The sequence below is a fragment of the Nicotiana sylvestris genome, chromosome 5 (assembly GCF_000393655.2).
Source record: "Nicotiana sylvestris chromosome 5, ASM39365v2, whole genome shotgun sequence".
Classification (NCBI taxonomy): domain Eukaryota; kingdom Viridiplantae; phylum Streptophyta; class Magnoliopsida; order Solanales; family Solanaceae; genus Nicotiana; species Nicotiana sylvestris.
The window spans coordinates 163,202,106-163,274,194 of record NC_091061.1 but is presented as its reverse complement, the minus strand read 5'-3'; the positions used below and the strand labels follow the sequence as shown (position 1 = coordinate 163,274,194).

The window sequence follows — 72,089 nt, the reverse complement described above, 5'->3', positions numbered from 1 at the left end:
TTGCGCAGGGGCCATGCTAATCTTCTCTGTATCGTTCCAATTTTATCGTTCCAAATATAAAAAAAATTCGAAAATATTTTATTTTATTTATTATTTTTATTTTAAAAAATATATATATATATATAGTAATTTCGGAAATGATTTTAAAAAAATAAAAAAAAGTAAAAGAATGTAGAAAATTTTAAAAAAGTAAAAAGTTTTAAAAATTTAAAAGTAAAATAAGGTTGGAATTAAAAAATAAATATAAAGGTATCTGAAAATTTAAAAAATTTAAAGTAATTAAAAGTAGCATTTTTAAAAGAAAAAGAAAAGATAGTGGTTTGTTTTTTAAAGAAAAGTTAAATAAAGTGAGATTCTCTTTTAAAAAAATAAAAAGTGGGATTTTAAATAAGATAAAATAATTAAAGTTGGAATTTTAAAAATAAAAGTAAATAAAGGTGGGATTTCTTTTTCTAAAAAAATAAAAGCAATTTGTAAGTGAGATTTCTTTTAATTAAAAAAATAATAAAATAATAAAAAAAACAAATCTGAAAATTTCGAAAATTTTGCTATATATAGAAGAGAAAATTTAGGAAGAAGGGGTGGAAAATAAAGAGGAAAAACTAGATAGAGAGAAGAAAAAAAGAGGGGGCGGAGTGAGAAGTATACACCCGATATACATTCTGGATACACTGAATATACAGGGGCAGAATTCATTTTGGAGAGTTTTGAAGTTGAAAAAGAATAGTTACTGTTTCATTGCCTCGCTTAAGATCTGAAATAGTCAGAACCTTCCTGCCTTTTACTTCTTCTCTATACTTGGAGTCGTTTATAGTCTCCTGGGTTTTCTACTATTCCTACTGTTACTGGTCTATTCCTGTGTTGCTGGACTGTCGTTGTTGTGCTACATTGTTACTACTGTTGCTGCTTCTCAGCTTCATCTTCTCTTGTTTTCCAATACCAGGTACACGAATGTAATACTAGTTATTGCAAGCTAAAAATGTGGAAGCATGAATACATATGAAGAATCGAATTTTGAAGTTTTAATTTCGCTTTTTCTCTGTTCCTTTTATTGATTGTATTTAGGCTATTTTATGTATTATTGAATAATAATTGGAATAAGAGAAAATAACATAAGTTAGTCTTTAATGAATCGGCTTGGCAAAACGGGTTAATTCACTAGCTATGAAGGTTCTAAGATTATCAACAGTAGGTTAATTGTGAACAAGTACTTAAATTTAGCTAAGGCATGAATTTGAACTAAATTTCGTGAATTAGGTATTAAGGCATGATTTGAGTTCAAACAAAATTAGAAGAACGTTTAAGTCTAATAAACTTTCTATTAAGCTTTAGTAATTATGGTTAAATCCAGTTTCAAATGGTTGTGAATAATTAATTCCAATAGTTTTTTTTATATATAACAATGCGAGCTTCAATCTAACTATATTTGATTCTTTTGAATATTAGTTGTCAAATTTTTATTTTATTTATAATTTCGAATTTTTTTAGTAAAATTCTTGTTCATCAATATTTGTATTAATATAGCAATTAGTATGCCATGCTTTCTTAAATAAAAAAAAGCTCGTAATTAATTAGGATTTTCTTTATTTATTTTAGAGACTAATTTTAATAGAAAAGATGTAGTCGCTTTAGGATTTGTCCATTTAAAATAAATGAGATGAGCCTCGCCTAGTAAAATATATAGATTGCGGGGCCCTCACAAATGTATGTGTTAATTACTTAGAACTCGGGATCGGCCGCTTAGCGAACTTCACGGCCTTTTCTCAAAATAACCCTGCGCTAGTCGCTTTAGGCGCGTATTTAATAATGTTATCTCCTTAAACTCGGGTGCACATTTATGTGACCCAAATCCAAATCTCAACGAAATCGAAATGTGTCTCTAATCACGGGTACATTGATTGTGACGTGGTCTGAGATGTATTTCCATGACATTGCAAATTCTTTTTAATAATGAATGAGACGAGCCTCGACAAACAAAAAATGCACAAGCTGCGGGGCCCTCTAAATGTATATATTAAAATACTTAGAATTCGAGGACAGGCCGTTTAGCGAATTTTACGGCCTTCCCCAAAATAACAAGACGCTAGTTGCTTTAGGCGCGCCTTTAATAATTTATTTTCCTTAACTCGGGTGCACATTTATGTGACCCAAATCCAAATCTCAACCGAGTCGAGATATGCCAAACAACTACGGGTGCATTGATGTAACGTGGTTCGAGATATGTTTCCACGACGTTGCAATTCTCGTAAAATAATAACAATAAGTAAGAAAGCGGTAAAAAGATAAAATTTTGCACATAAGTTCATATTTGTATAAAATCAGATAATCAAGCCGAATATAACAGTTGAGCGACCGTGCTAGAACCACGGAACTCGGGAATGCCTAACACCTTCTCCCGGGTTAACAGAATTCCTTATCCGGATTTCTGGTGCGCAGACTGTAATATGGAGTCATTCTTTTCCTCGATTCGGGATTAAAATTGGTGACTTGGGACACCCTAAATCTCCCAAGTGGCGACTCTGAAATAAATAAACGAATCCCGTTTCGATTGTCCTTTAATTGGAAAAAACTCCCTTGTACCCTCGCGGGTATGTCAAAAGGAGGTGTGACAGCTCTGGCGACTCTGCTGGGGAATACTTTGACCCAGAACCACTGGTTCAGGGTTAGAAATTCGAGCTTAGATAAATTGTTATATTTGGCTTTATCTGATTTTTACATGTTTTGAGCCTAATGTGCTAAATGTTGCCTTTACCGCTTTGATATTATCTGAACTGTATATAAACTGTGCCGAAACCTACTCTTCTTACCTCCGGGGATGTGCTTACTGGTTAAGACTCCCTATTCTGTTAGTGTCATACCCTAAATAAAAGAGGCTCGGAAAGTTTCTAAGCCGGCTGGCCTTTTGGTTCCCGGACAGGAGCTCCTTCCTCAACTCGAGTGGTCCGCTCGGGTACACTGTCTAGAACACCGACCCAGGTTTTGAACATAGAATAACGTGACTTCATGCCGGATCCCTAGTAGGAACGCTTATTTGCATCACGTTGCATTTGACTTAGGGGACTCAACACAGGGGTTGGGTCCGTCTAGGACTAGCAACCTGATATGAAAAGGCCATCCTGATGCATCCTATTTGTTTTCCGTGCATTTATTTGTCTCGTGCCCGCATGCTGACCGGTGTTTGAATATTATGAATATTGTGAAATTGAAAAAAAGGAAATAGCGGTTAGGGAATTGATTGTTTATTTTTGAAAAAAACCCAATACCCAAATACTGTCAAAACTCTGCCGAAATTTTGGAAAGAAAAAAAACGTCTTATTAGTTTGTTTTATTAAAAGCAAAGGAAAAATAGAAAAAAAAATCGTTGTTCTGTTTTGTTTTTCAAAAAAAAATATATAGAAATATATAGTTTGTCTTGTCATAAAAATAAAAATTAAAAAGAGTCTTACTTTTTTAAAATGGGTTTTTTATGAAAATTCAAAAAATAATAATAATAATAAAAAAGAGTCTTTCATTATTTGTCACAAATATATACATGTATATATATATATATCCAAAAGTTTTTATTTCCAAAAAATATATATATGTCTTTATTTGTTGCAAAAATATTTGTCTTGCCAAAAAGTCTAGAAAGGTTTTTAGACCCCCAATTTTCAAAAACAAAAAAAAATCCAAAAATATTTTCCATTATTAACTTCTTTAGAAAGTCTTTTAACTATTTTTGTTTTTTTAAAAAAAATGTATAATAAGATAGAAAAAAATCCAAAAATATTTTTCTTCTTTCAAAATTGAAAAGAAAATTCAAAATTCAAAAAAAAAAATTTTTAGAAGCATTTCTTTTATTAAAGGTAAAATTCCGAAAAATATTTTCTTCTTCCTTTAGAATAAGAAAAAAAAACAAATGGAAATTAAAAAAAATATATATATCTTAGAAGTCTTTCTTTTAAAAAGAAAATCAATCAAAAATATTTCCTTTCTCCTTTTAAAGTAGTTCTTTCACAAATTCAAAAAAGGAAGTTAGTTCATCTACTTATTCTTGATTGCCCGAACTACGCGGGTTTGATTCTCACCGGATGTGAGATACGTAGGCAACCCCCGCCGGGTCCAACCTCCCATTTTTTTTGAAAATTAATAAAGTAGCAAAAACGCCAAAAGTGTATTTTTCTTTCATAGGGTCGGGTGACGCCATTTATATCAAAAACAGCCAAATGTTCCCAAAAGGAACCCGGAAGGCTGCCTTTGTACAAACGGCCACCTCTTGTTTTTTCACACAACCTTAAAAATCTTCGTCCCTGAAGTGCTGAGAGGTCGTGTTCAGAAATCCTCTTGAGGAAAGTGAGCATATGTTTTTTTTTGTTTTGATCAAAATAAGTTTTGTTTGTTAAAATCTTATTAATAAATGTGCAGAATGAGCACGACTCCAAATGAACCCTTTGCAATCATGAATAAAATTCCCCTCCAATTGCGGCTTTGGTGGAATGATTTAGGCAAAGAAGGGCATGACGAAATCAAGAAATATCTGAAAGGCCTCACGAGTTTGTTGGATATCAGGCCACGGGGAGATATCATAAGGGCACTAGTCCCTCACTGGGATCCTGCGCACAATGTCTTCCACTTCTCGGACTTTGAACTTACCCCAACTTTAGAAGAAATAGCAGGGTATATCGGCAGTGCTGAGGCTCCATTGAGGCATAAATACCTGGTTGCTCCAAGAGCTGTGGCAGTACACCGGTTTCTGGACTCATTAAAGATAGTCAGAACAATTCGTAACCCTGACTTGGCAAAAGGTTTTTGCACTGTGAGTTTCATATACCAAAGATATGGTCACATAGGAGGATTCGACAAACCAGAAAACCAGTTGTGCAGCAAAAGTAACCGTCGAAAGTGGGATGAACATAGACGGGTTGCTTTTATGATAACTTTCTTAGGGCTCTTAGTGTTCCCAAGAAAAGACGGGAATATCGACATAAAGATAGCGGGGGTCGTCAGTACTTTGCTCACACAGAAAGATAGCACGCTGGCGCCCATGATTGTATCCGATATATTCCGGGCTCTCACGTCCTGCAAGGCCGGAGGAAACTTTTTCGAAGGTTGCAACTTGTTGTTGCAAATGTGGATGACTGAACACCTATGTCACCGAGCTCAGTTTCTGAGCCATGGATCCGCTGACAGGACCTGCATAGAGGAGTTCTATACCAGAGTTAATGAGGCCTACCTACCTAAAGGAGTTTCGGCATGGACCTCATATTTCCGTGCCCTCAACGCCAGTCAAATACAGTGGACGCTGGGTTGGTTACCGATCGACGAAGTTATATACATGCCAGCAGCCAGGCCCCATTTTCTCTTAATGGGACTTAAGAGCATTCAACCTTATGCGCCGCATCGGGTTTTAAGGCAACTTGGGAGATGTCAAATAGTGCCAAAAGACGAGGATTTAAGCACCCAGGTGATTGAGATCAGTCCCGAATGGCCAGTTTCCTGAAGCAAGGGTTCGCCAAATGTGGGGCCAATGCCAATACTTAGAGGCAAATACTTGTGTATTGAATCGGACAAAAGGGGAAGTTTCGCCCGGATATCAGGCTTGGTACAAAGGGGAAACGTCATCCGCAAGGCCGGCTAAAAGACCGCACCTGCAAGAGTTTGCCAGATCCTCACAAGAGCAGTGGGACTGGTTGGCCAAAGAGCGGGAATATCTTGCCGAGACAGGCAAACTGAAGCAACAAGTTCAGGATATGAAGTTTGAAAGCCAATTACAGTCCGCTACCCACAAGGGAGAAAAGAACAGATTAATCAGAGAAGGCGAGATCCTCAAAGCTCAGATTAGGAAGATGAAAAGGGAGGCCGACAACCAACTGAGAAGCCGGGCGGATAAAAGATTGATAGCAGGGTTAAAAAATCAGGTTGCGGAAAGCCAGGAAGACTTGGAAAGAGCCAAGGCTAGCACAGCAAGATTACGAACCAAGTGGGCAAAATGTACCATGGCCCGGAGGCAGCACCTGCAACAAGTCATAAGGGATTATGAAATGAGCATCGGGATATTAAGGAAAACGAACTCCACTCTGCATGATCGGATCAGCAAACAAGCACGAGATGCCCAGGCTGACAGAAGACGTTGTTACGATGCAATGGCCTGCATGGAAAGACAAATGGAGATGTTCCAGGATCAGCTTGCCGACAATGCGCAAGCACTAGGATTAAAAAACCGACAAATAAGGCAATTGTTCGTTGAAAGGGACAACATTCGAGGAAGGATCGACGAGATTGGGCACTACATCTACATGAGATGCCTAGCATGTGAGCAAATGCCTCGGAAAACCCTCCTTGTTTCCATCATGGGCTGCGTCCATCGGATCATGAATGAATTGAAAAGCTTGCAGAGAGACCTCACACCTAGAGCCGCGAAAAGGCCGAATGATGCCTCGTGGGCCCCTAAGTTGGGAAATTAATCTTCGGTCGAGTCCTGTTCAGGCTTTGTGCTTTCCCATGTGTTGTTTTCTTTTCTTTTAGCCAAATCAAGTTAAAAACTGTGGAGTCTGTACTGTTGCTATTCTTTATTGGAAGTAATTTGTAATAGCAAATTTTGATGATGAACTTAATGATTCCAAAAAGAATTTTGTGTGTCTTTACCTTATGGCAGAACTACGCCTGGTCTGATTCGCGCGGGGACGTGATACGTAGGCAATCCCCATAAGATTCGACCGCTTTTAAGAAAGAAAAAAAGGAGAAATAAAATAAAATACAGGGTTTCCCAAAGTACTTTAAAAAAGGGACAAATGAGTAAGCCGGGACGACACATGTTGTTTGAAGCAAAGCATGTAGAAACGGTTAACTGACTAGGAACATTGCATCCTCTATGTGTTGTGATCAAATCTGTTAAAATCTAACGCTAACAAAGTTTGTTGTTGTCTGTTTCCAGACAAGTTAGTTGTTAAAGAATTCTGGCAACACACTCTTACCAAACCAGATCCAAAGGACCAGTAGCAACAAGCATGACTACTTCAGAGAATAGTAACGAGGAAGAAAGGCCGATGAGCCAGTTGTTAAAAGAAGCAATGGAAAAGATTGAAAGGATGGGACTAGAGATGAATGCAATGCAGCTAGCTCTAGCCAAAGCACAAAAGAGCCCTGAGCCACTGGGGCACATGCCGGAATACCCTCACTCCGGCCCTTCAACAAGCCTCCCGAATCCCCGTTATCATCAGGAAAGAAGCCCACATGATTCCCAAGCTCCACCACCCCATCAACCTCTCCCAACACCAAATGTTCCCACTTTTATGGGACCCACATCAGCCACCCTGCAAAGATCAACCAGCGAGCCATTGTTTCAGGCTCCCGATACGCAATACTATCCCCCTGAGCCTACATTCCATGCCCCCGAACCACAGGCCTACAACCCGCACTTGGAGGTACCGGCAGAGATTGAAAAGCCGGTTAAAGCCCCTGAACAGGATGAGGTATTGAGGAAGTTCAAAAGCCTGGAGCAGTCCTTCAGGAACCTACACGGATTGGGCAACCAAGTCAGCGTGGCTTACAAAGATCTATGCCCTTTCCCGGACGTCCAACTCCCGGTTGGGTTCAAGATGCCTAAGTTTGATTTATATGAAGGGCACGGTGATCCCATGGCGTATTTGCGGGGATTCTGTAGCAAAATGAGAGGGGCAGGCGGCAAAGATGAGCTGCTGATAGCTTATTTCGGCCAAAGTCTGAGCGGATCTGCGCTAGAATGGTATACCAGGCAGGATTCCAGCAGATGGTACACTTGGGATGACCTGGCGCAGGCTTTCGCAGGTCATTTCCAATACAATCTCGAGATAGTCCCTGACCGTCTCACATTATTGAGGACCGGGAAGAAGCCCGGGGAAAGTTTTCGCGAGTACGGGTTCCGCTGGAGAGAGCAAGCAGCTAGAGTGGATCCTCCCATGAGAGAGGGAGAAATGGTGGACTACTTCTTGCAAACACTGGATCCAACCTACTTTGGTCACTTGGTGACAACAGTCGGAAAATCCTTCAACGAGGTAGTGAAGATAGGGGTCATGATAGAAGAGGGTCTGAGGTCTGACAAAATCCTGAATTACTCGGCACTCAAGGCTACGACCCAGGCTATTTAGAGCGGCACGGGAGGTGCGTTGGGAAGAAGAAAGAAAGAAGAAATTACCACGATTGAGGCAAGCAGTTGGGCCAGGTCTGGCAAACCCCACTACAATCAACCTAGGCCCCACGGGCCAAACTACCCATACAGCCTACCACAACACTACTATCCACACCGAGAACCACATTTCTCCATACACCAAGCCCAGACATACACTCAGCCTCCGGTTCGCCCGCAATGGCGCGCGTCGGCTCCCCAGAACACATATGTACCACCCCAAAACACCTATCCTCCACCCCAAAACACCTATCCTCCACCAAGGGCATATAGAAACCCTCCAGGGGCAGGATTTCGGGGAAATACAGATGCTAGGAATGACAGGCTGCGGAAGCACAGAACTTTCACAGAGTTGGGAGAAACCTACACCGTTTTGTTCCACAAATTGAGGCAGTTGGGTTTGGTTAGTCCTGTCCAGACTCGAGAACCAAATCCCCCACCCCAGAATTTGGACCGATCAATAAGTTGTGAGTACTGCTCAGGGATGCTGGGGCATGATACCGAAAAGTGTTGGAAATTGAGGCATGCCATACAGGATCTTATTGATACCAATAAGATCGAGGTCCAGACACCGGAAGCTCCTAACATCAACCAGAACCCATTGCCAGCGCACCACGAGACTCACATGATTGAGTTGGTGTATGAGGGAGGAGAATTGAGAAAACCCTCACAAACAGTGATGATGATCCAGGCCGCTCCGAAAGAAGGACCGACCAGTGGAGGAACAGGGGTACAGTCCCAGGGAGAAGGCGTCAAGCCGGTAGTGATATTGGGGAAGAGACCGTCCGCCATAACAAGCAAACCCGAGCCAAACAAGTTGGTAATATCAGGGACTCCGCCCACACCTGCAGTTGTGTTAAAAGGGGTATACAGGGAACTGGTCACAATAAAGCCCGCAGTTCAGTTGCCGATGGTTGATAGTAAGGCTGTGCCTTGGAAATACGAGAGGGCAGTGGTGATGTACAAAGGAAAAACAAGTGGAGGAAGTTAGTTGTGAAGCGCAAGGACTGACTCGATCAGGTCGGTGTTTTGCTCCGGTGGAGCTAAGAAGAACCAACCCCGCTACAACCAAGAAACCTGTGTCCGAAGAAGAGGCTGAGGAGTTCTTGAGGAAGATGAAAGTGCAGGACTACTCCGTGGTCGAGCAGCTGAGGAAAACACCAGCACAGATCTCGCTGCTATCATTACTGATCCATTCTGAGGAACATCGCCGGGCCCTGATGAAAATACTGAACGAAGCTCATGTACCCAACGAGATTTCTGTAAACCACCTGGAAACCATTGCCAACAAGATTTTCGAAGTGAACAGGGTAACGTTCTCAGATGATGATCTGCCAGTGGAAGGTACGGAGCATAATAAAGCTCTCTATCTGACTGTCAAATGTGAAAACGCGGTAGTTACTCGGGTATTAGTGGATAACGGGTCAAGTGCCAATATTTGTCCATTATCCACCCTGAACCAGTTAAAGATCGACCACGGAAGAATCCACAAGAATAGCATTTGTGTCCGAGGATTTGACGGAAATGGAACAGCTACTGTAGGGGATGTTGTACTTGAATTGACCATCGGTCCTGTCCTGTTCACCATGGAGTTCCAGGTATTAGATGCCACAGTATCTTATAACCTTCTGTTAGGACGACCATGGATTCATGCAGCCAAAGCAGTGCCCTCCACCCTACATCAGATGGTGAAGTTCGAGTGGGATAGGCAGGAGGTCGTACTACACGGCGAGGACACGGCATGCACCATGGGTGGCGCCATTGTGCCCTTCATAGAGACCTATGATGACAAAGGTCCTTGGGTCTACCAGATTTTCGATACAGTGTCGGCAAACAAAATTTCTGAAGGAGAAATCATCCCGCACCCTAGGGTAGCCGCCGCGACAGTCATGATGGTCTCGGAAATGCTGGGTAATGGATTTGTGCCGGGAAAGGGCCTGGGAGTCGAGCTTCAGGGGATTGTCCAACCTGTCTCCCTGCCTAAAAATCTAGAAACTTTCGGATTGGGGTTCAAACCAACCGCAGCAGATGTAAAGCAAGCGCGGAAAATGAAGAAGAAAGTCTGGTATCTTCCCAAACCCGTGCCACGTCTCTCAAGATCTTTTGTCAGAGCAAGCGCCAAAAGGCCACCGGTCCCAAAGATTCTAGGACCATTGATTGGTATGGATGGGGACCTGAATCAGAGTTTCGAGCGGCTATTCGCTGATGTCAGTATGGTAGAAGCTGGAGAAGGTTCCAGCAGAGCAGAGATACAGTTTGTGGGGCCTGAGGCCAAAACCAACAATTGGATAGTTACTCTTCTTCCTGTCCGAGGGGAGTCTTGGTAGTAGGCTTTGATTTATGTTTTGTTTTGTTCGGATTATTCCAAGGTGTAATCCAAATTTTACTTTTGTTTTGTAAAAGTGTGAACCCTTTTATCTCGCAAGTTTAATAAAGTTCTCTTCTTTTGTCCCATTTTAATTTTGTTTTGTTCTTTTTCTTTCTGAACAGTTCTCTTTTTACTGGTTCTAATGACATGGCATGCACAGTGGATCTTCGACCTAGTCTAATAAATCAATCTGAATCCGACTCAATGATGCAAGAGGTCGTTTGTGATGATGAATCTGAATATGACGAAGATAAAGCCTTCGAAGAGATAAACCGAGAACTGTGCCAATTTGAAGAAAAACCCAAACCTAACCTAAATGACACTGAGGCTGTGAATCTAGGAGACGCTGATAATGTCCGAGAAACCAAAATCAGCATCCATATTGAGCCGAATGTCAGGGAAGAATTGATCAAAACCCTCGTGGAATTCAAAGATGTTTTTGCATGGTCATATGATGATATGCCGGGATTAAGCACCAATTTAGTGGTTCACAAATTGCCCACTGACCCGGCATACCCTCCGGTCAAGCAAAAGCTAAGGAAATTTAAAACAGAAATGAGTGTAAAGATCAAAGAAGAGGTGATTAAGCAGTTGCAGGCGAAGGTCATTCGGGTCACTCAATATCCCGAGTGGTTGGCCAATGTGGTACCTGTTCCAAAGAAGGATGGAAAAATCAGGGTGTGCGTCGACTACCGCAACCTCAACAAAGCAAGTCCCAAGGACAATTTTCCGTTGCCCAACATTCATATCCTGATCGATAATTGCGCTGGGCGCGAGATCGGATCCTTTGTGGATTGCTATGCGGGATATCATCAGATCCTAATGGACGAGGAAGATGCAGAAAAGACAGCATTTATCACGCCATGGGGAACTTACTGCTATCGGGTAATGCCGTTCGGACTGAAGAATGCCGGGGCAACGTACATGCGAGCAATGACTGTTGTGTTTCACGACATGATACACAAAGAAATTGAGGTGTACGTAGATGATGTGATCATAAAGTCTTGGCCTCAGGAAGACCATATAGCAGACCTAAGGAGATTCTTCCAAAGACTCCGAAGGTATGATATCAAGCTTAACCTGGCCAAACGCCCATTCGGGGTTCCGTCAGGAAAGCTGTTAGGATTCATCGTCAGTCGACGGGGGATTGAGTTAGACCCATCCAAAATCGAATCCATCCGAGATTTGCCACCGCCAAAGAACAAAACAGAGGTAATGAGTTTGCTGGGTAGACTCAATTACATCAGCAGGTTCATCGCTCAACTCACAGCAACTTGTGAGCCCATATTTCGGCTGCTGAGAAAGGATGCTGCGGTAAGTTGGACGGCAGAGTGTCAAGAGGCTTTCGACCAAATCAAAGGGTATCTGTCTAATCCACCCGTATTGGTCCCGCCTAAGCCAGGGAAGCCCTTGATTCTTTATCTGACGGTCCTGGAAAATTCATTTGGTTGTGTACTAGGGCAACATGATGACACAGGAAGGAAGGAGCAGGCCATCTACTATCTTAGCAAGAAATTCACAGTATATGAAGTCAAGTACACTCAACTCGAGAAAACATGTTGCGCCCTAACTTGGGTAGCTCAGAAGTTGAAACACTACCTGTCGTCATATACTACTTATCTCATATCCCGTTTGGACCCATTGAAGTATATCTTTCAGAAACCTATGCCCACAGGAAGGTTGGCCAAATGGCAAATTCTGCTCACAGAGTTTGATATTGTCTATGTGACCAGGACAGCCATGAAAGCCCAGGCGCTGGCCGACCATTTGGCAGAGAATCCAGTTGATGAAAAATACGAGCCTTTAAGAACATATTTTCCCGACGAAGAGGTAATGCATACAAATGAGCTGGAGTTACCCGAGGAACCAGGTTGGAAGCTTTTCTTCGATGGAGCTGCAAACGCGAAAGGGGTTGGAATAGGAGCAGTACTCATTTCTGAAACAGGACGTCATTACCCTGTTACGGCTCAACTACGCTTCTATTGCACCAACAATATGGCTGAGTATGAAGCTTGCATTTTGGGTCTGCGATTGGCTGCGGACATGGATGTCCAAGACGTTTTGGTCTTGGGAGACTCGGACCTCTTGGTACATCAGATTCAGGGTGAATGGGAAACACGGGATCTGAAACTCATACCCTATCGACAATGCTTGCACGATTTGAGCAAGCGATTTCGATCGGTGAAATTCAAACATATCCCGAGAATTCATAACGAGGTAGCGGATGCATTGGCCACCTTAGCATCAATGTTGCACCACCCTGACAAAATGTATGTTGATCCTTTGCACATCCAGGTCCGTGATCAGCACGCTTATTGCAACGCCGTAGAAAAGGAGGCAGATGGCGAGCCCTGGTTTCATGATATCAAGGAATACCTCAGAATGGGGATATATCCGGAACAGGCCACTGGAGACCAAAAAGAGCCCTTCGGCGTTTGTCGAATGGTTTCTTCCTCAGCGGAGGAGTTTTGTACAAAAGAACCCCGGATTTGGGATTGTTGAGATGTATAGATGTCGGTCAAGCCACGACGGTTATGGCAGAGGTACATGCTGGAGTTTGCGGGCCACATATGAGCGGATATGTATTGGCAAGGAAGATCCTCAGGGCAGGGTATCATTGGCTCACCATGGAACACGACTGTATCACTTTCGTAAGGAAATGCCATCAGTGTCAGATACATGGAGATCTGATTCATTCTCCGCCAACAGAGTTACATACGATGTCAGCACCCTGGCCGTTTGTGGCATGGGGCATGGATGTCATTGGACCTATCGAGCCAGCAGCGTCCAACGGTCATAGGTTCATTTTAGTAACCATTGACTACTTCACCAAATGGGTTGAGGCTAAAACCTTCAAGTCGGTAACTAAAAAGGCGGTGGTGGATTTTGTGCACTCCCATATCATCTGCATATTTGGGATCCCAAAAGTAATCATCACGGATAACGGTGTGAATCTTAACAATAGCCTGATGAGAGAGGTATGCCAATAATTCAATATTACACACCGCAATTCCACCCCATATCGTCCCAAGGCGAATGGAGCGGTCGAAGCAGCCAATAAAAACATCAAGAAGATACTGCGAAAGATGGTGGAAGGATCTAGACAATGGCACGAGAGATTACCCTTTGCTCTGTTGGGTTATCGCACTACCGTCCGGACCTCCATAGGTGCAACTCCTTATTTGTTGGTGTACGGAACTGAGGCCGTAATACCGGCGGAGGTCAAAATTCCGTCCCTCCGGATTGTCGTTGAAGCCGAGATTGATGATGATGAATGGGTCAGAGCTCGATTGGAACAGTTGAGCTTGATAGATGAGAAAAGATTGGCAGCAGTGTGCCATGGTCAGCTGTATCAGAAGAGAATGGCGAGAACATACAATAAGAAGGTACGCCCCAGGAAGTTTGAAGTAGGGCAGCAGGTGTTAAAGAAGATCCTCCCGCATCAGGTCGAGGCAAAAGGCAAGTTCGCCCCAAATTGGCAAGGGCCTTATATTGTGACCAGAGTGTTGTCCAACGGTGCTGTGTGTTTGACAGATATCGAGGGGAGATGTGTCGACATGGCTATCAATTCTGATGCAGTCAAGAGATATTATGCGTAATTTCTTTAATTATGGCAATTATCGGTTCGTTTGTTTGTACTTGGTGCTTATTGGATAATGAAATGACAGAGGCAGTTCTTTCTTCTATCCAAACACTTTTAACCCTTGTTTCCCCCTTTTGAGCCTTAAGTTATTCTTTCATACCCCTCTTTTGGAATCACTAATGGAAAAGATATGAAAGAAAAAGAAAAAAAAAGAGAAAAAATCATTAAAGGAAAATGAAAAAAAAAGGAGAAAGAAAAGAAAAAGAAGATAAAAATCATAAGAAATACAAAACCGTGGGAACTACGTTTGACCTGATTCCTCGAAGAGGATACGTAGGCGCCTCACGGCTCGGTCATAGTGTGCATAATGTCCATAAGTATGCATAATAGGCACAGTGTGCATAACGCACGTAGCTCAACCTAGAGTAAAAATAAAATCCCCCAAGCAAGAAAACTGGGGCAGAGGTTATGTTTTAAAAATTCCAACAAAGGTTAGATTCCAAAAGTTGTAGCAGATCACCCATCAAATTATTTCATTTTGATAGCCTTGCTTTAGCCCCACACCAAAACCAACATCGACGTCCAAAAGACCTCCCGATCAATATCCAAGAGGTGCCAAGTCATGCAAATAAAGCCGAGAATAATACGCCGATCCCCAGCAAAGAAGAGGATCATGAAATTGGAAATGAATTGATAGTCCAAAGGGATCTCCAGAAGAGAGAGTCACATCGACAACACCCCGATTCCTCGATGAAGAAATAAAATGAGAGAGTCTTATCGGTGAAAACCTTCATAGGCACCGAAAGGCGACATAAGATGAGAGATATAAAATGAGAGAGTCTTATCGGTGAAAACCTTCACAGGCACCATAAGGCGCCGGGAGTTGAGAGAAAAGAGAGAGTCTCATTAGTGAAAACCCCTCGAAGGGCACTATGAGGCGACAAGACAGATCAACAAAAGGGTCCACATTCGCAAAGAAATGGACACTCATTTATCCCCAACAAGTAAGACCATCGGGCAAGTTGATTAATACAAATAGACTGGGTCGGGAATCTATGGTGCACGTCATGATCACGGGGACCAGTCATGTCATCCAGATAAGTTCTTCTGAATTTCTTTTCCCGCCAAGTATTGGTTCAGAAAGATTTTCTCCTTTTCTATCTTTTTATTTCTCTTTCTAAAAATTTGTCTTGAAAAGGATTTTTTAAAGCTTACTACCAGAGACCGAAGAGGGATTCATCCGATGCAGGGTAACCCCAACAGTCCTAAAGGCTAGCCCCAGGCAATGCAATGTTGTGCCCTGCAGTTTTGGAGGAAGTAAACTCCTAAAGGGAGTGTTTCCGGGAGTAAAAGCAGACTCCCACGGCATGTACTGTAAAGAGAAAGCAGAAAAGGGGATAAATTGAAAACCAATCCCCAGCAGGCCGGAAACCCCCAGCAAGCAACTTTGTCCACCAACCAGTTATGGGGGCACAGAGCAAGAAAAGGGAAAGAGAGGAAAAATCATCCACCGGAAAGGCACCTCCTCCCACCATGATTAAAACTAACTAAATCCTTTTGTCTGCTGCAGGAAAGCGAAGGATTGATGATGGCAGCAGGACGCGATGCCAGGGAAATCACCAAAACCGGGGCAGAAAATTTTCTGCCGATTGTCAAAAATTTTCTCGGAAGAACGAGGAAACAATTTTAATACTTTTCAGTTCTAGGTCGCCCACCAGTAAAATGCGGGAATACTTTCAGTTCTAGGTCGCCCACCAGTAAAATGCGGGAATACTTTTCAGCTCTAGGTCGCCCACCAGTAAAATGCGGGAATACTTTTCAGCTCTAGGTCGCCCACCAGTAAAATGCGGGAATACTTTTCAGCTCTAGGTCGCCCACCAGTAAAATGCGGGAATACTTTTCAGTTCTAGGTCGCCCACCAGTAAAATGCGGGAATACTTTCAGTTTTAGGTCGCCCACCAGTAAAATGCGGGAATACTTTTCAGTTCTAGGTCGCCCACCAGTAAAATGCGGGAATACTTTCAGTTTTAGGTCGCCCACCAGTAAAATGCGGGAATACTTTTCAGCTCTAGGTCGCCCACCAGTAAAATGCGGGAATACTTTTCAGCTCTAGGTCGCCCACCAGTAAAATGCGGGAATACTTTTCAGCTCTAGGTCGCCCACCAGTAAAATGCGGGAATACTTTTCAGCTCTAGGTCGCCCACCAGTAAAATGCGGGAATACTTTTCAGCTCTAGGTCGCCCACCAGTAAAATGCGGGAATACTTTCAGTTCTAGGTCGCCCACCAGTAAAATGCAGGAATACTTTTCAGTTCTAGGTCGCCCACCAATAAAATGCGGGAATACTTTCAGTTCTAGGTCGCCCACCAGTAAAATGCGGGAATACTTTTCAGCTCTAGGTCGCCCACCAGTAAAATACGGGAATACTTTCAGTTCTAGGTCGCCCACCAGTAAAATGCGGGAATACTTTCAGTTCTAGGTCGCCCACCAGTAAAATGCGGGAATATTTTTCAGTTCTAGGTCGCCCACCAGTAAAATGCGGGAATACTTTTCAGTTCTAGGTCGCCCACCAGTAAAATGCGGGAATACTTTTCAGTTCTAGGTCGCCCACCAGTAAAATGCGGGAATACTTTTCAGCTCTAGGTCGCCCACCAGTAAAATGCGGGAATACTTTTCAGCTCTAGGTCGCCCACCAGTAAAATGCGGGAATACTTTCAGTTCTAGGTCGCCCACCAGTAAAATGCGGGAATACTTTTCAGCTCTAGGTCGCCCACCAGTAAAATGCGGGAATACTTTCAGTTCTAGGTCGCCCACCAGTATAATGCGGGAATACATTTTCTGTCTCTTCATTTCTATTCTAGGTCGCCCACCAGTATAATGCGGGAATACATTTCTGTCTTTTCATTTCTGTTCTAGGTCGCCCACTAGTATAATGCGGGCATACATTTCATATTTTTGCATTCAGGCACCCACCTGTATAACAAGAGGAATACTTTTGAGTCTTATACTGCAAATCTTGAAATAAGTAACCCACCGGAAGGTAGAAGGTTACAACAGGAATCCCCAGCAGGAAACAATAAAAATCCCCAGCACCGGAAAGCAGAAAGTTGCAACAAGAGGTCCCAACACAAGTTCAAGCGCATGAGTCAAAAGGAAGAAAAGACGCGTCTTGAAAGAAGCGGCCTGTGAACATTAAATTATGCCCAGCATAACAGATCTGATGAAGAGAGCCGTATCCCCAGAGGAACCGCCAAAAAGCTTAATGAAGGAAGTCATGTCCCCAGCGGACCGAACAAAAATGATGAAAACTGGTATTCAGAAAAGCAAAGGGCCAGTGTCATCCCCAAATTCACGGAAGAAAAGCACCGGAGGAAACACAAGCCGACAAGAAAGGAAGGCAACAAGAACAAGTTGCAGTCTAGCCTAGCTTCTTGTTTTCTTTTAAGCACGGTGTAACAAAGAGATCGGTAAGCAGTGGTAATAGCATGCAACAACAGTAACATTGCAGTCCCACGGTAGTCCCAGCTACCAAAACTTCCCGAACTACATTGACCTGATTCCTGTTTAGCCCAGGATATGTAGGAAACCTTTGAAGCAAAGGTTCGGTCAAATCTTTTTCAAAATAAAAAAATAAAAAAAAATGCTTCACACGGAGTACTCGGATGGGCAAAAATCGCTCGCTTTATCTTTGCACGAAAACCATTCGTGTCTTCGGGCAAAGAGGGGCAGCTGTAAGCACATGATTTTTGCCCTATATGAGAATTACTCCCAAAAAATTCAAAAATAAAATAATTTTTCTTGGTGTGCAATTTTTGTGATATTTTGTGTAACTATTTGTATGTTTGTCTATGCATGTTTATTTGTTAAATTAATAAAAAATACAAAAATAGGCATCTTTTGCATTTTTAGCATTTAATGTCCAAATGAACAATTTTATGCTTAATTATTACTTAATTGTGCGTTAATTGTTATTGGAAGTTAATTTGCGCTTTTATAACTTAATTTAGTTCTTAATAATAATTTAAGTACTTTTATAATTTAGTTTTAGAAAAATAAAAGAAGAAAAGAGAACAAAAATACAAAGAAAAATCGGATTGGGCCACTTCTTCAATTTCAAACCACAGGCCCAAATAATTGCCCAACTTTCCCCATGACCCGGTCCGTTTCAAACCGGGTCGATCCGGTCCGCTCCATTAACCCAACACCCCTTCTTCATTTTTGTCCAACACAAAACAAAACCGAAAAAATAAAAAATAAAAAGTGAATTATCACTATTAATAGTTTTATTTTTTGTTTTTTTATATATAAAAGAAATCCGAAAATATTTTATTTTATTTATTATTTTTATTTTAAAATATATATATATATATAGTAATTTCGGAAATGATTTTAAAAAAATAAAAAATAAAAAAATAAAAAAAAGTAAAAGAATGTAGAAAATTTAAAAAAAGTAAAAAGTTTTAAAAAATTTAAAAGTAAAATAAGGTTGGAATTAAAAAATAAATATAAAGGTATCTGAAAATTTAAAAAATTTAAAGTAATTGAAAGTAGCATTTTTAAAAGAAAAAGAAAAGATAGTGGTTTGTTTTTTAAAGAAAAGTTAAATAAAGTGAGATTCTCTTTTAAAAAAATAAAAAGTGGGATTTTAAATAAGATAAAGTAATTAAAGTTGGAATTTTAAAAATAAAAGTAAATAAAGGTGGGATTTCTTTTTCTAAAAAAATAAAAGCAATTTGTAAGTGGGATTTCTTTTAATTAAAAAAATAATAAAATAATAAAAAAAACAAATCTGAAAATTTCGAAAATTTTGCTATAAATAGAAGAGAAAATTTAGGAAGAAGGGGTGGAAAAAAAAGAGGAAAAACTAGATAGAGAGAAGAAAAAAAGAGGGGGCGGAGTGAGAAGTATACACCCGATATACATTCTGGATACACTGAATATACAGGGGCAGAATTCATTTTGGAGAGTTTTGAAGTTGAAAAAGAATAGTTACTGTTTCATTGCCTCGCTTAAGATCTGAAATAGTCAGAACCTTCCTGCCTTTTACTTCTTCTCTATACTTGGAGTCGTTTATAGTCTCCTGGGTTTTCTACTATTCCTACTGTTACTGGTCTATTCCTGTGTTGCTGGACTGTCGTTGTTGTGCTACATTGTTACTACTGTTGCTGCTTCTCAGCTTCATCTTCTCTTGTTTTCCAATACCAGGTACACGAATATAATACTAGTTATTGCAAGCTAAAAATGTGGAAGCATGAATACATATGAAGAATCGAATTTTGAAGTTTTAATTTCGCTTTTTCTCTGTTCCTTTTATTGATTGTATTTAGGCTATTTTATGTATTATTGAATAATAATTGGAATAAGAGAAAATAACATAAGTTAGTCTTTAATGAATCGGCTTGGCAAAACGGGTTAATTCACTAGCTATGAAGGTTCTAAGATTATCAACAGTAGGTTAATTGTGAACAAGTACTTAAATTTAGCTAAGGCATGAATTTGAACTAAATTTCGTGAATTAGGTATTAAGGCATGATTTGAGTTCAAACAAAATTAGAAGAACGTTTAAGTCTAATAAACTTTCTATTAAGCTTTAGTAATTATGGTTAAATCCAGTTTCAAATGGTTGTGAATAATTAATTCCAATAGTTTTTTTATATATATAACAATGCGAGCTTCAATCTAACTATATTTGATTCTTTTGAATATTAGTTGTCAAATTTTTATTTTATTTATAATTTCGAATTTTTTTAGTAAAATTCTTGTTCATCAATATTTGTATTAATATAGCAATTAGTATGCCATGCTTTCTTAAATAAAAAAAAGCTCGTAATTAATTAGGATTTTCTTTATTTATTTTAGAGACTAATTTTAATAGAAAAGATGTAGTCGCTTTAGGATTTGTCCATTTAAAATAAATGAGATGAGCCTCGCCTAGTAAAATATATAGATTGCGGGGCCCTCACAAATGTATGTGTTAATTACTTAGAACTCGGGATCGGCCGCTTAGCGAACTTCACGGCCTTTTCTCAAAATAACCCTGCGCTAGTCGCTTTAGGCGCGTATTTAATAATGTTATCTCCTTAAACTCGGGTGCACATTTATGTGACCCAAATCCAAATCTCAACGAAATCGAAATGTGTCTCTAATCACGGGTACATTGATTGTGACGTGGTCTGAGATGTATTTCCATGACATTGCAAATTCTTTTTAATAATGAATGAGACGAGCCTCGACAAACAAAAAATGCACAAGCTGCGGGGCCCTCTAAATGTATATATTAAAATACTTAGAATTCGAGGACAGGCCGTTTAGCGAATTTTACGGCCTTCCCCAAAATAACAAGACGCTAGTTGCTTTAGGCGCGCCTTTAATAATTTATTTTCCTTAACTCGGGTGCACATTTATGTGACCCAAATCCAAATCTCAACCGAGTCGAGATATGCCAAACAACTACGGGTGCATTGATGTAACGTGGTTCGAGATATGTTTCCACGACGTTGCAATTCTCGTAAAATAATAACAATAAGTAAGAAAGCGGTAAAAAGATAAAATTTTGCACATAAGTTCATATTTGTATAAAATCAGATAATCAAGCCGAATATAACAGTTGAGCGACCGTGCTAGAACCACGGAACTCGGGAATGCCTAACACCTTCTCCCGGGTTAACAGAATTCCTTATCCGGATTTCTGGTGCGCAGACTGTAATATGGAGTCATTCTTTTCCTCGATTCGGGATTAAAATTGGTGACTTGGGACACCCTAAATCTCCCAAGTGGCGACTCTGAAATAAATAAACGAATCCCGTTTCGATTGTCCTTTAATTGGAAAAAACTCCCTTGTACCCTCGCGGGTATGTAAAAAGGAGGTGTGACAAAAGCCTGAACGGCTAATCATCAGTGACTAGCGGCAGGTCCATTCGTTCCGTTTAAAAACGGGACACGAATTCCCTGAGCATCTCGTTATCCTTCTGTTTAACTTTGAAAATGTCTGATTTCCTGGTTTGGGGATCAGCTTTGGGCTGCACTTAGAGGAACAAGTTTTTGCACGAACTTCTTAGCATTAAGTCCCTTCAATACCGGGGGTGCTCCCGGGATTTGATTTACCCTGGAGTTATAGGTTTCGACCTTATTTTCATTTGTTTCGATCTTCTTTTCCCTGATTCCACCCGCTTCGTCAGCTCCTCAAGCATTTTTATTATTTCAGGGTTGGTACTTGACTCTTGTTCAGTCGACCTCACTTCTGTGAGTAATTTCTCGAGCTGGATCGTGTTTGTTCCTTCTCGGAGTCTGGCTTTGGCTCTGCAACTGAGCAATCGCCATCTATTGAGCTTGCAACATTTCAAAAATCATGCGCAGGCTGATCCTATCTTCTTCAACGTTTTGTGTGTTTCGAGCAGCCGATCGGGCTCTACCACGGACAATGTTTTCAAGGTCGGTATGCAGGTTTGTGTCTATGGCCATATGTGAGTTCACATCAATCGGATCTTCGACCTGAATTCTGATGGTATCAGCGAGTGTCCCCATGTTATCGGGTGCCATATTGTTATTCTCGTCTTGATGATCGGACTCATTGTCGATATGTGGGGGTGCTAATTGAGAGTTTGTCATTTTTAGCCTGAAATCAAAGATACTTCAAAGAGCAAGTGTAAAGCAGTGTGTTATGTAGGCTTGTATCGAACTAACACTATTATCCTTAGCCCCACGGTGGGCGCCAAATTGTTTACCCTTAAAATCGGATGACAATTGAATTTATACGCGGTTTTAAGAATACGTGATATGAATTGATACAAGGGCGAGAAATTATATTAACGTAGAAATAAACTGTAGAAAGATAGATACAAACTTCACAAATGGAGCAAACTTTAGCATTATGAGATTGATTTCCCTTTAGCCAATAATGATATTATGGAAGACAGAGCAAAAATGAATTAAAACTAGAAGTGATAGTAGATTGCTTAGAAGTGTATTACAATGTCCTATGAATAACTCAGTCTCCTCTATTTATTGGGGGGAAATCTCCCATTTTTGGCATTATTCTATAAGAAAACATAGGTCTTTCTGACCGTTAGCTACCATTTCCACTAATACCGTGATTCACGCTATAATAATTATTTACTGCCACGAGTTATGGACCCTTGTCGGCTGAGCTGGCAGGCCTTATCTTCGAGGCTGTTAAGAATATGATCGTTTATGTCCTCGACAAACTCGAGGGCAAGTCTGATGATTTCGATGGTCGGCTTTGATATTACTTTCGAGTCTGATATTTATCATAATCTGAACCGGCTGACTATGTTGGACATTAGATCGAACCACGAACTTGGATATTGAGACCGATGTCACCCATGACTTCGATTTCTACCCAGATACAGATGTGCCAACTCCAATCTATTGCTTCAGGTGCCTGATCGAGCATCGGGCTCGATTTTTACCGTGTACAAAACCCATTAAACCCGATCTCTCATTTCTCTTTGATCTTTTCTGTTGCCCATGAAGTAGTCTTTTCTTCTGCTCTTTCTTTTTCCCAATGAAGAGGGAGGGAGAGAGAGAGAGAGAAATAATGGAAGTCTCTCTAATCCTCTAACTATACAGGCCTTCCTCCACTTCCAAATCCGGGAAAAAAAATCAGAAATAGCCAAATTTATAACTGGTAACTGAAAAATAGTCACAGTTTTAAACGTAATCGAAATTTTATCACTTTTTCATGTAGAGATAAAATCTACTTATACAAAAATAATCTTAAAATCCGGAAAAAATCTAGCATAATTGAGCTCGAATTTTTTACTCGTGGGATTCTAGCATAATGTGCTGGATTTCCAACATTAATATGCGGAAAAAAATTACCCACACATGGTGTATACACCAAATTTAGTTAAGTTAACCATAGGAAATAAACTACAATATCTACTAGAGTTTTTTTTTAAAAAGAATTAAGAAAAGGTAATAAACCATCCTAATAACCGACGTTAAACTTTTAGGGTTGTTGTCTTTATTTTATTTCCCGCCTCAATTTCTTGTTTCATATTGAAGTGCTATGACTCGACTGTCATTAATGATAATTATTGCTGCATTTACAGTTTTGGCAAAGTAGTAGGAGCCATAAGATTGGCAACTGAAATTCTTTGATATTAATATTTTTAGACTTTTGAGAAGGAGATGCTAGTAAACTTGGTTGCTCAGATTTTTAAATAATAATAGCATTTTACATACAATTGTGAACTAAGAAACCAATTTCAATGAATAATTTGGATGTTGTCATGTAAGAAACATAACTGCTTTTGTTATTGTTATCATTTTTAATGAGTAAAGCTGAATGGTATAATATGATGGTATTTATAAAGGAGATCTTAGACATATTGAACAACCTTATAGGATACTTCCTCGGAAAGCTAAGAGCATGTTTGGACATAAGAAATATTTCACTATTTTTCGAAATCAGTGTTTGACCATAAAATTTCGAATTTTCACTTGAAAATGAATTTTAAAATTTTTCGAAAATATGAAAAACTCCAAAAAGTTATTTTTTAAAATTCACTCAGATCACTCACAAAACTTCAAAAATAACCCAAAATTATATTCATGTCCAAACACAACTCTAATTTTCAAATACCATTTTTACTTGAATTTTTTTTTTCACTTTTTTTTGGAAATTTACAATTCTTATGTCCAACACCACTAAGTTTTCTTGTAGTTTACTTAATTTCTATTTGTCAAAATTTTGGCATGGTTTTGACACTACTTGGCCATTGTTTTTTTTATTATTATTGTTTATTTTATTTTATTTTTTTTTAAAAAAAAAAGTAGTTATCTCCCTACACTGCTATACTTTTTTCGTTTTTTTTCTTTTCTTTTCAATTTTTTTTTCAAAAATTCCCTATTTCAGAAGCCGGTCAACATGCAGATCTGAAGCAAATAACTGTGCAAAACAAAACAAGATGCAGCAGGATGGTCTTTTTCATTTCAGGTTGCTTGTCCTAGACGGACCCAACCCCTGTGTTGAGTCCCCTAAGCCAAATGCAACATGATGCAAATAAACGTTCCTACTAGGCATCCGGCATGAAGTCAAGTTATTCTAGGTTCAACCTGGGTATATGTTCTAGACAGTGCACCCGAGCGGACAACTCGAGTTGAGGAAGGAGCTCCTTTCCGGGAACCAAAAGGTCATCCGGCTTAGAAACTTTCCGAGCCTCTTTTATTTAGGGTATGACACTAACAGAATAGGGAGTCTTAACCAGTAAGCACATCCCCGGAGGTAAGAAGAGAAGGTTTCGACACAGTTTATATGTACAGTTCAAATAATATCAAAGCAGTAAAAAGCATCATTTTGCATATTAAGCACAGATCATATGAGAATATCAGATAAAGCCAAAATACAACAATTTTATCAAGCTCGAATTTCTAACCCTGAACCGATGGTTCTGGGTAAAAACTCATCCCCAGCAGAGTCGCCAGAGCTGTCACACCTCCTTTTTCGCCTGCGCCGCCCGCGAAGGGGCACGGAAGGGAGTTTTTCCAATTAAAGGACAATCGAATCGGGATTTATTTATTTATTTCAGAGTCGCCACTTGGGAGATTTATGGTGTCCTAAGTCACCGATTGAATCCCGAATTGAGGAAAATATTCGACTTTCCAAATGAAGTCTGCGAACCAGAAATTCTAAGTAAGGAATTTTGTTGACCCTAGGGAAGGTGTTAGGCACCCCCGAATCTCATGGTTCTAGCACGGTCGCTTAAACTGTTGTAATGGCTAGATATCTGATTTTAATACATATTATAATTTATGTGCTTTTATCAACTTTAAACTGCTTTTATTATTATTATTTTTAGAATTGCAACGTCGTGAAAATGCGTTTCGAACCACACCGCAATCAATGCACCCATGATTGTTGACACATTTTGACTCCGTTGAGATTTGGATTTGGGTCGCATAAATGCGCACCCGAGTTTAGGGATGTAGTATTATTAAAATCGTGCCTAAAGAATCTAACGCTTTATTATTTTGGAGAAGGCCATGAAATTTGCTAAACGACCCATCTCGAAATCTAAGTATTCAATTGAACATTTATTGAGGGCCCCGCAATTTGTGCGTTTTATTGGGCGAAGCTCATCTCATTTATTTTAAAAGGACAATCCTAAAATGCCTACATTTTTCTCTATTAAATTTGTCTCTACAAAAATGAAAGAGAAAAGTCTTAATTTATTTACATGCTTGAGTTGTTATAGTTGGGTTTCGAATATGATTCATAAAATCTGAAAATGATGCAATCAGGGCAGTCCGTTGCCAATGCGGGCCCAGGCCCAACGTGTATGGCATAAAACTGGACCTGGGCCATCTTATTCACATGTTACTACCTAGTTACATTATACTAGGCATGTTCACAGTTTGTCAAATTAAAAAAAAAACTTGGCAATCTAATTTTAATCCTAGACCATTTACATGCTGAAATTGACCAATGGTATTTAACTAAACAATATTCCTACAAGTTCCGAAATGGTCTATTCGTTTAATGAACTAACTGTTGAATGTTTAAGAATAGTCTAAATCAGCTAACATGCTTTTTGAGACATGATAATCATCCAACAATAATGAATTAACTAGACAGAGTTACTACACCATTTATTTACTTTTTAGGCAATACCTAGATAGTTCGTCTGTTAAGCTATCGTCAGATGTTCCACTATATATATTAAACAACTACATGATTCTGATTAGAGTAAGCTAAATAATTTATATATACAAATAAAATTCAGAATATAATTAAAATAAATTCAAAACTTCAACTCTTCATTTCGTATTCATGCTTCATGTTTCAGATTACAGTAACCGACGTGTCAGTTGTGTACCTGATATTGGAAGCAAAAGAAAAGGGAGATCAGCAGAAATTCAGTAGCATACAACAACAGCAACACCCAGCAACCAGTAACAACCAACAACGAGAAACCAGTGACATATTTTAAAATCAAGATAAAAATCCAGAAACACCGACAACAATCAACAAACAGAAGCCAAGGGAATCTTTTCAGATTTGAAAGACTAATTAATGTTTAACCCTTAATTTCTGAATCCGTATATCAGAATATTTAGATTGTATATCAGGTGTATACTACTCTCTCTTTTAATTTCCAGAATATTTTTATTTGTATTTTTTGGAAGTCTTAATATTTTCAGAATTTTTCTCTCTCTTCAATATTTAGTTTTTTTTTTTAAATTCTGTCCAAGTCCCCCCTATTTATTACCATCTTTCAGCATTTTTTAAAAAATTAAAACCCACTAACTTCCACTCATCCCCCTTTTAATCTCACTACCTAATGTTTTGTCCCCCACTACATTAAACAAATACATTATTCCCCCCATTATATCTTGTCCCCCATGCCTATATTAAATTATTCCCCCACTACATTAAACAAATACCTTATTTAAATGTTACACTAGTACCCTACTGGACAGACCATTTAAATTGACCATTTCAGACTTTTTAAAACCCTAAAATACCCCTGAACTACTGAAATTACTATCCTACCTCAATCCCCTTTCAATATGTACTAAACCCCATCAGCTATAACCAATTCACCTAATAAAACTCAATCAATTGATCACATTAAACCAACTTTTTACTTCAGTTTCTCATCAGAATACTTAATGGGGTTTCAAAACATATGCATATGCCTGGTAACATGGATTCAATAGGAGATTCTCAAACAAACCCCATGTAGCAAATCAAATGAGATTTCCAGATCCTACATCGACTTATTTAACTCTTGAAATAAAAGAAGAAGAACCAACAGTCCCAAAATGTATTATATTGAAGTTCTGATAATTCAATTAAGTATTGATGCATACTACGACTGATTGCGGATTAACATAGATAATTTTCAACAAGAAAACCACTGATCGAATCACAAACGAACTATATGAGTAAAGGAAACACGAACTATGAAAATATGCCTTGCTAATTCAGATTCATTCAAATTGAAAGATAAAAATCTTAACCTAAGAGATACTTCAACACCTTTGCTAATTGAATATGCTCAAACAAATCAAAACAGTGAATAAAGGATTCAAACAATAAAATGACAGATTTGAAACTCAAACCTCAGACCGGAAATGAAGAACAATGAACTCAAATCGAAACTCAACTGAACCTCAAATCAGTGGCAAATTGGCCCGCTCCATTTAATCGGAATACTCGATCAACTGACTTCAACTTAATGGCAACTCGAACTCGAACTCGACCAATTGCTTCTGACTCTGGAGTGAAGACCAACTCGAACTCGAACTCTGACTTTGGCAACTCGGACTCTAACTCTGACTTTGGCAACTCGGACTCGAACTTGAATTCGACCAATCGCTGGTCACTGGCGTGTGAGTGATGAGAGTGGTCGTTGGTGTGAGGAGACAGAAGAAGAAAAAATGATGCAGCAAGGGGCGGAGTTCGGCGTGACTGGTGGCGTGGGGGTTGTTTAGCGATGCTGCTCAACTGGTGGCGGCGATGGAGCGACGACGAGCTGTGGTCGTTCATGGCGGAGTGATAGTGGGGAGGGCTGCCATGGTGGTTTGGACGTGACGATGATGGTGGTTTTAGGGTCGTCGAGCAGCAGCAGCGTTTGGTGACTGCAGTTTGCTGGACGAAGAAGATGAAGACGATGGGGTTCGTCTGGACGTGAGCTGAGGGAGACAACGAAGAAAGAGCAACCATGGGAGTTGGTCGTTGGAGCTGGACGTGAGGAGGGCAGCCATGGGAGCTCGAGGGGTTGTTTGGACGAAGATGAGCGAAGCAGCAGCTATGGGGGTAGTTGCTTGGTTGTTGCTGGAGGGTTTGCTTGGGGTAGATGGTGAGGCAGCCATTGGAGGGGGGCTTGGTGTGGTTTGGAGAAGAAGAGAGAAAGAGAGGGGGGCGAATAGGTGTTTTTAGGGTTTTTTTTTTTTTTTTGGGAAAAATGAAAAATGAAGAGGGGGAGTTGGATCTTTGGGGTTATGAGGCGGACCGGGTCGGGTTGACCCGGTATGGGTTTGTTTCTTTTGGGCTTGTGGTTTAAATTTGAAGAGAAGGCCCAATCCAGTTTTCTTCTATTTTTTTGTTGTTTTCTATTTATTCAATTTCCTAATTAATAAAGCTAAAACAAAAAATGCTAAGATTAAATTGTAAAACCCAAAATTATCTCAAAATACTAATTAACTCCTAATAACAATTAACACATAATTAAAATAGCAATTAACGATGAAATCACACAATTTGGACGTTAAATGCTAAAAAAGCAAAATACATATTTTTATGATTTTTTTCATTTTGTAAAACAAACTTAATTACTCCTAACTGTAGAATTAAATATTAAATGCAAATGCGACATATTTTTATATTTTTTATTAATACAACAAATAAACATGCATAAACAAAAACACAAATAATTATCCAAAAATGCCACGAAAATTCAAAAATTGCACACAAAGGAAATATGTTTTATTTTGAATTTTTGGGAGTAATTCTCATATAGGGCAAAAATCACATGCTTGCAGCTGCCCATCTTTGTCCGAAAACACGAAGAGTTTTCGTGCAAAGATAAAGTGAGCGATTTTTGCCCATCCGAGTACTCTGTGTGAAGCATTTTTTTGAAAAAGATTTAACCGAACCTTTGCTTCTGAGGTTTCCTACATATCCCTGGCTAAAAGGGAATCAGGTTAATGTAGTTCGTGAAGTTTTGGTAGCTGAGACTACCATGGGACTGCAATGTTACTGTTGTTGCATGCTGTTACTACTACTTACCGATCTCCTTATTACACCGTGCTTAAAAGAAAAATCAAGAAGCTAGGCTAGACTACGGATTACAAGATCCCATCTATCTTCTCTTTGTTCTTGATGCCTTGCTTTCTTTTCGGCTTGCGTCTATTCTGGTGCTTCTTTCTTCCGAGAACTGACGGGGATGACACCGGCCTCTTGCTTTCCTCAAAACCAGTTTGCATCTTTTTGTTCTGTCCGCATGAGGATGCGGCTTCCTGCATTATGCTATGGATCTTTTGTTGTAACCTTCTGCCTTTCGATAGGTTACGGATTTCCAGACCTGAAATGCAAAGATTGAAAAATATTCCCTCGTTATACAGGTGGGCGCCTAATGCTAAGACATGAAAAGTATTCCCTCGTTATACAGGTGGGCGCCTAATTGCTAAGACATGAAAAGTATTCCCTTGTTATACATGTGGGCGCCTAATGATAAAGACATGAAATGTATTCCCTTGTTATACAGGTGGGCGCCTCATGGTAAAGACATGAAATGTATTCCCTTGTTATACAGGTGAGCGCCTAATTGGTAAAGACATGAAATGTATTCCCTTGTTATACAGGTGGGCGCCTAATGGTAAAGACATGAAATGTATTCCCTTGTTATACAGGTGGGCGCCTAATTGGTAAAGACCTGAAATGTATTCCCTTGTTATACAAGTGGGCGCCTAATGGTAAAGACATAAAAAGTATTCCTCTATTATATGGGCGGGCACCCAACTTCAACCAACAACTTTGAAAAATAAATTGCCATTCTGTTCTTCAGGGGGCTCCTGGCCTCAACAACAACTTTGAAAATAAAATGTCATTCCTTTCTTCAGGGGGGCTCTTGACTGCTACAAAATAGACAAAACAAAGGAAATTTTCTGCCCCAGTTTGCACTAGGAAGATTTGTGAATTGTTAGCAATATTTTAAACCACTTATACTATATGCAATGGTGAGAGTAAACTAACGACTAGGCCAGGATGTGCGTCTCCTATGAGTAAAACCCGAAACTCTGACGAGCAAATGCATTTGCTAAAAAAAAACCTGAATGAACCAAACTAGGAAGTGCGTCTCCTACGAGTAAAACTTGTATGAACCAAAATCAGGAAGTGTGTCTCCTAGTGGTAAACTCTCATTTTTAAGAAGTGCGTCTCCTAAAGCAAAATATAACCCGAAAGACCCAGAGTAACAAGTGCATCTCCTAGGGATGAAACTTCAATGATTTAAACTAGGAAGTGTGTCTCCTACGAATGAACTTAAATGAACCAGACTAGGAAGTGCGTCTCCTAGGAGGAAATCTCAATTTAGGAAGTGCGTCTCCTAAAGCAAAAATATAACCTGAACGACCCAGACTACGAAGTGCGTCTCCTAGGGGTGAAACTTCAATGATTTTAAACTAGGAAGTGCATCTCCTATTAATGAAATCTTAATTTAGGAAGTGCGTCTCCTATGCATGAAATCTAAATTTAGGAAGTGCGTCTTCTATGCATGAAATTAAACTTAGGAAGTGCGTCTCCTAGGGGAAAAAATAAACTTAGGAAGTGCGTCTCCTATGGGTAAAACTTTAATGATTTTAAACTAGGAAGTGCGTCTCCTATGCATGAAATCTTAATTTAGGAAGTGCGTCTCCTATGCGTGAACCATTCCCTTCTTCCTGAATTACCTTCTTACAGAACTTCTTTCCTTAAAAACTTGTGTTGTCTTCCCTCGAAACTGCTGGGGATAACACTGCTGGGGAATTATTTACATACCTGTTGGGGGATAATACTACTGGGGGAATCTCCTTTCTTCCCTTTTTTCCAAAACTACTTCCTTCAAAACTTTTTTCTCTCAACATTGCTGGGGATAAAATGTTATCAGTTGGGGATAACGCTGTCGAGGATAACACTGTTGGGGGATTTTGATTCCTTCAAAACTAGTGCTTCACTCGTCTGAAGGCTGCTGGGAATGGCACTGGCCTTTGCTTCTTCGAGCACAAGTTTCATCTTTTTGTTATGTCCGCTGGGGAACAACTTCCTTTATTAAAACTTGTTATGCTAGGGGTAAAACTGGTTCAAAGACCACTTCCCTTGAGACTGGTGCTATCTTTATTCTTCCCCAAATGGGTATCTGACTTTCAGAAAATTTTCTAAATGAAAGGAAAATTTTCTGCCCCAGTTTGATGATCTCCTTTGTGGCATGCCTTTCCGCTGTCAATGCCATTTCCTTTTAAGATTCGACTGTGGTGGTTGGTTGTGATACTCCTACTGGGGATGGATTTTCCCTTTCTCCTTCCCTGCTCTGCGTTCCAAAAAACTTGTTGGGGATGATATTATTTGCTGGGGATGATCCCTTTCTGCTGGGGATATCCCTCTTCTTTTGTGGTATAGCTCGGAAACTGGCATTTCCCCGACTTTTAGGCTCGTATGAATTTCCCAAATCATGCTCATTGCTCTCTTTGATTTGTCCACGGGCCTTGGCCTTGAGGTTTATAACCTTTGATTTCGGCAAGGATATCCCTCTTGACACTCGTCAATCCTTTTGTCAATTCCCTTTTGCTGGGGATATCTTTCTTGACACTGGCCTCGCACTTGTTCCTTGCTGACTATACCGCTTGGATGTACTAGTCAGATCTCATCTTGCATAATTGGAAAGCTGATGGCATATTTTGAAGTCATTTCTCACTTGTTCTGACCAAATAGACTCTACTGGGGAATTTTTCTATGAAAGGAGAAAGATAAAAAGGAACAGAATAAAAGACAAAGGAAAAAGATGACTCTTTAACAAAAGAAACTATAAATAAAAACCTATCAAACGCAGATACCGACTCTAATGGTCATGACATGCACATATGGCCTATCCTCTGCCGTTAATCACCTTTCACAATTTTTGTCTGGTGATTTCCATCTGATTCTCAATCTTTATTCGACTTGTAGTGCCCGAAGGGTTTTCACTATCAAGCCTCTCTCATTTTGGTTTTTCTCTCAGCTTTCATCGCCTATGGTGTCCGTGAAGATTTTCACCGATAAGACTCCCTCATTTGTATCATTTTCCAGCTGGGGATTTGGAGTGTTGCCGATATGACTCTCTCAGCTGGGGATTCTTTTCGTCTATCAATTCATTTCCAATCCGTGATCCTTTTCTTTGTTGGGAACCGGGGTGCTATCCCCGACTTCCGTTTGTATGACTTGGCATCTTTCGAAGACTGGTCAAAAGGTCTTTCTTTGGACCGTAATGTGGGGTTTTGGATAGGGCTAGAAAGAAAGGGTATTAGCGGCTCAAAACGAATCAATTTAGGTTCAAAATTTACAACCTTCGGAACCGACTTTCTTTACATCAAGCACAACTTCTGCCCCAGTTTCTTGCTTGGGGATTTTTATTTTTTGCTTTACACTGTGACCGAGCCGTGAGGCGCCTACGTATCCTTTTTGAGGAATCAGGTCGAACGTAGTTCACAATTCCTCTATTTTTTTCTCATTTACCTATTATTTTCTTTTCTTTTCTTTCTTTTTCTCATTTCTCCTTTCTCTTTTGTCGTTTTGTTGTTTTCTTTTCTTCTTTTTTTCTCTTTTTTTTTCTTTTCTTTTTCTTTACCTTCCATGCTTGTGTTTTCTAGTCGTTGCTATTGGTTCCGAATGAGGGGTACGAAAGAAAAAACAATAAGGCTCAAAAGAGTTAACGAAGGATAAAGTGTTTAGATAGCAGAATAAAATGCCTTCGTCATTCCAATCTTCAAAACATGCCAGGTGCAAACAACACAATTAAACAAAGATTTGTAGCCTCTTCTGATGGTGCTGGACTTGATAATTATATTCACACATTTGCTTTTTCATTTGTCATATCTAAAGCACCGTTGGGCAACACTCTCACTCTCGACCCTCATGTCAATTTGGCGAATCCTGCCTTTAACGGTTTTCTTTATGTTTTACTTGCCCCAGTTCCACATGACTCGAGCTCCGAATAATCTCAAACCGTCCTTATTTTTTTTAAATGTTCTGATCACCTCTCAATGGTTTTATGATTACCTTTTAAGATTAGGCCCAAACTATGTGCGCATGTCATGTCACTAGAATCGGCGCTGAACAAAATGATAAAAGAACTAAACAAAAAGATGACTGAAAATAATAAATAACCGGCTTTTGCATTAGACTAATGGTGAAATGGTTTGAATAACAAAACAAACAAAACAACTGGGGTACAACTTTGGACCAAACCTAAAACAAATCCTAGACAACACTAAACAATCCACTATGACGAAAATGGAAGGATAAGAGGGTTTGACACAAAGACAATGTCCGGATTACAACCCTGCAAATAACTCGGACAAGCGAAATTACAACAAATAAACCACCAAGACTCCTCTCCAGCTAACCAAGAGATGAAGCGTCTTTCCGATTACCAAGCACGACATCTTAACCACTAGGTTCCCCATCGATATTGCCAAACCCATTAACAACTTCAATATCGTTAACTTCAGTTCGCAAATTCCCAAGAGGATTCACATGCTCCTTGTCACTGTCATTGGTCACAATTACCCCTTCTTGAATCATTCTTTCTACTTCCCTTTTCAAAGAACGACAATCTTCAATGTTATTCCCTTAGACATTAGAGTGGTACATACAACGTACAGTAGGATCAAAGCCCTTTGCATATGGGTCTGGAGTATAGCTGAGGAGTGGCTCAATCAGGCCGGAATGCTTTAACCTTTCAAATAAGCTTGTGTAGGACTCCCCAATCGGCGTGAAACTATTTCTTTGCCTTTGTTCCCCTCCCTGCCCCTGTTTTCTAGGGTCGTTGGGTGATTGAAAACGTTGTGAAGGCAAGAATGCATTATGTGGTGCTGGCGCTCGCCATAGGGGGTGACCTGATGGTTGGACATGTGACCGGACATTGTTCGGAGGATAATACTGAGGTGGATTATGTGGAGCTCGGGGGCAGGTTTGGGCATGATGGGCGGAAAAGAGTGGCTCTGATGGTGGGTAGTAGGGTTGTGGAAGGTTGTATGGAGTGTGTGGATAATTTGGGTGATGGGGTCTGGGCTGGTAGTGAGGGGAAGGACCTCTGGATTTGGACCAAGTACCTGTTTTGACCGTTGCGACCTCCTCTCTCTTCTTTCCGAGCGCACCTCCCGTGCCCCTCTGGATGGCCTGAGTGGTTTCTTTAATCGCCGAATAGCTCAGGATTTTGTTGGATCTGAGTCTCTCTTCGATCATACCGCCCATTTATACTAGTTCGTTGAAAGATTTACCAACTGACGTCACCAGGTGACCAAAGTAAGTTGGCTCCAAAATTTGTAAGAAGTAGTCCACCATTTCACCTTCCCTCATTGGTGGATCGACTTTTGCTGCTTGTTCCCTTCAACGGAATCCGAATTCCTTGAAGCTTTCTCCAGGCTTTTTCTCAAGTTTTAACAGTGTGAGACGGTCCGGGACGATCTCAAGGTTATACTGAAAGTGACCCGCAAATGCTTGTGCTAGATCGTCCCAGGTGTACCACCTGCTAGGATCCTGCCTCGTGTACCATTCGAGTGCGGACCCACTTAAACTTTGACCAAAATAAGCTATCAGAAGCTCATTCTTTCCACCTGTTCCTCTTATCTTACTACAGAATCCTCGCAGATGTGCCATGGGATCACCATGCCCCTCGTATAGATCAAATTTGGGCATCTTAAAACCTGCCGACAATTGCACATCAGGGAAAGGGCACAGATCTTTGTAGGCCACACTAACTTGGCTGCCCAATCCATGCATATTCCGGAAAGATTGCTCCAGGCTTTTCATTTTACGAAGCACTTCATCCTGCTCCAGATTCTTAGTCGGCCTCTCAGTTTCTGCTGGGAGTTGGAGGTGAGGGGTGTAAGTGTATGGTTCGGGTGCTTTAAAGGTTGGTTCAGGAGGATAATACTGGTTATCATGAGCCTGAAACAATGGCTCGCTGGAGGATCTTTGCAGTGTGGCTGGTAGAGGTGCCCCGAAGAAGGGGACGACTGGCGGAGGAGGGTTTTGTTTGGGTGGTGTAGCTTGGGGATTATAGGAAGTTTCCCCTTGGTAGTATTGGGCAATGGGGAAGCTTGTTGAAGGGCCGGGGGAAGGGTATTCCGGCGTGTGTCCCGAAGGGGGAGTAGGAGTGACGAGTGGTTCGGGCCCCTTTTGCACCTTAGCCATGGCTAGCTGCATTTCATGCATTTCCAATCTCATTTTTTCTATATTGGCCATCGCCTCCTTCAGCATCTGATGTGCCGTCCTTTCCGACTCAACACTATTTTCTGAGCCAATCATGCTTTCTGGTATAGACCCTTTTGATCTTGTTTGATAATGGTATGGTGCCAGTACGCTTTAACAACTAAATGTTTGGAATTGGACAAACAACAAACTTGGTAGCGTTAGAGTTTTAACAGATATTGCAATTGCACGTTGGGGGATGCAATGTTCTTAGGCAGTTAACCATTTCTAACATGTTTTTGCTCCTACTGCATGCATCCTACCGGCTTGTTTTATTTGTGCCTTTTTCAAGTGTTTTGGAAATCCATTCCCTCTTTTTTTCTTTTTCTTTTATTCACTTTCTTTCTTTTCTTTTTTAGCGGTGGTCGAACCTTATGTAGATTGCCTACGTATCATGTCCCCGCATGAATCAAACCTTGCGTAGTTCGGACACATAAAAAGTAAACAACAATAAAACATTTTTTGGAATTATTTAAAGACGAACAACAGGCTCGAAAGTCAAACGGCCCACATTCTCTAATCCAAAGAAGTACAAATTCAAGCAAAATAAAATGACATATTCCTTCCCTTATATGTCGATTTTGACCAAACGACTGTTTTTGCAAACATGGCCCCTTCCCAATTTCAAATGAATTTTGAGGTCGGGAAGATTATTTTATGACATTTCACAAACTTGTCCGTTCTTTTACGAAAATAGTCTTTCGACAACTGAAAGATACTCTAAGGCTATTTCGGCAAGAACGGTTTAAGACACTGTCGTAGCTGGCTCGTCTTATTTTGACTAAAAATCAAAACGGTATTCACCTGGCCGTTGACTCCTTGTTTTTTAAAAAAAATATTAAAATAAAAGACCTGGTGTTGCAAAACACGGCCCTTCAGCGCCTCGGGGACGAAGATTTTTAAGGCTATGTGGGTCAACTGGACCAAATCTAAAACAATGACCCAAAGGTGGCTGTTTATGCAAAGTCAGCCTTCCGGCGTCCCTTTCGGGAACATTCGACTATGTTTTGACAAAACAGCGTCACCAGACTTTTTTATGATGAAATTAAAATTTGACATATATTTAGGCTATTTTAGCAAAAGGGGAGGTTGGACCCGATTAGGGCTGCCTACGTATCTCACATTCGGTGAGAATCAAACCAGTGTAGTTCGCATATAAACTGAACTTTGTAAACAATATTCCTTTCTTTCCCAATAAATCAAACTTTTAAAAAAATTCAAAATTTTGGCATGGTTTTGACACTACTTGGCCATTGTTTGTTTTTTTTATTGTTTTTTTTAAAAAAATAAGTAGTTATCTCCCTACACTGCTATACTTTTTTCGTTTTTTTTTCTTTTCTTTTCAAAAATGTTTTTTCAAAAATTCCCTATTTCAGAAGTCGGTCATCATGCAGATCTGAAGCAAATAACTGTGTAAAACAAAACAAGATGCAGCAGGATGATCTTTTTCATTTCAAGTTGCTTGTCCTAGACGGACCCAACCCCTGTGTTGAGTCCCCTAAGCCAAATGCAATATGATGCAAATAAACGTTCCTACTAGGGATCCGGCATGAAGTCAAGTTATTCTAGGTTCAACCTGGGTATATGTTCTAGATAGTGCACCCGAGCGGACAACTCGAGTTGAGGAAGGAGCTCATTTCCGGGAACCAAAAGGCTAGTCGGCTTAGAAACTTTCCGAGCCTCTTTTATTTAGGGTATGACACTAACAGAATAAGGAGTCTTAACCAGTAAGCACATCCCCGGAGGTAAGAAGAGAAGGTTTCGGCACAGTTTATATGTACAGTTCAAATAATATCAAAGCAGTAAAAAACATCATTTTGCATATTAAGCACAGATCATATGAGAATATCAGATAATAAAGCCAAAATACAACAATTTTATCAAGCTCGAATTTCTAACCCTGAACCGATGGTTCTGGCTAAAAAACCATCCCCAGTAGAGTCGCCAGAGTTGTCACACCTCCTTTTTTGCCTGTGCCGCCCGCGAAGGGGCACGGAAGGGAGTTTTTCCAATTAAAGGACAATCAAATCGGGATTTATTTATTTATTTCAGAGTCGCCACTTGGGAGATTTATGGTGTCCCAAGTCACCGATTGAATCCCGAATCGAGGAAAATATTCGACTTTCCAAATGAAGTCTGCGAACCAGAAATTCTAAGTAAGGAATTCTGTTGACCCGAGGGAAGGTGTTAGGCACCCCCGAATCCCGTGGTTCTAGCACGGTCGCTTAAATTGTTATAATGGCTAAATATCTGATTTAAATACATGTTGTGACTTATGTGCTTTTATTAAGTTTAAACCGCTTTTATTATTATCATTTATTTTATAGAATTGCAACGTCGTGAAAATGCATCTCGAACCACGTCACAATCAATGCACCCGTAGTTGTTAACACATTTCGACTCCGTTGAGATTTGAATTTGGGTCACATAAATGCGCACCCGAATTTAAGAATGTAATTTAATTAAGTCGCGCCTAAAAAGTCTAACGCGTTATTATCTTTGGGGAAGGCAGTGGAATTCACTAAACAGTCCATCCCAAATTCTAAGTATTTATTATGACCAATTATTGAGGGCCCCGCAATTTGCCTTTTTATTCGGCGAGGCTCGTCTCATTATTTTAGAAGGGTACCCTACAATGACTACGTCTTTACTACATTTATCTTTCTCTACAAAAATGAAAGAGAAAAGTCTTAATTTATTTACATGCTTGAGTTGTTATAGTTGGGTTTCGAATATGATTCATAAAATCTGAAAATGATGCAATCAGGGCAGTCCGTTGCCAATCCGGGCCCAGGCCCAACGTGTATGGCATAAAACTGGACCTGGTCCATCTTATTCACATGTTACTACCTAGTTACATTATACTAGGCATGTTCACTGTTTGTCAAATTAAAAAAAAAAACTTGGCAATCTAATTTTAATCCTAGACCATTTACATGCTGAAATTGACCAATGGTATTTAACTAAACAATATTTCTACAAGTTCCGAAATGGTCTATTCGTTTAATGAACTAACTGTTGAATGTTTAAGAATAGTCTAAATCAGCTAACATGCTTTTTGAGACATGATAATCATCCAACAATAACGAATAACTAGACAGAGTTACTACACCATTTATTTACTTTTTAGGCAATACATAGATAGTTCGTCCGTTAAGCTATCGTCAGATGTTCCACTATATATATTAAACAGCTACATGATTCTGATTAGAGTAAGCTAAATAATTTATATATACAAATAAAATTCAGAATATAATTAAAATAAATTCAGAACTTCAACTCTTCATTTCGTATTCATGCTTCATGTTTCAGTTTACAGTAACCAACGTGTCAGTTGTGTACCTGATATTGGAAGCAAAAGAAAAGGGAGATCAGTAAAAATTCAGTAGCATACAACAACAGCAACACCCAGCAACCAGTAACAACCAGCAACGAGAAACCAGTGACAGATTTTAAAATCAAGATAAAAATCCAGAAACACCGACAACAATCAACAGACAGAAGCCAAGGGAATCTTTTCAGATTTGAAAGACTAATTAATGTTTAACCCTCAATTTCTGAATCCGTATATCAAAATATTTAGATTGTATATCAGGTGTATACTACTCTCTCTTTTAATTTCAAGAATGTTTTTATTTGTATTTTTTGGAAGTCTTAATATTTTCGGAATTTTTCTCTCTCTTCAATATTCAGCTCTCTCTTTTTTTTAAAAAATTCTGTCCAAGTCCCCCCTATTTATTACCATCTTTCAGCATTTTAAAAAAAATTAAAACCCACTATCTTCCACTCATCCCCCTTTTAATCCCACTACCTAATGTTTTATCCCCCACTATATTAAACAAATACATTATTCCCCCATTATATCTTGTCCCCCATGCCTACATTAAATTATTCCCCCACTACATTAAACAAATACCTTATTTAAATGTTACACTAGTACCCTACTGGACAGACCATTTCAGACTTTTTAAAACCCCAAAATACCCCTGAACTACTGAAATTACTATCCTACCCCAATCCCCTTTCAATCTGTACTAAACCCCATCAGCTATAACCAATTCACCTAATAAAACTCAATTAATTGATCACATTAAACCAGCTTTTTACTTCAGTTTCTCATCAGAATACTTAATGGCGATGGAGCGACGACGAGCTGTGGTCGTTCATGGCGGAGTGATAGTGGGGAGGGCTGCCATGGTGGTTTGGACGTGACGATGATGGTGGTTTTAGGGTCGTCGAGCAGCAGCAGCGTTTGGTGACTGCAGTTCGCTGGACGAAGAAGATGAAGACGATGGGGTTCGTCTGGACGTGAGCTGAGGGAGACGACGAAGAAAGAGCAACCATGGGAGCTGGTCGTTGGAGCTGGACGTGAGGAGGGTAGCCATGGGAGCTCGAGGGGTTGTTTGGACGAAGATGAGCGAAGCAGCAGCTATGGGGGTAGTTGTTTGGTTGTTGCTGGAGGGTTTGCTTGGGGTAGATGGTGAGGCAGCCATTGGAGGGGGGCTTGGTGTGGTTTGGAGAAGAAGAGAGAAAGAGAGGGGGGCGAATAGGTGTTTTTAGGGTTTTTTTTTTTTTTTGTTTTGGGAAAAATGAAAAATGAAGAGGGGGCGTTGGATCTTTGGGGTTATGGGGCGGACCGGGTCGGGTTGACCCGGTATAGGTTTATTTCTTTTGGGCTTGTGGTTTAAATTTGAAGAGAAGGCTCAATCCGGTTTTCTTCTATTTTTTGTTGTTTTCTATTTATTCAATTTCCTAATTAATAAAGCTAAAACAAAAAATGCTAAGATTAAATTTTAAAACCCAAAATTATCTCAAAATACTAATTAACTCCTAATAACAATTAGCACATAATTAAAATAGCAATTAACGATGAAATCACACAATTTGGACGTTAAATGCTAAAAATGCAAAATACAACAAATAAACATGCACAAACAAAAATACAAATAATTATCCAAAAATGCCACGAAAATTCAAAAATTGCACACAAAGAAAAATTGTTTTATTTTGAATTTTTGGGAGTAATTCTCATATAGGGCAAAAATCACGTGCTTACAGGCCCACATGGTCAAAACTCGAGGTTCGAACCATGACCCGATTACCCATTCACCCACGAACCCATATATATACTCCCCTCGTTTTAATTTATGTGAACCCATTTGACTGGGCACAGAGTTTAAGAAAAGAGAGAAGATTTTTGAGCTTGTGGTGTAAAATGAAGCACATATATTTTGTGTGGCTATGAATCATTACATAAATGTAATTTGTTTCCAAATAGGGAAAGAGGTCATTCTTTTTGGCACGGACTAATAGGTTCACATAAATTAAAACGGAGGGAGTAATTTATTTTGAAATCGGATCTCAAATCGAGATCCAAATCTCCAAAATTTGAAAAACCTAAGTTCTACCCAAAACACCAAATTTCCCCCATAAAAACCCTTGATTTTGAGTTGAAATTATGTGAAAAGAAGTTAAAGATTAAAGAAAACGAGTTAGAAATGATTTCCAATCGATTTGGAAGAGTAGTTGTCTTTGAAAAATCGCCCAAAGGTGTTTTAGGTTTGAGAGTATTTGAAAAATGAGATATTTTCGGCTAAGTTATGAATTAGCAGGTTGCAGATGTCGCAATTGCGACCAGAGTTCGCAATTGTGAACCCCTTCAAAACCTGCTGACTTCGCAAATGCGAAGACTATGTCGCATTTGCGACCCTGAAGGAATCCAGTCACCTTCGCATTTGCGAGGGACCCTTCGCGTTTGCGATATCGCATTTGCGATAAATGGGTCGCATTTGTGACCAAGGCCTGCCCAGGCTTGGTTCGCATTTGCGACGCCTGTGTAGCAATTATCAAGCCTGAGAACTTCGCAATTGCGAAACCTGATCTCGCAATTGTGAGATCAGAGGCCTGGGCAAAAATACCAGATACCAGCACTTGATTCTAAGTCCAATTTCACTCCATTGCCTATCCAAAATTCACCCGAGCCCTCGGGGCTCCAAAACCAAACATGCACACTAACCTAAAAATATCATACAGACTTGCTCGTACAATCAAATCATCAAAATAACATCAACAACTATGAATTAAACCCCAAATTTATGAAATCATTCAAGAACATCAAAATTTCCAATTTCTCAACTTTAAGTCCGTTTTATACCAAACCAAATTCGATCTTTATCAAATTTTATAGATTCAACCTAATTATTATTTCAAACTTGTACCGGGCTCCGGAATCAAAATACGGGTCCGATACCGTCAATTTCAAACATCTTTCATTTCCAAAAACTCTTATATATTTCACAAAATAATTTTCTTTAAAAATTCATTTTTCGGGCTTGGGACCTCGGAATTCGGTTCCGGGCATATGCCCAAATCCCAAATTTTATTACGGACCCTATGAGACCGTTAAATCACGGGTCCGGGTTCGTTTACCAAGAATGTTGACCAGAGTCAATTTTATTCAATTTTAAAAGCAAATTTCCTTATTTCACTTAGTTTTCACATAAAAGCTTTTCGGCAACGTCTCCAGACTGTGCACGCAAATCGAGATGAGATAAAAGGAGGATTTTAAGGCCTGAGATCACAGAATTTACTTTCAAAACGGGTCATCACAGATACAATAAAATTTAAGTAACAATTAAAACAAACATCAAATTTAAGGTAATAATACGATACAATACAATGGGTAACAACCATCCAAACAAGCTGTTAGTGTGGAAAGGTGGAAGCTAGTATGTTTTTGGCTTTATAAGATCCTGGAAAAATCAATGAGGGTGTATTTGCAGCAAAAATTTATTTTAGAAGAAAGGAGGAGAATTTGAGTGGTTAATGAGCAGGGGCGGATGCAGCAAGCGATTGCCAGGTTCAACTGGACCCAATACTTTCAACACGGAGCATAAATTTATATATAAAAATTTATTAAAATTACGAAAATAGTGGATATGAACTAATAACTTTAAATATATACTATGAGTTCAATACTAAAGACATTAAAGATTGAACCCATAGAGTTTAAATCCTAGATCCGCCTCTGTTATTGAGAAATTTGTTGGCATTAATTTGCTCCCTTACGATATTTGCCGTGTAACAACAGAATAGCTTGAAAACATTAAAGATTATATTATTATTATTATTATTATTATTATTATTATTATTATTATTATTATTATTATATAAAAATTAGATGGAGTTAACTATAGTTAAATACTACTTACTATTTTATAATTAAATAAGGTGGCAAATGTCATTTAATTATTGGCTTGGTGTATACACCAAGTGCGGGTAAGTTTTTTCAAGTTTGTACACATGAGCTTCATAATCCAGCACATTATGCTGGAATTTTCCATGTGTTGGAGCTCCAACATAATATGCTGGAAATTTATACGCAGGAACTCCATAATCCAGCATATTATCCTGGAACTTTCTGTCTTTCAGCAAAACAGTGACTATTTTTCAATGGTTTTGCAAACGCTAGCCATTTTTCAATTACCATTCCGAAAACTGGTTAGCCCGTGTTATTTTCACTCCAAATCCTCCCCACACAGATTTGGATAGAAATTCCGAATATGATATTAATCTCTTGGACCAACCCCCATTCACCACCCAACTATTTATATTAAAATTAGTCGACGAATGTATAATATATTTATAATTCATGTATAACATATGTATTACCTATATATCAATGTATAATCTATGTATATTAACTAAAAAAGGCAAACAATTTATATATATTGACTAGCAAAAATAAACAATGAATGCAGGTTATTTGTATACAGATCGCTATTTTTTTGTCGCTCCAATATGAACGCACAATTTTCTAGTTGATAGTACCATTTTCTTCTCGATTTTGATTATACTCCTAATTGGTTTCTATGAAAAGCAAAATAGAGGTAATCAAGGTTGGAACAAATTGCAGTACATTTTTGACTAATTGTAGTATTATAAGTTCAATCACTTTCTTATAACTTTCTGTCACTTTCTTCATTTAAAAGATTGCATTTTAGATGCATAAGACCTAATAATATCGCTTTCCTAATGTTTTTGCCTTTTTTCGCTTTGCTTTCTTCTTAATCACACATGCAATTTTGGCCCTATTTTCATTCAATTCAATCATTCATGATTTTCTATCACTATTACTTGGAGACTGACCACTACACTAGGCTATTAAAGTCCATATTTTAGCTTAGGAATCAATTAATTGCTTTACAATCATGATATATAAGAAAATGGAAATTCCGTGTTTGGATTAATATCCCTCTCTTGGAAGTCATTGGGATTCACATGAAGTCATGAACACATTATACATGAAAATGAACAGAAGAAAGACAAAGAACATGTCACTTTCTTTTACTTAAGAGTTATCGACACTGGCGGAATCATGATTTCAAGCTTATGAATTCGAGATTCTCGTTTTAAGTTAATGGGTTCTAAATTTATAATTTATATTTATTCAGTGAATTTCTTAAAATAAATACAGAGTTCGAACCAAAGTGTTAGATTCAACTGAACCTGCTCCCGACATTCTAGCTCCGCCCCTAATTATTGAAAACTACAATGATTAAGAAATTTGGCTCCCAAATAGTTTTCTTAAACAAAAATTATTTTGACAAATATGAATAGGGCATAAAGCATCTTAAAAGTTTCGAGCTCAAATTCTAAGAATGAAAAGAATTCTTGTAGGGAGGGTTTTCCTTTTAAATCTTATGCGACGCAAATTTGAATTTGTCCACTGATGAGTATGGCTGTCCAACGGGACGGGACGTCCCGTCTCGTCTCGTATCCCGTCCCGTCCCGCTTCAAGTTAAATGGGATGGGCCAATGTTAAACGGGACACGGGATTGGACGGGACGACCATTTCGTCCCGTCCCGTCCGTCCCGCGTCCCGTCCCGTCCCGCCAGTTTTTTTTTTTTAAAAAAAACTAGCCGTTGGGCAACGACTTAAATTGCAAAAATAGTTGTTGCCAACGGTCCAAACAGCCCCTACCCACCCCCCCACCCCCGAAACACCCCTAACCCCCCCAAACTTTTAATATAACCCCTAAGTTTATTAAATTATACTTTTGCCCTATTTTCTACTATAAATACCCCCATTCTTCTTCATTTTTTCCCACAAAAAATCAATCTTCTCTCTCAAATCTCTTACATTCTAATATTCTATCTATATTCTATATTATTCTCTCAATTTTGTTACTATCAAGTATCAACTATCAACTATCAACTATCAAGTGATAACTTTCAAGTTTGAATTTTCAAGTATTTGGGCAAATTTTTTGGAGCAACTTTCAAGCTTCAAATTAATTCGTCAAGTATTTGGAACAATATTTTGGGCAATTTCTTCAAGTTTCAATATTTAAGCACGGTGCACTCGTTCCATCTCCTAATTTTAATATATAATTTTTGCGTATCATTTTAGTGCTTAATTTTTGTGTTTACTTTACGTGTTAATTTTCGTATTTTATTTGTGTGTTTAATATTTGTGTTAGTTTTTTTAATTTAATTTCGTATTTAAATTATGACACCTAAAAATGTATTTGGTATTTTTAAAAAAAGCAGTAAAAAAAATAGTAAATGTGAAAGTAGTAGTAATCCTAATCTTAACCCTTCTCCTAGACCTAGAATTAGAAAGCATATTGATGAAATGACTCATGTTGATGAAACTTCATTTTCCCAACCCTCCACATTTTATGATGTTCATGTCGGAGAACAATTAGATCATGAAACTTTACAAAGACAATTTGGCAATGATATTTTTTTGAGGATGAAGAAAATGAGGAAGAAGAATTAGATGAAACACCCACTAGTCCCGCAACACAAGCTCCAACTCAGAGTCAATCTCAGTCTGGTGCTTTACCCCCTGTACCCCCTGTAAGGGGTAAACCTAAGGCTGAACGTCCCAAAACATCACTTGTATGGAAATTTTTTAAACATGATAAAGTCAATCATCGTGCTATATGTGAAAAATGTAAGCAAATATTTAGATGTGCATGTCATATTTTTAACTTGGTTGTAAAAGATGGTCTTAATTTATTTTCTGATGCTTGTAGTAAAATACAACATGCTTGTGGCTATATTTTTCGTGCTCATAAACAAAGTAGAATTCGTGAATTTGCTCAACAATGTGCTAGTGCTAACCTTCCATTTAGAAAAGTTCTAAAAGATGTTTGTACTAGGTGGAATTCTACTTATGAAATGCTTAAAGTTACTTATGATTATCGGATGCCTATCCAAAAAGTATTTAATATGCATAATGCTCACCATGTTGATCAAATTGTTGATTCTGATTGGGATTAGATCAAAGAGCTTACTAAATTTTTAGAAAATTTTTATTATGCTACAAAACAAATTTCTGGTATATATTATCCTATTGTTACACAAATATTGTGGTATATTTGTGGAATTTCTGTTGTATTTGGTAAGTATAAAAAAATCCAACTTATGCACCGACCATTAAAGAAATAATTTAAAAATTTAAAAAGTATTTTTTCCCTATTCCCGAAGTTTATTTAATTTCTACTCTACTTAACCCATCTTTAAAACTAAGAGGTGCAAAGGGACTTGTTCGTAAAATTTATGAGAATTTAGAAATTCAAGAAAATGAACAACCATCTCTCGAAAACTGCCAAGCTAGCATATATTCTTATGCTAGATCAATGTTTGATAAATATAAATCTATGGATACAACTGGTTGTGAAACTGCTCCTTCTACTTCTAAGTCTAGAGCAGAAGTTTTATGGGAAGATATGGATGATATAACAGGTTTTGATTCCTCTATTGATGATGAACTTGATTCTTATCTTAATCAAGGATTGGAAAATATTAAAGACGAAGAAGGCAAGAAACAACTTTTGTCATGGTGGAGGGAGCGTGACAAGACTTTTCCAACACTTTCAATTATGGTCCGAGATATCCGGGCTATTCAAGCATCATCAGTAGCATCGGAGAGTGCTTTTAGCGCGGCAAGATTTCAAATTGGAGATCATAGACATTCATTAGCGGAGGACAGTCTAGAGATTTCCGTATTATTCAGAGATTGGATTAATACAGAAAGAAGAAATCTTAGTTTTGAAAAATTAACCACTAGGGAAGAAGAAGAATACAATGAGATACTAACCACTGGGAGCGATGACGACATGGAGCTCATGGAACATCAATCAACATTGCCAATTCCAGCAGAATGTCCGAGAGATATTATGGATAAGTTACAAAGAAGCTATATAGGAGCTTATAAATATTAGTATGATAATTTGTAATTGGCTACTAAGAGGCCTAGTTCAAACAGAACCCTTCCTAGAAGGTGACTGCGTAGATTAGGTGCTCTTCAAAAGAATTATATTTGTATTTGAGATTTGAAAGTTCTATTAATAAAATAAAAGGCTCTAAGCGTTGAATTTTATTTATGAATTGTCTTAGTTACTTAATAGTTAATACTTTGAAATTATATTAAATAAATTATAACTCTATTATAAATTTATAATTACTAGAATATTTCATTACAAGTCTTTTGTTTTAATATTTTATAATTCTTTACTTAGTTTTCTAATTTTTATTTTAACATAGTAACATTTAAGTTTATTAAATAAGTCAAAAATCTAGCCGTTGCAAACTTTAAAAACATAGTAAATTTCAAAAACTAGACGTTTTTTTATAAAAAAAATACACTTAAGGCTCACAAACCCGTCCCGTTCCGTCCCGTCTCATCCCGTCCCATCCCGTTTGTTAGCGGGACGGGATGGGACGAACGTTTCGTCCCGTTTGTCCCATCCCGTTTCGTCCCGTCCCGCCTCCATCCCGCCTAAATGTCGTCCCGTCCCGTTAATTTGGTCTCGTCCCGTCTCATTGGACAGCCATACTGATGAGTACCCAGCCAAATGATTATAAAAGGAGAAAGAATAAAATATAATTATACCATCAATAAGAGGCTTTTACATAATATACCCTAAAATATGAAGTTACATCCTATATCCATCTAATAATTACATTGAATATTAATTTAATAAAAACATATAAAAAAGACGTAAAATAGTAGGATTCAAATTCCCAAAACTTACCAATTTTGTGGAAACTATCAAGAAATCTTGATGAGATATGATAATATCACAACTATATAATATTCCTCCCAAACTAGTCACTTATTTGGTTAATTTAAGTGATATAATTGTAATCCTAGTTCCTTCTACTCTTGTTATGTATAACAATGAAGTTATATGACTTTTTCATTGGAGATTAACAAAAAATAACACATTAAAATTTTATCGTTGTAGAGCTTTTTTTTCTATTTAAGTGGCCATAGAATATTTATTATTTCCTTGACAGCACAGTGAATGGATTAGATGGTAATTCGACTTATTCTTCAAATCCTACAAACACGTTTCAAGATTGATTTTATTTAATAAATTAAATTTAAACACAATTTCTTTTTATCAATTTAATGCCTTGGCAGTATTAATATTTTTTGTTAATTTTAATATAATAAGTAGTCAAATTAACATTTTAAATTCAATTCATAATCACATTATGTAACAAATAATACAAAATAGTTGAATATAATTCTTCTTACGCGGACCGCTAGTACATGGTTGGAAGAATAGTCCATCAGTTGGAACTTGGAAATATAAAACATTCTTTTGCCAGCCTTTTTTCTTTTCTTTAAATTCTCATGGGGTTCAAATTAATGTCCTATATCCCTTAAAAAACAATATCGTATCTTTAGCTCATTTATTTATTTCTAATACTTTTGGTAAACAACACAATATGTAATTTGTTTTCACTTGTTTCCTTCATTTGCTTATTTTTATTATAATATGTTGTAGAGCGAAGATTATTTTTTTTCTTGATTTCTCGCCTGGTGTTCAGTACCTATATCATGCAGTTTTGACTAATTCCTATTTGCGCCGCTAAAAAGCCATTAAATAAAAAATATTCTATTAGAGCTATTTTCATTTTTAAAGTTCGAACACAAGATATGTGGCTAAAATCAGAGAATTACTAGGGATCGTGTGGTACAATGGTGCGATAAATTATAATATCTCATGGGGTGAAATATTTCATGGGATTAGCTAATCACTTCATTTTTATGTAAAATTTATTCCAAGATCAACTAATAATACATAAAATCAAACACAAGAAAATACAATCACCAATTTTATCCTAAAATTATTATCTTTATTCCTTGTTCCAAGCGACCCCTTACTTTAGTAACAACAGTCTGAAAACTGCTAAATAGTCATTGGTTATCTTAGAATCAAAGTAGTAAAACTTGTGTGTAGTCCCAAGACACATACTTTAAAAAAAATTGATTTACAAAAGCAACACTTAACCAAACAAACAGTCAGTTGGAGTATATGACGCCCATTTAATTATTAAATAAATAAATTTTCTCGAGCTCAGAAATTTATATATTGTTAGTCCCTATAAATTTAGAAGATTCCTTTAAACATAAAAGTTTAAAAAAACAGATAAATAAATATATGAAAAGAAAGGGCAAAAAGAAGACAGGTAAAGTGAGCAGCTAAAAAGGAGGAGTCGGGTCAAACCAGATTGAGTGGGTGGGTCATGTTTTGTCGTAAATGGGTCCCCACGATTTGACCCGAAGGTCAAAACAGTAATACACTGTTTTCTCCGCGTGGTCGTCTATAATGATTGAGACAAATCTGTCTACACCTATTTATTGCATTTCTTGCCCCTTCTACTTCTTTGTTTTTCCTTTTTTAGTCTCTCAATTCAAGTCATTCTCTATTTTTTGCATTTCTACTTTTATAGAGTGATAGTGTAAAAATATTTAAATATATAAGTCATTTATAAAGTAATTGTAAGTAAATTTTTATAATAAATACTCCCTCCGTTTCAATTTATGTGAACCTATTTCCTTTTTAGTCCGTGCCAAAAAGAATAATCCCTTTCCTTATTTAGAAACAATTTACCTTTACACAATGATTTATTGCCACACAAAATATATGTGCCTCATTTTACACCACAAGATCAAAAGTCTTCTCTCTTTTCTTAAACTTCATGCCCGGTTAAATGGGTTCACATAACTTGAAATGGAGGAAGTATTAATTGATGACCTAATAAATTAAACTACATTGATAATGTAAATTTTCTGTATATTCAGTGTATATAACTTAAATCCTTTAAATTATGTACAAATGAAACTATTAAAATCAATAGAAATTAACTACAAAATAAATCTAGAACATGATTAAGAATAAAAAAGGTCCCTTGTAAAATTAACTAAGATTGTTATTGTTGTCGTTAATTAAGAATTGAAAAACCTATCAAACAGTTTGCCAGCTTCTGATTTAATATTCAAGTTAATGCAATATAAACATGGCAAAAGATAATCATACTACAAACCTCAATTTTTATTTTATTATTTTATTTTTTTATACTTAAGGTTCAATATTCAAGATTCGTATTCGACAGTAAAAGTAATTCTTTTATACTTATTATTAGATGTGCGGATCTAGCATGTAATATATGTGATCATGTGATTGCATCTACAGATAAAAATTATTAACTTTTGCTCAAATTATGTATATGTGTTAAAAAAATTATTAAATAACAATAAATATTTGCCAGCAAATTCAGTTATTATTATATTAATTTGGGATATTATAGAAATCCATAAAATTCAAATCACGAATATACTTTACTTCGATGACCTAAATAAGGCGTCTGTCAACTATAATTTGTTTAGAGTCAATTTTGAATTCAAAACTTAAAATGCCTTCCATCATTTGAAAATTATAGTCATATTTTGTAATAGTCAATTTTGGATTCAAAACTTAAAATGTCTTCCATCAAACAAAGATAAAAAAAAAAGAAAAGAAAAAGGATAACAAAGCATTCCGTGTTCACATAGGGTTCGGGGAAGGGTCACACTTCAAACAGTGTAATGTACACAGCTTATTCTAATGCAAATAGTGTATTAGTGATTGTTTTTATGGTTACACAAATAACTTTACCGTTGTTCCAAGGCTCCCTTTTCCATCAAACAAAGATATCTTTCCTTTAATACGATGCATGGTTATATGGGTATCAATTTGAGCCCAAATACATTTGATCCATCCAAACCGCCTAAGTTTTGACTGTTATCGACCCGCTTATTTGTTGAACTCAACTCATCTTGATCTAACCCATCTAAAATCAGGTTGATTTTTAGCCTAAGTTGATCTATAAGTAACTTTGCTAAAATATATTAAAAATATTTTTTTTTGGTTTTACATGTTATGTATAACCATAAAAAAGAAAGAAAAAATTTTATTTGATAATTAAACAATTCATAAAAAAATAATACTCATTAATTAAAACTTGTTAAGAGTTGAACGGGTTGAACTATGATCCAAATTTTAATCCAACTTAACCCCGCTCATCTCAGCCCAAGTTAATTTTAGGCGGATTATTGGCCTGCCCGTCAATGACCCGCGCCCATTTATTGACTCAATCAATTTCAACCCATCCAAAATCAGTCAAAACCCGCTATTTGACACCCCTACATGACTAAGAAGTGTATATACTGATATTTCTGCTCTTTTGAGTAATGAGAGCTCGTTTCAAGATTATTGTCAAAACATTAAAGTACAAACTTGATGATATTGGACCAGTTGTTTTCACTTGACAAAATAAATTTTCTTCTCTTTGACTCGTTTGACAAAGGTAGTACAGTATAAAAAAGGAAAACAACAAAGTAAATGATTTTACACTTTTCAAAAATTGGAATTTAAAGATTTGAAAACAAAAGGAAAAGTGTGTTAGTAGTAGTTAGTACCATAAAATCAAACAAATTAAATGAGGGCTGGTGGAAAGAGAGAACAATAAATAGGAATAAGTTGGGGGCTACAAATGCAAAAATATAATAAATGTGGCCATAAATTTCACTCGTTTTTTTCTCCACTTTTTCTTACAAAATTTTCCACTTTCTTGCATGTGGACTCATAGTCTCCACTGCAGCTTCCTCTTCTCTTCCTTTTCTTCCCTTTTTTTCAACACCCCCCTTCCCACCCCCAACAAAACACTAAAGAAGAACTCCCTCGTGATTTGTGCTTATTTTCAGTAATCCTATAATTTTCTTCTCAGATAATCGGTGAGTTTTCAGCTTTCTTGATTTCTTATTGTGGGTTGCATTTTTTGTGTTAAAAATTGAATCTTTTTGTAGTTTTCTTTCTCATTTTGAAGGTTTTTGAGTTTAATACTTGTTTGTTTTTGTGATATATTTTTTTTTGGGGTTGCCTTTTTTGTGTAAAAAATGGATTTTTTTGTAGTTTCTTTTCTAATTTTGAAGGGTTTTGACTAGTTTAAACTTGTTTGTTTTGGAAAGTAGCTTCCTTTTTTTCTTTTTCTTTTCCCTTTTTGGGTTTGAGATTTCTGTGTCAAAAATGGAGTCTTTTTTAGTTTATTTCTGATTTTGAAGAATTTTGAGTTTATAGCTCTATATGGATTTTTTTGTAAAGTAATTTCCTTTTTTGGTTCTTGTTTTCTCTTTTTATTTTTCTTGTTGTAATTGGATTTTACTTGATGTTTGTCTTTTGGGATGTTGTAAAATGTTTCTCTTCATGTTTTTTTTTTCCTTTTTTAAAAAAGGAGCTTGATTTGGGTTCCGTTTGAATATACTTATGGAATAATTTTTGGTTTAACGGATAGTGATTAAAGTTGCATAGATTATGGAAAAGAAGAAGAAAAGGAAATAAAAGATTTACCTTTTCTTTGCATACCAAGTTAAAAGGTAAAGACTTTAAAATGGAAAATGAAATCTTGGAGTAGAAAGTAAAAGATTTATGCTTAGCTGCACCTAAAAGTCTAGGTATTTGTCGTTTAAATACTTCCTTTTGATTGCTATTTTCTTCAAAATTTTCAGAAACTATTAGTTATGGATCCAACATAGTGTTTAAAGTAGTTAGATTTTTCATTGTGTCATTTTAATTCACATGCTGTTCTAACTTCTTTGTTTGTTGTATTGTTTATTATCCAGAATTAAGTTGCTGGGGAATTTGATTTTCAGATCATTCTTGAAGATTCGCTTTTGATACGAGAGATGGTTGCTGAATCTTGGTTTCGCAATTTCTGGAAAAATTCTAAAAAGTATGAGGGTGGTGGTCATCAAAAGGTGCTAGTAGGCGTTCTAGCATTTGAAGTGGCAAGCTTAATGTCTAAACTGGTTCATGTATGGCAGTCTCTGAGTGATAAGCAGGTGGCTAGATTGAGGGATGAGGCAATGAACTCGGTTGGTATCAAAAAGCTAGTTTCCGAAGATGATTCCTATATCGCAAGGTTGATGTGTACAGAGTTGGTTGAAAACTTAGTACATGTCGCAATTGCTGTTTCTAGGCTTGCCAAAAAATGCAACGACCCTTTCTTGAAGAGTTTCGAGCAAGCCTTTAATGATCTGCTAAAAGTTGGTGCTGATCCGTACGGGTGGCAACTTTCGTGGAAGAAGATGGATAGGAAAGTTAAAAAGATGGAACGATTTATTGTGATTAATGCAAATTTATATCAAGAAATGGAGAATCTTTCTGATCTTGAACAGACATTGAGGAGATTGAAGGGAAATGATGATGCAGATAGCATTACTCTGGTTGAATACGAGAAGAAGCTTGCGTGGAAGCAGCAGGAGGTGAAGCATCTTAAGGATGTTTCTATTTGGAATAGAACCTATGATTATACAGTCCGTCTTCTGGCAAGATCCCTATTTACTATATTTAGTAGGATCGGGCATGTGTTTGGAGTTGATCCTGCGGATGAGAGGGCTAAAGCATCAAGAGAACTAGATTCTGATCAAATCCATCGTAGCCACTCAGTTGCTTATGCCCAATCAACTGTTCACCCGTCTGAAACAGGCTTGACTAGATTTTCCTCAGAACCAGTAGAAAATATCCTTTCCAAATCTGGCCCAATCTCAAGCACAAGAAACGTTAACAATTCTTATTCAGGTCCCTTGAAAAGTTCAACTGCAACAGGAAGCCCGGTCCCTGGAAGACATTCTTCTGTTGGCTTCTATTCGGGTCCTCTGGGAAGGTCAACAACAAAATCTGGGCCGCTCCCTCTATTCAATAAATCCGGCATGAGGTGGTGGAAATCTCGTGATCGTTCAGGAAATTTACACGGAAAAGGTCCAAATCAAAAGCATTCTCGACCGACCTCTACAGGTCCTCTAAAAGGCCGCATGATGATCGGGAACGGTTCTCCTGTAGGTAATTGCTATCTAGATCCACAAGGATTTCATTCTGGTTTTCTCAGTGCAACGAAAGGAGCTAATGTAAATGGACATGCCGATAGCTATTCAACTTGCTCTTATCTGACAAGTTATAATGCGAAAAAAAGGTTGTTAAACGCTCCTCCAGAAACTCTTGGAGCTGCTGCCTTAGCACTGCATTATGCAAATGTCATTATCGTGATTGAGAAACTAGTGGCATCTCCTCACTTGATTGGACATGATGCAAGAGAGGACCTGTACAACATGCTACCGGCTAGTTTAAGAGGAGCCCTCAGGTCGAAACTAAAGCCATTTGCCAAGAGCTTGACGTCATCAGTTTATGATACGGTTCTTGCTGGAGAATGGAATGAAGCAATGCTGGGGATTCTAGAATGGCTCGCTCCGCTTGCTCATAACATGATAAGATGGCAATCTGAGCGGAGCTTTGAGCATCAGAACTTTGTTTCAAGAACGAATGTGCTGCTCGTACAAACCCTTTATTATGCAAATCAAGAAAAGACAGAATCAGCAATTACAGAGCTGCTCGTCGGTCTGAACTACATATGGAGGTACGGAAGGGAAGTGAATGCAAAAGCAATCGAGGAATGTGCAAGTGCTAGAATGATGTTTAATGATGATTACTTGGATGAGTGATTTTGGCTTTGAATGGTTGGAGTTTAGAAACCGGTCCATGGCAAAATGCTTCTCTTCAGAAGCAAATCAGAAGATGTCTCCGCCTGGTTTTTCTCAGTTGCTGCTGATTCGAGCTACTCTGGCGATCATATTCCATGAGATTCTTTATTCGTTAAAAGGGTGACGAGTACTGCAGGAATGTAACTTTAAGCTTCTGAACATTCTTTCAGGTCAGTAAGCGATGACCAATTTTCTATTTTGCCAGGAAAACTTGGATCTCATTCGATATATCAGAGTCCACGCTATAAATTAAATGTCTTGTTATTTGATAAATGTATAGAATTAGCTGAGGTTGTTTCTAGCTTTGTAAATTTACATGGCAAAGGCCTTTCCCTTAATATATAAACAATGAAGGTTTGGCGCTTAGTTTGTTCGTGATTGAACTTTTATTGGATGTACTTTCCAATATTATGAAGCATGAGACTTTCAGAATTAGTTAAGCTGAATCTGGGCTTTTGCTTGCATGTTTTTGCTTATTAGAATGTATCTTTGCTTTATCCTTGTGAAGAAAGAATGAACGGCAGCACCAATAGGTGTGGCTTAACCGCCATGGCGCCATTGAAGTGGGTGAAAATCATGAGATGCAGGAATGTAACTTTAAGCTTCTGAACATTCTTTCAGGTCAGTAAGCGATGACCATTTTTCTATTTTGCCAGGAAAACTTGGATCTCATTCGATATATCAGAGTCCACGCTATAAATTAAATGTCTTGTTATTTGATAAATGTATAGAATTAGCTGAGGTTGTTTCTAGCTTTGTAAATTTACATGGCAAAGGCCTTTCCCTTAATATATAAACAATGAAGGTTTGGCGCTTAGTTTGTTCGTGATTGAACTTTTATTGGATGTACTTTCCAATATTATGAAGCATGAGACTTTCAGAATTAGTTAAGCTGAATCTGGGCTTTTGCTTGCATGTTTTTGCTTATTAGAATGTATCTTTGCTTTATCCTTGTGAAGAAAGAATGAACGGCAGCACCAATAGGTGTGGCTTAACCGCCATGGCGCCATTGAAGTGGGTGAAAATCATGAGACCAGATTTAAATTTCAGTGGAGACAAAATGCCAGGTGATCTTTTCAATCTGCCGAAGTCTCGGCGCTGGAGTTATTCAATACTTGCAGCAAGTAAAGAAGGCAGCTCGGTACACAAGGCATCCCGCGATCGATCACGCAGGATCTGGGTAAGGGCTGCACCCCCAAGGGAGGTGATGTAGACAACCTATCCTAATGCAAACATTAGAGTTGCAATCTATGCACAAGGCATCCCGTGTTCACGTTGGGTCTAGAGAAGGGTCGCATCCCAAGGGGTGTGATGTAGACAACCTACCTAATGCAAGCATTTGTGGCTGCCACGACTCGATCTTTTGATCTATAGGTTACATGGAGACAACTTCATCGTTGCTCCAAGGCTCTCCTTCAGTACCGACAACGTGTATTCAATAAAATAGTTGAGTTGTACGCGAACTACCGACAACATGTATTCAATAAAATAGTTGAGTTGTACGCGAACTGTATTAAAACCAGTCTTATTTTTTTAAAAAGAAAGTATCTTCAAGATTTTATCATTCTTGTTATTTTGGAAAGAAATAAAGTTATGGGGTTATATTAAATGTTTCAACCGTCAAGAATTGCTGGCGCCAACTCTTCATATACAGCTGCAGATTGCTTAAAATATACTATCCTTAAAGCTTTTTTATTCAAAGAATTTGTGTGCCGACCTTGCATTAGCCGACGTCCAGACGGTGGCTTGCCTTTGGTGGTTGGTGCTATTTGGGGATAGAGAAAGAGAAAAATCAAGTTGAAATTTTCTACTGAGAGAGTATAACTAAAATAATCATCCACTCAATGTATATTTAGTGTATACTAGTCTTATGGTACGCGCGTTGCGCGTGTAGCCTATCTAAATGAGTATAAAGTTTTTACAAAATCATATAAACGATATTTAAATTATAAAGTAAGTGTAATTTATTTTTGAAAAAATATTGATTTTATATAACTGACTCAATAAAGAATATCGATTTATACCTTCTTTATCTATGTTTTCTTTTTCTCTTTTAAATGTTTCATTAGATTGAGCTCATATGTTAGATATATCTTTAAGTCTTTGCAAAAGCTTCCAAATTCTAATCTTCAATTTTTGAAGACTTAAAATAAGATCTACAGTTTCATTAGCAGATTTCTAACGTACGTTTATATGCACTTTATCTAAGACATATATGAAAAAAGTCATAATTACTTTATATAATTCAAATAAGCAAAACATTTATAATTAATTTTCTATTTGGTTTTGAATTCCTAATAATTAGGTCTTTCTATACATATGTAGTTCGAATAAGGTAAGATTTAATAACTATAATTTTAGATTATTTTAAAATCCTAAATATTAGGAGAATAACTAAAATACGATTATATCCAATATATAACCTATTTTTAAAGGGTAAAAAAGGCAAACGACATTTCGCTAAAGGCTTTCGTGCTTTTAATATAATATAGATTAGTTGTGATTATAGGTGTTAAACGGGCCGGGTTGACCCGGTTCCGGACCGGCCCGGCCCGGTTAAAGGGGGCTAGGCTGGGTAGGAGGGGTAGAGGGGGTTGGTCCGTTTAGAATTTTAAAATGGGTAACCGGACCAGTTGAACCCGGTCCAATGAACAATTACCCTTGTCGGGTTAACCAGCCCGGCCCGGTACAACAGCTAGAATTTTTTTTTGTTTTTTTTTAATTTTCGAAATAGGTGGGCCCCACTGACCGTTGGCAACGGTCAGACCAATTCTTGGTCCGTTGGCCAACGGAAAAATTGCACAAATAGCGTTTTTTTTTTTTAATTTTTAACCCATTTTCAATTTACAAAACTAACCTTCTCTAAAACTATAAATACTCCCCCCCCCTCTTCTTCATTTCTTCACTCAATACTCATTTCTCAATCTCAATTTCTCTCGTTCTCTCATTCTCCAATTTGCAAGACTTCAAGTCTTCAATTCATCTTCTAATTTTATTTGGCTCTCTTTTCTTCAATTTAATTTATCGTGTTTTATCATTCGAAATTTGAAGTTTGAACAATTGAAGTTCAAAATTGAAATACTTGTTTGACGTTTGTTCGTGGTAACATCAGAATTGCGTAATCAAGTGCTCAATTTATTGTCGAATTCGGTGCACTCCCTCCAACTCTTTCTTTTATTTACTATTTTAATTGAATATTTAATTTTAGCTTATACTTTAATTTTTTACAATATGTTTAATGCTGCTAAAAGAGCGTGTAAAAGAGTTACTGGTAGGGGAAATAAAAAAAGAGGCAGTCCTTCAGCATCTGGTAATAATAGTAATAACCCATTATCATTTTCACATGTTTCCGAAACATCGCCTAATGATAATATAGATATAGATTATGAACAATTACAAGAAGATTTTGGAATAGAAGATAATGAAATAGGAATGGAAGATGAGACACCAGCTACACCTACTAATGCTGGAGCTGGTAGTGTTGGAGTTTCTACAAGGGGTAGTGGTCGTGGCACTAGTAGTAGACCACCTGTGGCTCCGACTACTAATCGTAGAAAAAGAAGTAAGGTTTGGAATTTTTTTGAAATAATAGAAGGTACTGATAGAGTTAAATGCAAAATTTGTAAATGTGATTTAAACATTTGACTGGAGGAAATTTAGGGGGGGGGGGGACTAGGACGCTTAGTAAACATATGAGAACTGAGCATCCCATAGAATGATGCGCTGATGGTGATGGAAATCAAACAACTATTAACCCTACTACTGGAGGTCTAGTGAAATATGATAAAATGAAGGATCGTGAGGAGTTAGCAAAATTGATTGCTTTGGGTTGTCTATCTTTTTCTTTTGCTTCTTCATCATATCTTATTATGTATATTCAAAGGATTTACAATCTTTTATTTAAAAGTATCCCTAGAAGTACTTGTAGAGCTGATATCTTTAGACTTCATGGACAATATCAAACATACATACATTATTTGTTTAGTCACCTTCCTTTTAGAGTTTCTCTAACTTCTGATATTGGCCATGCTGTTAATGGAAATGATTATTTGACAATTATTTGTCATTGGATAGATGATACTACTTGTATGCAAAAACGTATTATCGCTTTTAAATATGATGAAGATCAGAGTCATACTGCTGCGTTTATAAGTAGTACTATTTGTGAAGTTGTTGAATTTTATAATCTAAAGCAAAAAGTATTGTGTATGTCTTTTGGTAATGCTTCTAACAATAATACCGCAATTTCAATATTAAAACTGCATTTGCAACCACCTCTTGATGAAATTTTTCATGTTAGGTGTGCATGTCATGTTTATAATTTAATTGTTAAAAGTGACCTTGATTTATTTTCAACTGAGATTACTCATGTTAGAAGAGCAGTTGGTGTTATTCAAGGAAATAATAGACAATCTAGAATAAAGGAATTTAAGAATAAGTGTGTCTAGTATAACCTTAAACCCAGATTCATGCTAGACGAAATTGTTACAAGATGGAATTATATATATATATATATATATTGCTACAAATATAGATTCCCAATAACTGAAGTTGCTAATGCGCATTGTACTGATCCAAATTGTATGTTAACAACTAGTACTTGGGAGGTCATTAGTGAGTTTGTTAAATTTTTTACATAAATTTTATACAGCTACTGTTGAGTTTTCTGGAGCATATTACCCTACCGTTACGATGGCTTTAGTACATATAGCTGAAATTTCTTTTCTACTCTCTGAATTTAAGAAGAAAGAAAAATATAAGGATGTTGTTAAAAAAATGCAAGCAAAATTCAAAAAATATTTCTTTTCAATTCCTCCGATTTACTTAATTGGTGCAGTTTTAAATCCTTCTATTAAGATGTCTGATTGTCACCAATTAATGAATGCTTTATATACTTATATGGAGATTGGACCAACTGAAACCCCAGATTTATATGTCTCTATGAACAAGCTAAATGATGCAAATGTAATTGATGATGCTGCTCGTGTTGTAGGCAATGTAATCCCACTATGCACTGTACCACTTCTGCTATTGTGGCTGATGAAGAAAGCCTTGATATTTTTAATATTTTTTCTACATTTTCTAACACTCAAACTAGTAGCAGGAACATTGATGAACTTCAATTCTACTTGCAGAAGCAAAAAGAGCCTCGCACAAAGGAATTTTCACCGTTGGGATGGTGGCATGAGAATGGAAAGCAATTTCCTGTTCTTTTTGCTATGGCTCGAGATGTGCTGAATGTGCCAATTTCTACTGTTGCATCGGAGAGTGCATTTAGCCAAGCAAGACAACAACTTGGAGACACCCGTCACTCATTGGGAAGCAATGCTTTGGAAGTTTTAGTATGTTTCAGAGATTGGATTAGATCGGAACGAAGAAATCAAGGACGTGAAGATGTTGATAGCCCAGAAGACGAGGAATTTGGAGATATATTAACACATGGTAACCCATCTGAATTTAACACTCTAGAAGAAGGTCAATCAGTTCATATTGATTATGAAGAACTTACTAAGGCAATGCAAAACCTTTGAATTTACTTGTTGTTAAAAATGTAAATCTTTCAATTTGTAAGTTCGAATTATGAAATAAATGTAGCACTTGCAACAAGTGCATTTTTTTCCCATCTTCCTTGTATTCTTTATGTTAATACTTTGTACTAATATAACCTACAATAGTTATACAAAATTCCAAAAAAAAAAAAAATTAAAAATACACTAAACCCGCCCCCCTCAACCCGTAACCCTTACGGTTCAATTTTTATCCGGATGAACCCGAACCCGTTAAATCCGTTAAGAACCAACCCGGAACCGGCCCGGACCGTAACCCGTACGGGTCCAAAAAATAGCGGCCCGGCCCACCCGTTTAACACCTTTAGTTGTGATTATATTTTCTTTGAGCCGAAAGTCTATTGGAAGCAATTTCACTACCTTCACACTGAAGGGTAAAGTTTGCATGCACACTACCTCTGCTAGGTCTTACTTGTGAGATCAAACTGGGTATGTTATTGTTGTTGATAGCTAGCGACTGTAAATATGTTTAGCTGAGCGGCCAAATTTGTAACTTCTATAAGTTATGAGTAAAAAGGGGAAAATCCATCTCTTACTTGTTTAACATTAAACTTTCATTTTCTTGTTAAGTACTAAAAGTTATTAATACACACATCTTTTTTTGTAAACCAACCATTATTTTCGGTTCGAATTATAACTACAGTTGCTTTGAACTTACTATTCTTAGAGCATTTAAACCGTTCTTCTTTGTCTATTACCACATATTTTTGATGTAGTAGTTAGTGGTCCATTATGGTTAAGTTAGGAAAATTCAAACTTGAGAAATTTGGTATATGGTAGGTGAAAAAATCCAGCGCTTTAAAGTAAAAAATTTAGTACTACTATTAATGAGGATACTTGGTTTGACTTGAGAGTGGAGTATAAATGTAATAAAATTAATTTGGAGTGGTTTGCCCATTAAGTATGAGCTTTATATATGCTTACTGACTCAACTTGCATGTGCGGTATTAGGTGGTTTGCAATTATACATAAGGCAAGGTAGAAAAGTCAGGTAAATTATTTCAATTTAGGTGTCAATTTCATATGATTTATTAAGTTGAATAATTATCAAGATTTGGTAAAAGTTTGCACATTGACGAGTTTCGTAATTGGTATGTAAATTGATCATGTCACGTTTTCACGACTCTTTCAAAGGGTTATGCCGCCAGGACATTATCAGGACTAACTAATAAAAGTCGAGAACTATAAATTAATCACCTTTGGACATATAATTTTTCGTGAAAATAGCATGAGTTAGCCGTTTTTCGAACTGGTAATTAAAAAATTATCAAAGTTTGCAAAATCATTGAAAATAGCTACTATTTTACTGCAACACGGAAAGTTTCAGCATAATATACTGGAGATTGATGCACCTCTATATAAACTTCCAGCATATTATGATAGAATTCTAGCACACGGAAAGTTCCAGCATAATATACTGGAGATTGGAGCACATGTATAAAAACTTTCAGCATATTATGCTAGAACTCCAGTATATTATGTTGAAACTCTAGTATATTATGCTGGAAGTTCACATGTAAAAAATTCGAAATGCAGTATATTATGCTGGAATATTTTTCGGATTTTGAACAGTATCTTTGTTCAGATTTATTTTTACATAAAAAATGGCTAAATTTTCTTACTTTTAAAATTGCGACTATTTTTCAATTACCACTTGTAATTCTAACTATTTTTGAATTTCACCCTAATTTTTCGGGTGGTAAAAATATATTGACAAAATTCTTTCTTGGTTGGACCGGGTCGATAATGAAACTTGAAAATGAGAATTCTCTGCCTATTACTGTAATTGATTTATCTTTGATCTCTTGCCACTTAGATCAAGTAGTTGTTGGGATAAGACAGTAAAATCACACCGCTAGTGTAGATTCTAAACATTTAAAACTTAAAATAAACTAAATAGGCGTTTGGATAATGGACTTAAATTTACAGTATAATTTAAAAAACAAGAAAAAGTATTTGGGGTAAGTTGATAAATGATATCTGCAATTTGAAATTATGTTTGAATGCATCTCACTTGAAAAAATATTGCAGTTTTACGAGTGGAATTTTTTCCCCCGAAAACTCTTTTTCAAAAAATCTCCTAAAACTTAGTATAATTTTTCACGGACAAATACATTTTTTAAAAAACTTTCCAGAAAAAAAAAGAAGAAAAAAAAATCTATGGACAACTGGGTCTAAAATAGGGTAAATTTCGCAGATGGTCATATAACTGTCACACCTCCTTTTCTACTCGAGGGGTATATAAGGGAGTTTTTCCAACTCGGCCCCCCCGGAAGGAGGCCTTCTTCGCCCTCCACCTAAGCTGCGCAGGAAAAGCCCAAAGCCAATCCCAAGAAATGAAAAGGTGGGGCGGTCGGGGTCTATGCTGAATTCTTTTTCTTAGATAGAATGAATGGAAAAGGGGTGCTTGTGTTGTGGTTTTCGTAGTTGCAAGAATTTTTTTTTCGAGAAAAGGTCCTGTCAAGTCGGTCCGCTAACGCCTTATCTTCCTATTATGCTTTTATAAGCCTTGATCGGAGCCTGGTCTGGGATCGAGAATTTTCCCTCTAATATCAAAATTACGAGTAGAAGGGCTCATCCCAGAAGTTTTTCCTAGAGGTGAAAGGGGAAGGGGCATTGGTACTTATGCAGGGTCGGGTTAAATGAGTTCCGCGGGTAAGCAATTCGGTGCAAGCTCCAGCTGATGCCATTGATGTAAAAAAGACATCTAGAATAGATCGATAGTGAAAGATTGAGCCTTTTTTGTTCAACCCAAGTGTTTTAAAGTGACATAAATCGAAATGGGATTATTTAATTTTATTCAGAGTCGCCACTTGGGATATTTATTTGGTGTCCCAAGTCACCAGTTTATTTTAAATCCCAAATCGAGGAAATTTTCGACTTTATTTATAAGACGGTGAACCAGAAATTCTAAGTAAGGAATTCTGTTAACCCGGGAGAAGGTGTTAGGCATTCCCGTATTCCATGGTTCGAGTACGGTCTCTTAAACTATTAATAATTGGCCTATTATCTGATTTACTACATGTTTTAAACCTATTGTGCATTTTTAGCTTTATAACCGCTTTTAATTATTTAAACCGCTTTTAGGATTTATGGAGTTATTTCTTGAACAAGTTACGATTGTCGTACACTTGCCATTTTGGAACACACCGCAAACTACGCTATATGAAATGCACCCGCGATTCGCGATATGTTTATTTTTTATTAATATTTGGAGTTGTTATGATCGGGTCAAATGAAATGCACACCCAAATATTGGAATTAGGTATCATGACTATGCCACGGAAACCGTATCCATAGCCACGATGATTTTATTATAAACGCGCCTAAAGCAAACTACGAATGTTCAAAAAGGTTTTCTACACTAGTTGGTATTGATGTGAGGGCCATGAATTATGGAGTTCAATTGTGGATGACACACCTCAACTTACTTTAAAAGAATTATACTTAATTAAAGCAATCTAAGGATGTTCTTATTTAAAACTAATTTGAACTTAATATAAAGCTATTAACTATATACAATGCTTTGGGGTATAGGTATTGAGCCTTTTTTTTTATGAGAGAAATTAGGCTTGCAGCGGCCCATTGGGTCATTTGGTCAAGGATCAATCAACATTAAAGTTGCATTGGGCTCAGCATTTGGCCCAAAAATGAAGAGACTCAAAAGCTCTTGCTGAGTCCGATTTCAACCAAGGATTGCCCACGTTGAGCTTATATTAGGCGGGCCCAGTTGTGGTTATCTACTGGCTGGGCCTATCTACCTCTATGTCTGAACTATCCCTACTTACACATTTGTCAACAGAATTGCAACAAACAATTTACATTTTTTATATAGAAGAATCAGAATCCGTAAAGTTTTCAAAATACAATTCAAGCTTTGAAGATTAATTTCGCTATTGTGATTTGCAGGACATAAATAAGCATGTATTTGCACTATTGTTCACAAGAAAACCTTTATAACTGAATTACAATATTGGGTTTAATGCCCAGGCCCAGTAGCCCGGACCCAGACTTGCTCAAATAATTTCAGATTGGCCTTGTTGCAAGTCTGGCCAGATTATATTCAAACAATTCTGCAGAAATTATGCTTATCACACAGCAAATCATCCGGTTATGACCTTAATCTAACAATCAGACATAAACGAATTTAAAATTAATGTTCCTGCAGTCCATTTTACTATTGACAATCCATACATTACAACATGCCCCTAAGTATAATTATGTGTCTAAAGAAAAGCAAGAAAAAGGTTTAAAAAAATAAAAAATAAAAAATAACATTTTCCTAATTCTAAACCTTCAGCTATTACAAAACCCCCTCGAACCAACTTCAGCTTGCAAGAATTTCAGCTATGAAGCTGTTACCTACAAGCCAAGCCTTCAATTCCATGCTCTGAAATTTCTTAGCTTTATTGCTACTTACATACAAAGCAACAGAAATAAAGTACACAATTCAGTATTTGCAGAAATCGATTTGTTGGTGTATTTTTAACTAGAGCAACAAAAAGAAAGAAGAAAAATTACTTCAGCAATCGGAATTCACATTTTTAGTATAAGGTCTTGCCTAAAAATCTTCAAACTTAGACATCTTTTAAAGAAGTTACAAAGACTAGTAAGCCAAACAAAGGAGTCACGTTGGTGCATTTCCATGTTCAAACAATAAAATCTACTATATTTATACCAAATAAGTCAAATATCATATGAAAACTCATTCATTACACATATCTGGCAAACTTGCTGATACTATATTATCTCAAAACAAGCAGTACATGAGGGAAAGTGAGATTAATACCTTGCAGCAGCAAGAAACAAGCAATAAACAGATGAAATGCTTTACCAAAACCTTAATGAAAGAGCATCCAACAAAATACCAAGCAGCAACAGTGTAAAACCAACCCAGAAAACCAGAATCAACACTCAATGTTTCCAAAATCAGAGTATCAGTAAATTAGCCTAGAAGCTTAATTAGAAAAACTGAAGTTTTCAGGAAAGAGGTTTTAGGGAGTTTTTCTCTTTTGTTTTCAGAAGTATTAGATGCAGAAAATGCTGATGAATGTCTGTGTGAGTATGAGTGAATGCTTTCTTTATATAGAGTGCCCAAAGATGGTATCAAAAGGGAATATTCTAACCTAAATTCTGAAATTTCAGAATAGTACAACATCTTTGACAGTTGTATGTCCTTTTTCCTATCCAATTTTAGCATCTTTTGCTAAAAATGAGGGCAGTTGTCCTAAATACTAGAACCTTCTGATATTTATCCTATGTAAAAATCTAGTTTTACCCTTTTAATTATTAGATATTTAAATTCTAAACCAAATCTGTCTCACGTGCTCAGATAATACATAACATAACCTAAAAATGACAAAAAGTTCTATTTATACTAAGCTAAAATTGATCCTATTGTGATTTCAGAGATCTATTTAGGGCCTTCTAGAAACATCTGAGAAATTAGGTTTTCCTAAACTTGCCTTAATTTGTAACCCTAGGGTATTTACCCTTTATTTCTGAAATTAAACTAAGCTTAGGTTTCAATTCTAAGGTTTAAACCTAATTGACAAATTTTAAACCAACTAATCCTAAACAAACAATGCATTTGACTTGTACTCGAGCAACTATCAAACCCAGAATGCTTATGCAAAGAAAATAAGAAATCAAAACTAACTAATTTCAATTAAACAAGATTAAATCAAGTTGAGGCTAAAACAATCAGGAATCGGCTAAATAAGCAATTGATTAACCTTTAACACTATCCTAATTATCTTAATTGAACACTGAAACAAGTCTACAAGGGAAACAAACATAAAGGGAAAAACAGAACAAACAGATCATCAAAACCTAAAATGCTAAACCTAACTAAATCTGAACCTAAGCGAATTAAATTTCTAATGATGAAATCTTAAACATGTTTTAGTTATTCTAATAAACACATGCGGATAAATGAAGAGGAATCAACAAAGAAAAAAGGAGAAATAAAGAGAAGGTAGAAGAAGTTACCTATATTCATTTTTAAAATAAACTGGACCAACTAACGAATCTTGACCAAGCTTCAAAAGGGTAAATGAACATTGAACTAACATTAATCAACTGTTCTCAACAAGAATAGTCGACTAATGAAAGTTTGGGGTTCAAATGACCAGACTCTGACCGGAAAACCAGAAAAAGGGCAAAAAAGTTAGGATTTAGAGGATCTCAGATTTTAAATTCGAAGAAATTGGCTGGGATTTTTGAGAAATTGATTATAGTTTAGGGTTCAGAGGGGTGTGAGGATTGTGGGGTGTGATTTTGGGGCCATTTAGGTAATTTAGGGTTTTGGGGTTGAACTTTCATATCTAAGATTTGAGCAGTTTGGTAAGGGTTTGAAGGAAACGGTTTGTGGATTTGGAAAAGGGGAGGGAAAAGTGGTTGCCTGGTGTTAATTTGGTATGGTTTGGAGCACCAGAGCCGTCGTGAGGCGATTTCCGGCGGGTAGTCAACCGCAGAGGCGACGAGGGAGTAAATGGGCGGCTAGGGTTTTGGTTTAGAGGAGGGAAGGAACTGAATGAGAGGGGTAATGGGGTGGGGGGTCGGTCTAATTCCGACATTCTTATAATAATTGGATGGCCAGTTCCGAACCGTTGGATCACAATGATCCAACGGTTGTGATAAAGGAAAGCAGAAACATGGTCGTTTTAGGAGGGTTGGGGACTGGACCGGGTAAGGCTGGTTATTTGGGTTTGGGTTTGGATTGATTTGGGTACAAGGTTTAGCCCAATTTCCAATTAAATCCCCTTTTTCTCAATTCCCCTTTTTATTTTCTTTTCTTTTTTTTTCTTTAATTAAAAATCCTAAATTAATCTGAATTGTAAAATTAAGCTAATTATCTAATTATAATATTTATAACAATTACTTAATCCTAAATTAAAAGAGAAAAATCACTAATCTAAAATTAAATGCTAAAATGTAAAAATGAGCCATTTTTTGTGATTTTTATTTTTAAGAAAGGTAATTAATTAACTAATTAATCCTAAAAATATAAAAATAAAATCTAAATGCAATGCATAGTATTTTTTGACATTTTTTATGATTTTAACAAAATTAAACGTGCACAAAAATGCAAACAATTAATAAAAATCCTGCAAAAATCCTATAAAATTGCAAATAATCTGGAAAAAACTATTTTCTTTATTTTTATAGGAGTATTTCATATAGGGAAAAAATCATATGCTCACAATAACTATGACTTTTTTTCCACTAAGGTCATATAACTATATTTTCTCACACAAAAATCATAAAACTTTCACTAATTCACACAAAAATCATAGTGACCGGAAACACAACTCTTCGGTAATATTTTTTTATTTCATTTTTTTCATTATCTATTTTCAGTCTAGTAAATAATAACTCCATTAAAATAGGAGAAATATGTATTTTTAGCCTCTTTCAAAAATAATACCCGATTATATATATATATATATATATATATATATATATATATATATATATATAGTGAAAGTTGTATTTTCCGGCTACTATGACTTCTGTGTGACTTAATGAAAGTTATATGATTTTGGTGAAAAAAGTCATAATTATATGATTATTTGTGAAATTTAACCGTCTAAAATATAATGAAACTTTGGTTAATTGAATTGTAAATGAAACCCAAAACTCAAAAGGGAAAAAAAAACCAAAACTGTTCAAATTCAAACACTATCCAACATTGTCGTCCAAAACAAAAGCAATTCTAAAACTGAAACAAAAGCGAAATGGATTTCTAATCCAAACTATAATTGAATTAGTTGAGAGTAGAGGTGAAATAATCCACAAGTTGTGAGTATAATTGAATTAAATGTGAATATCTTTTTATATCGATGATGTGGTCAGCTTGTCCGCAATTCCACCGGTAACTACCTCCCACTAGGTCAGAGCTCGGAAGAGAGTCCATCGGAATCCCTTCGCCGGAAAATTATATTGTATATATAAGGTTACATTTTTATGTATATATATACTAGATGTTGAATTCCTTTGGCTTCTTCATGTGTATACCTTTTTATTTAAAAATTTTAATCATGGTTCATAAGTTCTTTAGTTGATATTGGTGGTTTTACTGGCCTTACGTGTACCTCGATTATTTCATCAGGTACGTGCTACCTCTCGGCAGCATAGATAACGGAAAGCTCTGCCCACCAATGCTCAGGCAGACGAAATGAAATCACCTAGTGTTTTTTTGTCTTTGTTGTAATTTGTGTTTGATACCTCATAATTCTACGTCAACTTCAATGATCATTAGACTATACCCCTCTCTCAAAATTCCGGAGGATCTTGGTATAAAAGTTGTAATCTTCTCTTTTGATCAATCAATATATATTTTGTTTTCATATCAAACAACCATTGTTTTTCTGATTTTCCGCTTTACATTATAGGTCATGGCACTGGAATGCTTCACATGGGCTACCGAACTATTGGGTTCACTATTTTATACAATATGTAAAAGGGAAGAAGATGCTGCTGAAACTTTTGAACGTTTGCCCGATTGTCTCATCATTTATATTCTGAGTAGGCTTCCAGCATCTTCTCGTCTTAGATGTCGATGGGTTTGTAGGCATTGGAGAACTTTGGTCACCTCGCAATCATATGACTATTTTACCACCTTATATGAAGATCTCAATAGAGCGAGCAGACCCTTGATTCTCTTACAGGATAATCATGCTACCAAACACGGGCAGGATCTTTATGTTGTTTGTGAAAACCTTAATAATAAGAAGAAGAAGGCAATTTCATCTCAGACCTGAGCTTATGATTAATAAGTACTGGGATCACCAACTTGTTCTTATGTACTCTTGTCAAGGAGTTCTTCTGTTTGGTGACTTGAGGTGGCAGTCTACTTACTATGCTTTTAACCCGATAACACACGAGGAAGTAGCTGTACAACATACACTTCACCCCGGCTACTTATGTGCGCTTTATTTTTGTCCATACACAAGACAATTCAGGCTTCTTTATGCCCAAGTACGAGGCAGTTGTTGTCAGTATTTTGTATATATTTTCAGGAAGCGGACATGGAGGAAAATTCGCTCGTCCTCCTCTTTCAACTTTTTGTCATCTGGTGACACTCCAGCAGTTGTGAGTGGAGCATTGCATTGGATCATGGACCACGATTTAGAAAAGAAAGATATTTCTCCTTGTGCAAACGGAATCATGGTTTTCAGAATGGATAAGGAAGAACTCTCTACTATCCCTCATCCTGGAAGCATGTGCAACTCAAAGCGAAGGCATCGAACTATGACTCTTTTGGTGAAGGATGATCATTTGTGCTTCTGTAAATTGCGTCTCTCCGAGTATGTAGTGGATATATGGATCTTGAAGGACTATGAAACGCGGGCATGGATCAAAAGTTACAAGATTGATCTCTGTGATGAGAGAATTTTCCCTTTTAGTTTGCATTTCATAGAAATTCCACCGCTTACTGACGACAAGTCTGAGCAGATAGAGCTTTTGAACATCCAAGAAGGTGAACTTTTGCTTCAGTTGAGGAGTCAATGATTATTTCTTTATAATTTAGATCATAAAACAGTGAAGAGAATTGAATTGCCGCAACGCCAGAGCGGACGGGGAATGTGGTATACTCGTATGCCTTATATGAAGAGTTTCCAGCAATAGCCTAATTTCCCTCAGTTTTTGTCTTCTAATTAGCCAAATTTTTTTATTGTTGCCCACTCTTTTGGTTTGTTTCCAAAAAGCTGCAAGAATAGATATAGACCAAGAATAAATCTATCTTAGCAAACAGAAAGATGCATTACGAACTTCTTTTGGGTAGGAACTGAATATCAAAAAAATATCATTTGGTGTTTTGGACTAATTTATGTTACTCATATAAAGGAGGAGGAGAAGGAGGTGCATGTTTCTGGAATATTATAGAGGAAATATACAATTTTTTCAAACAAAAATATTACACATCCGGGACGTACCATCGGATTATCAACAGCAGAAGTATTACCTCTAGTAGAGCTATTAATATTACAAAAGTGAATAATAGCTTATTGTTGAATTTACAGACTTAAAAATACAAGAAAATATAATTGGTTAATATTCCTATCTATTTTTTCGAATTAAAATTGTAGATACTCAAAATCGACTCAAAACAAAAAAGACTTAAGTTATGTTATTCAAGAATCTTAAACTTCATTTATCCATTATTGAAAAAGTCTATATGGCTAGCAGAATCTAGTGTTAATAACACCAAGGTTTCCAAGCACAGCCAAAATTTCAAAAGGGTCAAGCAGGATAGCTAGTTGGTACACAATGGCTTGCTTGGTCCCTTCATTATCCAAAATAGGTTTTTCAGTTGATCTTCTTCCATTGAGCAAATTAAGACTCAATGATCCGATCCAAATATCTGTGTTGAGCCATCTTATACACCTCTCAACTATTCACAAAAACTTATCTAATATTTTATAAAATATTCAATATTGACAAAATGTTTTTAAAAATTCTCACCTACTTAATAATTTTAATTTTACTACTAAGTATAACGTCAAAAAGAACTACATACATTTTGAATAGTTCAAATATATTTTGAAGTAAGAATATCAGTATATAAATATTTTCTCAAATTCTTATGATCGATTAATCTCAAAGTTTTACCACTAAGCAGGCCATCAATAATTTCGTACATTTTAATAATTCAAATATATGTATTTTTTAAAATAGCTAGGTCCACTTGGGGCATTTAATTTTCGAGGCTTAAAGCAATTGCTTTAGTGCCCCTAGGCTTAAGCCAACCTTATCTAGGACTTCCAACATAAATTGCTTTGCTCAATCTCTCTCTCTTTCTAACTTGGAAGCTTAACCCAAGACTTTTCTGTTAATGGGCATATATTAGTCAGTCAAAGAATTTTCTCAGACCGTTGGCCTTTGTGTGATTTTCTTAATATTAAATAGACAGAATACGGTTACCTAAACTTGGTTTATTCTTTCAATTTACGAGCTCAATTTGGCAATGTACCTATTGGCTAACTGATTTTATTGACTTATGTGTCTATTAAATCTGCTCACTTACCTGACATAATAATATCAACCTGCACACTTACCTGGCACAATAATATCAACGCGTGGAAAAAAAACGCTTCCAACATGTAAGGCTATCCCAATTAGCCACGTGTTTTTGTTTTCCACATCAGATTAACCTCACCCCCAAATTCTTGATATTCTAGATTTACCCCACCGCAAATTAAACTCCCCGATTCACAAAGTAAAAAAAAAAAAACTGAACCATCTTTATCTCTCTTCTAAATGATCTCTATCAGAGAACAACTTTTTCTTCTGATTAAGGTTAATGGTTAGTGATTTGTTTTATCCTCTACTTATGGGAATGCTACTTCGAGAAATGCTGCTTCAAGATAAACTAGATATGCTGCGAGAGAAACTAGATAGTTTCCTATGGCTTAGGACCCTTTCACTCGAGAACTCAAAAGGGAAAGAATTCTTCAATATAGTCACAAGAAGAGCCCTCACAGCCCAGACACAATGATAATATGCTAGATTCATGTAATTTGACGACTGTTTATGCCCCAACTTGACTATGTTTCACTGTTATAGGATAGTTAAATGATGATAAATTGGCGCTAATTGTGAATTTCATGTTTTGCAGGAGCGAGTTGCGCGTATGTGGACTTAGAACTGTAATTGCAGCTAAATTGAAGCAAGGGAAGTCCCTTAGAGCTGAGTACGTTGGAAGAAGAGAGAAAGAAGGGCTGAAATAATGACCCAGACTAGCGCGCCCACTAGCGCGTCCACCAGCGCGACCACGCTAGCCCAGGAGTTCGAGGCAGAATGTTATGCCATATGCGCGGTCAGTAGCGCGACCATTAGCGCGACCGCGCTAGTCCAGTTCCGAAAAATAAATTTCAGGGATAAACTTGGGAGTTCGGGGGTAATTCCACAAGACCTAAAAGAGGTCCAGCTCGCCCAAAGGAGTATTATCAAGGTTTGGATAGCTGAGTTCAAGAGGAGGGAAATAAGAGGCAAGGAGGAGACTTCAACATAGAGTTCCTCATTTCTCCCTTTTGTATTTTACCATTTGTGATGAATTTGGCTTTTGTTATGATGAACACTAGTATGAGTAGCTAAATATTTAGTCTAAGGTTTTGATGGAACCTATTGAAGGATGAACTTCTCATTTTGTTAATATAGATTGACCGATTTAATCTCTATTTGTTCAACTACGTTCTTGTTGTAGTTAATTGATAGGATCCTCAATTAGATGTGCCTATTTAATATGTATTACTCGGGAGAGAGTGCATATTTAGGTAATTGTGGAACAACACCACTCCCAAAGTATATGAGGGATCAATAACCGAGGATTTAAAGGCGGGATTAGGGATAGCGAAGCTTTGGGTGCGATCTAAAGTGAGTTGTATTAAACGCCAGCTAGCGTAACTCGGGAGAGTGCGTCTAGTAAATTGTCGTGATTACTCGGGAGAGATTTACAGTAATAAGAGTGCTCATGATTGATAGAGACGGTTAGGCAAATCTATATGAAACATAACCATAAGGGATTCTATCAATAGGGGAAATCACAACCTTAGATTCTTCTCTTAATTGTTTACAACTTAATCATA

General features: G+C 37.3%; 2 protein-coding genes and 1 non-coding gene across 7 annotated transcripts in view; 1 reads left to right on the top strand and 2 right to left on the bottom strand.

Annotated features, from left to right (window-relative positions):
• LOC138869914 (U6 spliceosomal RNA) overlaps positions 1-70 on the bottom strand; it is a 108-nt gene extending 38 nt beyond the window's left edge. The window contains exon 1 of the small nuclear RNA XR_011400154.1: positions 1-70. This exon is cut by the window's left edge and continues 38 nt beyond it. This is a non-coding gene — a small nuclear RNA (U6 spliceosomal RNA).
• Positions 71-34,185: 34,115 nt separating this feature from the next.
• LOC138869598 (uncharacterized) lies at positions 34,186-35,025 on the bottom strand. The gene is made up of 2 exons (XM_070147228.1): positions 34,614-35,025; positions 34,186-34,502 (listed from the first exon to the last, which is right to left on the bottom strand). The coding sequence occupies exons 1-2, from the start codon at positions 35,023-35,025 to the stop codon at positions 34,186-34,188; spliced, it is 729 nt and encodes a 242-aa protein (XP_070003329.1).
• A 15,914-nt stretch (positions 35,026-50,939) lies between these two features.
• Positions 50,940-55,493, top strand: LOC104250092 (uncharacterized). 5 transcript variants are annotated; one of them, XR_011399955.1, is made up of 4 exons: positions 50,940-51,130; positions 52,016-54,099; positions 54,438-54,550; positions 54,889-55,493. XR_011399955.1 is itself a non-coding variant. In XM_070145614.1 (2 exons), exon 2 carries the CDS (start codon positions 52,079-52,081, stop codon positions 53,888-53,890), a length of 1,812 nt encoding a protein of 603 aa, XP_070001715.1. In that variant the 5' UTR covers positions 50,940-51,130; positions 52,016-52,078; the 3' UTR covers positions 53,891-54,815. The 5 variants fall into 5 exon arrangements, 2 of the variants coding, with proteins under 2 accessions (XP_070001715.1, XP_070001717.1); XR_011399954.1 differs by lacking the exon at positions 54,889-55,493 and having other exon boundaries at positions 54,438-54,815; XR_011399953.1 differs by lacking the exon at positions 54,889-55,493 and having other exon boundaries at positions 54,410-54,815.
• Positions 55,494-72,089: the final 16,596 nt, after the last annotated feature.

Excerpts from the sequence above, each read along its gene's own strand:
- LOC138869598 (XM_070147228.1), bottom strand. The coding sequence starts at position 35,025 with ATGAGATTGGAAATGCATGAAATGCAGCTAGCCATGGCTAAGGTGCAA. Across the intron at positions 34,503-34,613 it reads GGAGCAGGATGAAGTGCTTC|GTTTTAAGATGCCCAAATTT; the intron begins GTAAAATGAAAA and ends AATTGTCGGCAG.
- LOC104250092 (XM_070145614.1), top strand. The coding sequence starts at position 52,079 with ATGGTTGCTGAATCTTGGTTTCGCAATTTCTGGAAAAATTCTAAAAAG.